Raw genomic sequence first — 72,089 nt, 5'->3', positions numbered from 1 at the left:
GAAATTACTAGAAAAGGAAAACTGGTAATTATGTTACAAAGCCTTGTAATGAAAAATGTTAATTAGGCCTTAGTTTGAATACTTTGTATGTGAAGTGAGAATTGAAAGCTGGAAAATCTGTGGTTGCTAGGGCACTGGTAGGCAGTTGGTTTCTAGATGGCTGATAAGTTTTTCTGGGCGGTTGTGGGGGCATTTAGTTGATGTAGCCTGAAAGTTTTAGGTGGAGTTAGAGGTTATGTGTGTGTGTGTATATATATATATATATCGCATCCAAAATAAAAAATAATATATGTTTGTGTACTGTGTATATTATGTATATAATAATACACATGCATATATATATATATATATATATATATATATATATATATATATATATATATATATATATATATATATATGTGTGTGTGTGTGTGTGTGTGTGTTTTTATATTCATATAATGTATATAAATATACATAATAAACATACACTATACACACATTATATAAACCAAAACTTACTTTGGATGTTAATCACAATGAATCATTTGACAGCAATGATATGTATTTAATACTTATTTATGACAGCAGTATATTGTTAAAATATAAAAAAAGTAAATATCCATCATCAAGAAATTTTCTTATAGTAGTCTATCTATTAATTCGTTATTTAAAACCTAAGAAATTGCTAAGATTACTACATAATTTTGTATTGCACATGGCAGGCGTGTAAAGTATATTTTAATTATTCCCTGCAAGTACTTAAAATGTTTCTACTACAGTATCTTGAAAATTTCAAACGCTGAACTATATTTACTTTCACCCCTTGGCCACAAAAGCACATTTTTGAATATACACTCTTTTGTGATCCGCAGGAGAAAGCAAGTCGTGCCGGTTTAGAGTAACATGAGGGTGAGTAAAATGCTGACCAAGCTGTTATTTTGATGGGAACTATACCTTTAAAACCTGCTATAAACTGTTACTGTAAATATGTCGGTTTCACATCTCAGCTGTATAAAGCGCTACACATGAGTCAGCTGCTTATTTTAGAAAATGAGCAAGCTTTACAACAAGTTGATCTGCTGACTGGCATGAACAGAGCTGGGTAATTCTATGCTGATCTGTTCGATTTAAGCAGCAGTACCTGTCCTAGTTTACCTGGATGTTTAGCTGAATGCGAAGTACCGGTGAACCGGGCCTGGCTTTGGCTGCTGATAGTGCATTCAAGTGCAGTGAGTTCCACTGGTTCTGGAACAAAGGCCGCGTGCTCTAAAAGTGGATCAAAAAGTTGTAGAGTCGACAGAACGGAGGTTTTTGTAAGGCTCTTGCGGTGTGTTTTCGTCTGCTCCTCGGCTGATGATGTCACTGTGTTATCTGTCATCTCTGACTGTCTCTGGGATGAGACGCACACATGATTCACACAGCACCTGTATGAGGAGACAGATTTCTGGGAAATCATACATTCATCTTCACACTCCCACATGTGTGCTATATGCACCTACCTGTGTTTTCACCGCCAGACGTACGTGGGGGTTATATAAACACATTTCTGCTACGTATGGATCCCACTTCAACACAAACAGTGGCGAAGGTCAGATTACAGAGACTTGGTCAAATTATCTTCGTACAACGGCTCCTGAAAGTCATATGTATTAACATCGGCGCTTTAGTTTAATAAGGCGTTTCTCAAACCTAACCTTATTTTTCTTATTTAACAAAATGATTTTCTATAAACTATCATTTTTAGAATATGCGTGTTTCAAAAGTATATCCATATAGTTTTTTTGTGGTAATCAACATCGTGCTACAAATGTTGAGCTTAATTTGTGATCCTGCTGTGTCCAGTACAGACCAAAAAATATACCAACATACACGCACAGGTGTGGTGGCATGTTCAATGAACCAGACACACACACACACTCTGAGACACACTGACAAATCTAGAAAAAGCTTTTTTGTTGACCGCAGTCTGATTTCCTCTGCTCTATTTTCTCTTTTCTTTTCTTTTTTCTCTTTGTGTCTATCTCTTCCTGACACCTGTGTGTAGGTGTGGACCGTGCTGCAGGTGCTCAGTGTGTCTCTCTCTCTCTCTCTCTCTCTTGGCCTTTCTCTATCTCTCTCTCTCTCTCTCTCTCTCACTCTTTCTCAGTCTCTTCCTCCCCCCTCCCTTTATCAGGTTATTTTGGTATGCTGATGATATTCTTTGCATTTATGCACATGTTTCTGTTTGGCTTGTGTGTGCGCCACATCGCTATAAAAATCTGCTTGACTCTGGGTATGTCCCTTTGTGGTTACTGCTGCCTACCGATCTGATAGATTAGTGGCTGATTCTTAAAACTGAAAAAGTATGTTGGAAAAAAGCCTCGCTCATATCTCTATATAAGATAAACTATATGTGGGGCAGTGGTTCAGCCCGTTTTTGAGCTCTTTATGTGGCTGATAGTATACAGACAGGGTCTAAAATAAACTAATTCAAGAGGAAACTGATCATAGAAATTGTACCTTGTTGTGTTTTCTGTTATAAGCTGTGCTGTAATATTATATATTGTGATGCGTTATATATGTTTTCATGATGTTATATGTGATGTTATTTGCCGCTTATTATTGTATTCTGTTTTATGTATTATGCCTGTATGTTATGCCCTTTATTGTTAAATATTGTGACGTTATGTTCAATGTTTTTGTATGTGCCATGTTGTTATATATGTTGTGTTATACTCGGTTCAACGTGATGTGTTATGTTTTGTTGTTCTGTTTGATTTTGTGTTATGTTATATGTGTTGTACTGTATTCTTGTGATATGTTGTGCTATGGATCTTGTTGTAATTTTCAGTTTTATGTTGTTTTATGTTATACTGTCCGCTGTGTTGTGTCATTGTGTTATGTTGGATTACATATTCTGATATGATGTTACTCGTATGTTATGTTGTGTTATGTTTTGTGTATGATGTGTTACGTCGCGTTAATATTAGGCACAAATAATATCCTGAACAAAGCATGACCGATAAATATTTACAGGTCATTGGCAGGTGAGGTTAATTTTGGACCTCGTATACAAAAGATCATCTCCTCTTTCTCTTCTCTGTGTCTGTATTATTTCTCGCTCTATCTCTTTCTGTCTCTGATCATATTGGTGACTTTGTGCAACAGTATGAAGGCAGTGAGTGTGACAGAGCCAAACTGTCCAGGTGCAAGTGTCTGACTCCTCCCTCTCACTTACACACACACTTCGGCACAGGATGAAGACACTCGGCAGTTATTTCTGTGTTTCCTGTCTTGGGTCTCTCTCACACACACAGGTGCAGTGGAGAGTCACTCAGCGAGGAGGCCACCAGCCAGTCACATGCACGTGCGTTGCGACCGGACACGATGACACACTCTGATATTCCCCTCCCACCCCCAGAGTGTGTGCGTGTGTGTGTGTGTGTGTGTGTGTGTGTGTGTGTGTGCGTGAGAGTGAGAGAGATGGGTGGCGCTGCTACCACAGTGACAGAGGTCAAAAATCCCTATAAGGGAAGATGTGTAAAACAGAAGAAAAAATAAAGGCGGAGAAATTGTGAGAGAGGGAGAGACACCGGTGCTCCACACCGCCCACATCTCGCAGATGTGCTGCCGGGAGAACAGTGAAGCTTACTGGGCAGCACAGAGACAGCAGTGTGCCCTCGGTGCACACACACATACGCGCTCTCGCGACCAGGCGTGATTGCTCCATTAGGAGGTTCCTCAGCTGTGACCGTTTCTCACACACTCGCGTACAGCTGCGAACACACAATTATAGCCCACTTTGACCCTCGCGCACAGACGCTCACTCGCTTACGCACAGACGCACCTTTGAGAGTATAGTTCACATCCCCATCAGACCTCTGGGTGTTTTCGAGAAAGGCCACAGGCACGTACAAAGCTTTTTGTAGCTTATTTGGGTCACCATCTGACATCAAACACGCTGTCCACTGCTATCGCCCATCAACTGATGCGTAAACAGGAAAAGGAAATGTGAGAGTGGTAGATATCAGTGTGTTCTTCTGCAAGGTGCTTCACATTGACAAACTTGATCTCATTAAAACATCGACAAACTCTTAAGATTTTAGATAAAACCCAGTTCTGGGCTTTTCAACTGACTTGTTGGAAACAGCAGGCCAAGAACCTCCATCTTCTTCTTTTTTGATTCAGTTGCATTAGCAGATAAAGATAAAGACATAACAGAAATTCTAGCCCTGTAAAAGTAATGCAAATAATAAAATCTTGTATCTTGTCATGGGCAATGTTTTAGCCTATATTTTTTTAGGTATGTTCTAAAGTCCTGTTATATCAGGCAAAAATTGGGAGTAAAAGAGCCTTTGTATATTGTTGTGGACAATTAGGGGCATTAGCCAAAAAGCTTGAGAGCTACTGCCTAAGAGGAAAATTTTATTGCTCAAAATGAAAACGGAAATGATTGTATGTCTATTTAGTGTAGTGTAATATCCTTTGGCATCAACTGCTTCCTCTGTTCTGGTCATTGATTCTTGCACTTATTCAAAGCATCAGATCCTCCCGGAGGAAGTTCATATTAGAAGTTAAATCACTTAAGAATAAACTTTCACTTCAACTATGAAGTGAACTAAGAATATATCACTAAAAATACTAATACTAGTCACTTTCAGAGAGGTTGTTGTAATCTTTTCACGAGTTGCTCTTTTTAGAATTTATGAGTGAGGACTGGAATTCAATTGGCCAAACCTTTCAGGACGTTTTACTGAATAGAAAGAGGAAGCTGATTTAGCAAATAAAGGCCTATAAACCTTTAAACTTTAAGGTTTTGCGCATTTTTAAATTGTATACAGGCAAGTTTGTTTCATCAGATTATTCATGTTTAAACATTACAGTTGTTTTAATTTTAACTCATTTAAAATCTACATTCTTAGATAAAAATAAAAGGCATTCATAATTCAGTTAGAACATAACCCTGAAAGAACTAAAAGGATCTTTAATGAACCCAAAATACCTTTTTACCATTTGACAGTACTGGACATTTGAAATTACTTTTTGAGCTGTTGATCTCTTCAAAATCTCCAGAAGAAATATGTGTTTTGTTTATCACTGAATTTTCTTCTAAGAAGCTAAATTTAAGAGGCAGGAAATTTAAGATATCTCTATTTGCTTTTCCTGATCTCATTGCTACCTAGGAAAAACACTTGCGATAAAAAATAGATCTAACGTGTGATTTGTCTTTCCTGTGGGCGGGGCTTAAAAGAGACTTTCAGGTACATGACTGTAGTGTTGTTGTGCCGGAGCTGAGAAGAAGATTGTTTTTCAGCACATCTCAAACCTGGGCATCCTGTTGTTGTGTGATCCAGCCCAGCAAAAAAGTATCAAGATGTTAATATCAGCACAAAGAAGACACGTTGTTTTTACTGCGGTTTAACAGGGCTCTCACTGCACACAGACTCAGTGCAGCAGGCCGCAGAGTGCAGTATGCAATACTGCGTGGGCGAACATCGCTGTAGCTTTTAACTGCGTGGGACAGACAAATGTGTTTGTCTCTGTACGTGTACATATAAGGTTGTGTGTGTGTGTGTGTGTGTGTGTGTGTGCACGCAAGGACAGGTTGAGGATGGGTGCAGAAAGTGTATTTCTCCAAAACAGCATCTTACTTTGCCCCGCAATGACTCATTTGCTTCTCTTCTGCACCTTGCCACCAGAAACGCACACACACACTTTTCTAATACACTTCTGTTGTTTTACACAAAGCTAATTACTATTACTATTACTCTAACTTATCTCTAAACACTAAGCTTTATCCATGAATCAGTTTTTTTTTTTCAAATGTTTATCCCTAATAGGTTCTGTCATATTTAGTTTAGCACACATTCATGCAAAGTTTTCACATGCTGACTCCTAACCTAGTTCTCACACAAATATATATTTGGCACACCCTTCAGTCATTGGTAACAATTAATTAATTCCGTTAATTAGCTTTTTACATTATAATGAATTAACAATAAAAATTTTTAAAGTACTCATTCAACAGATATTCTGTTGTTCATTTGTAATGCATTAACTAATGTTAATTTAAACTAAATATATGCACTGTATGCACTATAGAATTGCGCTATAAAACCACAAACCGTTACATAAGGGAACAACATTAACATTAAAAAATAAATATTTTAAAGTTTTACCTATTCATTTTGCATGTACTGTAATACTTGATTAGCCACTTATGAACTGGATGAGACCAAACCACACTGCTCTGTAAGAATTTATTTATTACCATAAAATATGTTAAACAGAGTTGCAAGTACAACATCCTTATTAGTCAGAAACCATTATCAAATCAGCTAAAGCATTTAATAAATGAAAACACAAGTTGAGGGAGAATTTTGTGAATGAGGGACCTTCCAGTGTCATCAGAAGCTTTTATCACTGGGAAAACCCAGCCACGACCTTCATCCTTACATTCACGTAGCGGCTTCAGTAACAGAAGGGGTTATCTAAAATTTGAATGAAAGATACTAACAGCCCTGAATCAATTTTTCCTCCGTCTTACTTTGTCTTTCTAGGCTCCCTCCTGTGAAAGCTGTGTTTATTTCTCAAGCAGAGATCTCACTGATGAATGTTACCAACCTGGTTACTTTTACAACGCATTCACCTCTCTGTCTGACTGATAAGACGTAGGGAGGAAAGGTTCATCGGGAGGAAACCGCATTCGACATCTCTCCCATGCAGCTGCTCCCAGACACCCACTCTTCCTGCAGGAGCGCGCGTGTGTGTGCTTATCTACGGAGGGTATGTAAGTCTAAATCAAAAACACTAAATTTTTGAGTCTTGCATGTTTATAAAAGTTTGTCCCTAGACACAAGAAATCAAATTTTCCTTAATCTTTTGGCATAAAAGAGGTCTTCGTACCGTTAAAGCGCTTAACACATCCTCCTCGTTATAAACAAAGCATTTATTTAATCATCTGCGGTGCAAGCTGACATCACCTGGGCACAAACATTTGCGTAAACAACGCAGCCTCCAAGCCAAGACATCGACAAATAATCATCTTATCACCATAATCAAGCTTGACACTTGATTATGCTGAAAGCAAGGGGGTGTTGATACTGTTTCCTATGCAATGACATATATATAATAAACCTTAAAGGAAAAGCCCCTTAAAAACAGGCTTTTTAGACAGAGGGTCAGAATGAATATACTTTTGTTTCCACATTTTTTTATAGCAACATATATACTTACCTAGTATATAAATATACTTTAAGGAACATATTAAAATTATTACAAATCCATGTCATGACCCATTTAAAGCCATTTTCACTCTAAAACAGTTTTCCTGTCTTCAGAATGATTTCTTATAGTATTATAGATGCACTCAGAGGTTTTTTCTCCTTTTAGAATATTAACAAGAAGTGCATCTGCATGAGAGATAAGCACAAACAGTAGCCTTTTTTTTTTATTATTTTACATTGGTTATGTAGGCCCCCATGTTGCAATCACATGATCATTGACTCATTATTTTTTGGGCCTTGCCTGTTACTTACTTTTGTAAACGGAATCATAGCTGTTTTATACAATACAAATGGCACTTTTAATAGAAATGTTTGGGTATACATCCACACCACTAGGTGTCACTATGTATTTATAAAGATATATAAACAGTAAGAATAGCATGCTATTAAAATACATCCTTTTGCACTGAAACACAAAAGTTCTGAGTGCACCTTTAAAAAAAAAACATTATGACATTTTAAAAGCATTGTCATTTTAGAATGTAGAAAAAAGTCAGTCCAGATTATTATGAATGAAGCATCGTAATGCATACATTTGTGATAATCAATCCCCAAAGTAGGGTTAAATCAGAAAAAAATTGTCATTGAAACCACAGTTGTAAATAGCAGTAGCCAGTAGGCCACACGACTCTGCTGTACTGGCTCCGCAGGTCTGCAGGTGCGTGGCGACATAGAGAGGCATACAGATCACAGGCAGAGAATCAAATTTTTTTACCCCTGACCTTGAAAAACATCCGGTGACAAAATACTGGTCTGACATCTTGTGGATGGAAAACTTAGAGGTGAGTGTGTGACCGCACTCAATGTGAGGTTTTGAGAAGGCATCATGCTGTTTACACACACTCACACAGCGTCTCTGTTGTGGTGGGCCGCACTAAAGTTTCCATTCCGATGAAGCATCATTTCCTGGGCAACGACTCTTCCGACCACGTGATCCATTACGTCCGATTGAGTCGATTTTTAGCGCCGTACACCTGTAGCGTTTTCTTGAAACGTCTTGAGGAGATATGATACAAGCACACATCAGCAAAGGTTTTTTGCTTGCCGAACAATTTTGATCATTGAACATTTTCTGCATGGGTTTGTACATGCTTATGTCTGCTTTCTTAACTTCTTCGTGATAACTGAGTATGTATGAGCGCTACAGCGTCAATAGTGTGGTAAGCCACAGACAGAAATAGCTGATGTACTTTTTTTGGTGTACTCTGGCCTGGGTCTCACCTGTGGGAGAGAGAACAGGAGGTGGTGGCGGGGCTTTTAAAGATGAAGAAGGTGATGCTTTATATAAAAAGTACCTTGCACGTCTTAATTATAGGTAACCGAAACTAAAGCCGTAAGAAATATTTCCGTTACTTAAAATAAAATAAGCATTAAAAAGTCGGATGTAACCCGATGTACTAAAAAACCTACAAATAAAAATGAAATTAAATTTTTAACATATAGACAAACAAAAAATAGTTAAAATGACAAATACACGAAAAATAAAACTTTAAATAGAATTCATTTGCAATTAAAATAAACAATTAGCAATGATAATGTAATAATAAAGCTATAAAAATGTATTTAAAATAAAATGTAAAATTAACTTAGAGCTACTAATATTATCTCACTATTAAAATAACACTGTTGCATATATCTCAACATACAAAAAACTCTGTCATATCAATAAATTTTAAAGTAAACTGTCCTATTTTGAAAAATAAATTTCAGAATGGCACAAATAATTACAATAAAAAGGCCAAGTAAAACATTGAACTGAAAGACAATAAATAGTAAAAGAAATAATAAGAAACAGTACTTTCTCGTAAAATATACTCTGAACATTTATTTTGAATTTTTTTTATATTTTTTTCTCAGTACTTAAGCCATATAGTATCTAAGGCTATACTGAGCATGTAGTTACAGGTAAAGCCCATTCATTTGGAACTATGCTAAAAAGACGTTTATTTGTTTTGAAATAATTTTTTTATATTAAACTCTGACGTGCATGAGAGACCCAGGGCAAAACATATGGGAAAGTTCACCTGTTTGATCTCTCAACATCAATTAAAGCATCATATGTAAAGTCACCTTTAAGAAATATTGTTATAAAGTAAAGTTCACTGAACATGAGGGCCACAACCAACACAGATGGTCAGTGGGCGATCAGATCCATCGGTCTACTCCCCCAGTTTTGAAGATTTTATCGCATCTTTACTCCCAATTCGATGTTACATCAGTATCGCTGTGTTCAGGTTGTTCATATCTGTCATCTGGACACTTTCTTCTGAAGGTCTCCAGACACTGATCTCCACGAGGGAACGTGAGCGAGTGCTGCACCCTCTCCTGCTGGCATAGTGGCATCATTCTAAAACTGGTATTAGGCATTTCCTGCTGGGTTCGTTGGCGGATGGAAGTGTGTGAATTTGTGTGTATGTGTGTGTTAGAGTAGATAGCACCTGGCTTGCGCAGCTGTGGGTCTCCTAGTAGGGGGGAGCAGGAGGAGGGGAATGAGGTCCTGCACTGTCACAAACTGTGTGTGTGTGTTGCATCTGCGCATTTCTGTATCAGTTGCCAAGGGTTGAGTTAATCTAAATAAACCTAAAGAATCCAACATGCAAAAATGTTTTTTTACATCCAGGAAACGTCCTTTGTTGCTCTTAACCTTGGTTAAACACAATAAAACAGCAGTTAAGTTAGTTTTCCTGGTTTAGCTGGTTAGCCCCTGCTGGTAGATGCTGTAACTACAGGCTCTGCGACCAAAAAGCATCTTTCTTATGATGGCCATTCACAACTATTCACAGCTGTGTATAAATGTTTCAAATGATGTCAAATATTTCTTAGTATTAGTATTTGGAGGTCTCTTAAAAAGGGATGATTCTCTAAAAAATGGTCTCACCCTGCAGTTGTTCTAAAGAAGTAAGAGTTTCATTCTTCTGTTGGACGCAGAAGATATTTTGAAGAACGTTGGTTGACGGTAGCCATTGATTTCCATTGTACAAAAATACTATGACTACCTTCAGCTATTTGGTTTCCCATCATTCCTACATTCTTTGAAATATGTCCTTTTTTGGCCAAAAGAAGAAAGAAACGTAGCGTAGGCTGTGCGACATTATTGAGATGAATAGGAATTCTAACGGATAGTTTTCTCCAGCTGGTTGGTTGGTTCCTCTTTAGGACTAAAAAAGTCGTTATTTCATCACCAGAGAGTTTGTTGAGCTGTGTGCATCTCTAAGGCATTTCCCAAGCGGGCAAGGTGGGGATTTAAACGGTTTCTGGTTTGTAGATCTCTGTCAGAAGCTATAAACAGCACGAACAGGGAAAGTGATTTGTTGGCTGTTTTAAGTTGAATGTTGGCATGAAGTCACCTGAGAGGTCACATTTGCTCCCTTACTGTATAAGTGCAAAAGCTTTGACTTGAAAACTTCTGTTCAGTGTCCTTGACTTAGAACATCTCCCATTTAGCTTTTTACAATACTCTGATTGCCCTTCATGCTTGTTTTTTCTGCTTTATCTTCAGTGTTATTGTTTATAAGCTGATTTTAATCATAAAATCTTTAAACGTAACACATATGATGCATATTGGAATGCCAGGAATAATGTTCTACTGACATGTTTGTTTATACATCTGCTCGTGTTGATGTGTAATATGTGTGCGTTTGATAGTTTGATCACTGCATGTGTGGGACTGCAGATGAAATCCAGTAGTATCCTGTAGGGGGCACTTTGGATCTTGGAAAAGTCCTTTGGAATGCAGCGGAGAGCAGAGAACATGATTTCCTGCACGGTGCTTGTAAACCAATCAAGATTAAGATATTCTGAAGGATTTGCTGAGTTTATTTAAACTGTTTGTGGAAGGTGAGAACCCAATTTAAGTCATATATCTTGCAAGCGGGCAAGCGGTTAAGCAGGAAAACCCATGTGATTAATTATTTGTCGTAAATAATTTGGCAAACACAGAGATCTGTAAAAAGTTTTCAAGTGTAAGTGACTTTGCAGAGTTATAGCATATCAAATGATGTCAGGATGGTGCTGTCCTGTCGACTCTCTTCTGTACAGTTTAAGTTTCACAGCTTAGAGGAGCAGCTACAAAAATCCATCAGGGGCAGGTCACAGGGCAGGTTAAAGGTGAGAGATTGGGTTTGACCGGTAGGGTAAAGAGGTCACACATACATCACGACTGTTGCCTAGGGATATTCTGAAACCTGTGACGGACCTAGCATGTAAAATGAGCTTACACGAAAACAGAACAAGCAGTTAAAGATTAAGACCGCTGTGTAAACTATGGGGAATCAGCAAAGCATCCAGTCAAGGCACATTTGCATTAGCTTTCACAATGTCTCTAAAGTGGTAAACAGTGATTTAGCAATCAGCTTTTGTTTCACTTTATCACTCTTTGCAATTGTATTCGTCAATTACTGTTTTAATTATTTTGTAAAAAGCATTTTTAATTTATATGCCGGCCATGGCATGACAGCAAATTTCCTTGATTATTATGCTGGAATGAGAGTATAGTGCACAATATAATTTTTGAACGCGGTGCTACTGTAGGGTGAATATACGAGCCATTTTAACAAGACACGTCCTGGCTAGAATTACTATATTGCCTAAAATATTTGGGTTTTGGCTTTGTTTGCTTGCAGATCTCGAGGTACTTTGAATTAAAGCAATACAGAAATCACCCTTATGGTCACCCTGTACTACTACTCTAATTGGATCCAATGATCTATGCTATCTAAGTGCTATCTTCAGACACCGAGATTGTCTAAATGGATTAAAAACGGTAAAACCCAATGTATTAACTGGGGGAGTTAGAGAATGAGCCTATTTCTAAAAAAAGTATAATGTTCTTTTAAACACAGGGTTATTTTGTCATAATAGGAAGTTGCCATACATACAGACTAACATACAAACATGTTAGGCTTTTTAGCTAAACCTAATAATCAATTTTGAGGTCAATAGTTACTGTTCTGATTTTCTTGATGATGTTAGGCTGGTTTTGTTTTATTACCCCAATTGATGACCTATGACCCAAATATAAGATCATGCTGCTAATGCTCTTATTAAGATATTTTAAGAACTTATTATTATTATTAAGAACTTACTATCACGTTTTGAACCCTTTAAGATCAACATAGAAAACTGCTACTGAGAAAAAATTGTGCGTGAAACAGTTGTTCGTTTTAGTGGTCTAAAATATCATGGCAGTGGAGAAAGAACTGCGGGATTATGTGTGAAACGGTCAAGCGTTTTTATTGCTAGGCAGTGACTTTTCTAAGTTACTGAAAATTAGATTTGTGAGCTTTACTCGCTGTCAAGTCTCTTAGTTAGATTTGCCAATTTTGAACAGAAACACTGATTAATTTGTTGTCTAAAAAAAGTAGTGTAGCGTGTCAGACAAACAAGATAAGGTCTCATCTGACCTAACGAATGACCTGATGGGAGGAGAGAGGGAGGGAGAGTTCCCGAACACAAGGACTGTTTAAGATAAATTGACATTTTAAGAGTTCAAACTCTAGCTTATAGTTCAGCGCAGGACAACCCATCTGTCTGACTGATACAAACTTAAAGGCTTTCTACTTTCTGAAACTTTTATTCAATACTTTGAAGACTTCAAGCCAATATTGAGAATTTGTCTTGATCAACTTTATCACTAGTAACAGGTTAAAATTGTTTCTTCAGAGAAAAGGCAATGTAGAAATTGAGATGGGCTGAATTCCACCCTGAGATTTCGGACAGACACAAGTCTGTTTGAGTTCTCATAGCCGGGTCCGGTGTCCCCTCCCACTTCTTCCTTATCAGTAATAAATGCAGAAATCCAACACCTCACAGCTCACCAACTAACGTTTGTGACTTTCGTCCGATCATCCGTGCCCAAGGGCCAATTTCACGGTGGGCGATCACAACGACCAAATGTCTCCAGTCATCCTCAGCTCTCTTTGATGGGGACAGATGAAGTGAGAGATGGAGGAAGGAAGGATTGTGGGATTACGGTGATTGTTGTGGTATTTTGATTGAGAGAAAGTTAGCGTATGAGTGAATCAATGATTTTGGACCTTTTGTTGAGTCTGTGTCGATGTGGCAGGAACAAACTAAATATGTCAAGCACATATGTCAGGGTATCTATCGCTTAAAGCATGTTAACCTCTTGTTTTTACCTCATTTAGCTTGTATAAAAAGCGCTCATGTGATCGTGAATGTTTTGAAGAGCAGAAAAGGGTGACTACAATAAAGACAGCTGAGGGCATGAGACAACCCTATGGCTACAGTCTGTCTGCTGTTACATCTGGATGTCCCATCAGAAACAGAGAGGGGGGAACTTTCGCTCAAGCAAACACTACAAGACTTGTTTTTCTCTCACTCACATATTTTGTGAAGTGCTACAACAAATCCTGTCCATTAACATGAACAAAGATGGGCAGCAGTGGTAGTTTTAGGCCTGGCAGCTCACAAAACACATGAAAAAATACCGTAGCTGTAATTATTTAATGTGTCTTTAATGTGTTAAACACATTAGTGTAATGGCACAGCACTTATTTAGTATGCAAAAGGGACCAGGGTTCAAATCCAGACCTAATATAAAACAAAAATATAACTTGACAGCAAGTGTGTATGGAAAAGGGCAGCCATGTTTATTTATCTGCATTCATTTTGTGTTCCATTAACTCTCAGTTTAAAATGCATACAGTATATAGAGGACGCTTTGGATTTGTTTGATCAAGTTAAGACAGTAAGGAATGAGACAACAGTAAATTAAAATTTAACCAGAATATTTTTGGGGAATGTTGTAGATCTTATTGTGTAGAATTAATGTGTGAATAAGTGAATTATGTGTGAAGTTTATTTTTAAAAAATCATGTTTATTCAAAATGTCATAATCTCCCGGTGAAAATGAGAATGTATGCAGAATGTTATGCAATCATTTAGTGCGCTTTTCATCACACATGTGCAACACACTCAAAATTCAATCAACAACTCATGCATAAAAAACAAATCCACATATTTTTTTTCAATAATCTGTTGAAATCTGTAAAACACTCAGATGTTCATCACAATATGAAAGAATATGTCTTCTGATTTATCCGACTTTAAGCTGATCTGTCAACTGATGGGACCCCTTCAAATGTCTTAAAGTGGCAGTATATATTATATACATTGTTTTTTGTAACAAATATATTTCTAGTTTTAAAATTATAATGTAAATAACTGACAGTCCTGGCTTCATGGCTGACCTATGACTCGACATATGATGCAACTTTCTTCATACGCCATATGAAGTCAGAAGTCAGAAAAGAAACCAGAATTCAGTTAGTTCTAGAACAGAAGTCAGTTAGTTATTAACATTATCATTTTAAAACTAAAAATATTTTTTTACAAAAAACCGATCTGCTTCAGAGGACATGTGATAGCCCCCTAAAGGCCTTTAGGCAAGTTTTACATTGCAGTACCTGCAGACATATATATGATTCACGGAGCTTTAAAATAATGGCCGCTGTCCACCGACAGGCTAAATTAAAAAAATAATAAGACTGTGTTCATCTGAAAAAAAAAAAGTCATATGCACCTTGGGTGGTTTTGGGGTGAGTAAAATATAAGGTCATTTTAATTTTTGGGTGAAATTATTCCTTTAGGTTCACTTAGTATTGATAGAAGGCCTTTAAAAAAAATTAAAAACTAAAACATACTGACAAATATATTTTCATACACTGAATGAGCTGCTTCTGTCTTTACCATCTTTTATATAGTTACATTTTAGAGTATTTTTTCTCATTCTGTTCATCATTAGTTTTGTAGTGTGCACGATCATTTAAAACCTGAAGAAAAATGCACTTAAAAGTCTTTAAAACTCAGCCTAGTGTACTTGCGTGTGTGTAAGTGTGCGTGTGTGGTGTGACTTTTGGGTAATGCAGTTGCCTATATAGCAAAGATGGAAAATCATAGAGATAGACAGATCTTGCAGCTGAGGTTAAAAGAAGTGTGTGAGTGTGTGCAGATGAGTGTGTTATTAATGCCCTGAGTGCTGCAGTGAGAGCAGATACTGGTTAGCTGCTGTGGTTGTGCTCTTGCAGTGGCAGGAAACAACCCAACCTGTGATCTTTGCAGACTCTAATGGAAAATTCACTCAAACAGAAAAAAAAAGTGTGCGCTTGTCTGCATCTGTGACAGAGAGTGAGAACATATGCTGCTGTCACCTAAAAATAAAGGTGTTACTTATTTATTTATTTGATTATAAAGGATGCTAGTTGCTGCCACCCAACCCCCCCAAAAGTATATTTATCTTTTGCTTGTGATGTTTATATCTGCTTTTATGGTTCATAGAACTGCATAGTAATTAAAAGGCAGAAAGACATCATATATTCATGATAATGCATTTACGTAAAATTATGCGTGCACACCTGTTCTGTGTGTTTGTCTTTTGTACTTATCTTTGTCTGATTTAAGTTATAATATTATGTTTTTTGGGCGTTGTCTTGCCAGGGAAGGGCAGAAAAATACGCACGTGTGTGTGTGTGTGTGTGAAGTGTGTCTTTAATATGACATCTCCAACAGCTGTGTATAATCTCCCAACACACTCACACTCTTTTCCCATTCCATCTTCTGCACAATGGAACAAAAGAGCAGGAACTGCCACTCTCTCCCCACCGTCCAATCAAAGCCGTCATTATTTCTCTGCGGAACACTCCCTCAGGAAGTGCCATCTCCAAAACACGCCAGCTGTGCTGCTGTGCTTATTATGGGCCATTATGAGAGACAGAGACACAATAACCCCACAACATACAAAATACCGTATCTGGGCCATTGTGCGTACATGCCGCATTAAGGTCCCCTGCTGTGAGCGAGCGCTGCTCTATGGATCCATCGAGAGCAACGCACCCGACTCTGAGACAACATCTTGCACCGCTCGTGACTTCAGCTCAAATTACGGCACAAAGCCTGGGCCAGGTGACGGATAACATCTTCCAGATGTTAGTTGGATGTCATTTGGAGGTTACGGTAATACAGAAGCTGCAGCGAGGCATAAAAATCACAAATCATATGGTGGCGTTTTATGGGGTGAAAGTGGGTGTCTTATATTTTGTCTTTAACCTTAAACAATTGCTCTTCTACCACCCACCTTCCCAGAGACCACAGCTGAGATTATGGCAACCCTAACATCTATAATGGACATCTCCTGAAGCTGGACAGGTGCTGCTGCAGTCGATGACCATCCTCACACAAGCTGTTGCCAAACATAGAAGATGCCGTACTCATGTGTTGTATTGTGAATAATTATGAGATTCAAATTTTAAAATATATGAATTTACAAAACATATACTATATACATATACTATAGTAAAAGTTTCACAACTCAAAGATCTTATGGCAATGTTTCTACGAACTATGTCGTTTCTAACATGTTTAGCGACACTTTTTTTTTTTCCTATCTAAAATAGATTAACTTGTCACAACAGTTCATAAATGAAATGTGCAGTTAGTAGAGCTAAGCGGTTAATGCTCTATTGTGGTTTATGAGAGCATTTACTTAATGTATTTTCTGCGAACACAAAATAAAGCCTCATTTGCTAAAGCAACACACTTGGCAAACGCTGTGACTATGCACACTTACAACCCGCTTGTTCCTACAAGAGCTCTTTTATCAGGTGAGCTACCAAGCAAATTTACTACATCAAAAAAAAAAGCAAATACAAATGAAGCTGATTATGTGATTCAAATATTAAAATATATGATTTTACAAAACGTATAGTGTAGTGTAGTGATGCCGCCACTCATGATTGGTCACTTGATGGTTTGCTGTCTTGGAACACAAAGAAACACAAACATATCCTTCATAATACGGTTGCTATTTACATCTCATATGGTATGTAAACACGTTTGTTACCAAGGCAACGGCTAACAAGCTGTTATCAGCCAGACAGTTAAAAATGAAACCATACTGGCTGCATGGGCACAAAATACAACAGTTACACAATGAAAATGGTTTGGCTCGAGCGCTGAAAATGTACTCTTCGGCATTAATATGCTTCCAACGTTACGGTTTTCCTTTTTTATGCTGACTAAAATAACTAGTCGTGACCGTAATATAATTCCAAATGCATGGCATTAAACTCAGTGAAAAATAAAATATTTTTAGAGATGTTCTTATTATTATAGGAAGATATGAACTCCCACAGCACACTCGCTTGCAAGTATGACAACCAACTTTGAAGAGATACTTTACCCAAAAATGTCTTAATAACTCATCCTCATGTCATTCCAAAGCCATAGGACCTTTATTCATCTTATGAACACAAATTAAGATGTTTTTGATGCAGAAGGTATATAGACAGCAGAAGACTACACAAAAAAGTGTTTTTATGACACCAGGTTGGCCAAAGTTGTAGAACAGTCAATCAATGTTTGCGGCACCCATAATGAATAAGAATTTCTCTTGTATAGATAGATATACAACTGACTAGTTTTTGTTACAGAGCTTCTCACGTTTTTTCCAAACTAATGGACAGATATTTCAGTCTCACGTTTTATTTTTAAAGTCTGCATAATCACAGCGTTTGCCTACTTATCATCCCTATCTGTCTCTCCATCATTGCTGATGGTCAGACCTTGGTAGACGTCTGAAAGCTGATAATTAACTTAATCCGTTGACACAGGTGAGCATCTTTGTGGTTATTTAACACCCGTTACAAACAACACATACACAGTCCTGCAATTAAACGTGCTTCTTTATCACACAAACCAAATCCACACACCCAAACATATGATCACATTTACACCTTCTCACGTCCCAAAACGCTCATATTCGCCGGCCTAAAACTCAGCGTAAATGATTGTTTATGTTTATTTGAAGTGATTCACACTGAGACATTGCGGGACAGTTTGTTTACTGGAGTCGTTTCTCACTGTGAATCTTATCTTAATTACTCTGTGCTTCTCACTATATGGCCTCTTCGCAAGTCAAAGGTCATCAGCTCTCTATCTTAAGCCCTCCCCCCCAGACAGGGAATGCTAAACTGACGTATAATCTTAGATTTACCACATCCCCCATAATCTCGTTCAGTCACCCTGACATTAGCTAGAACACGACCATATCAAGGCCTGATGACCTCTTAAGCTTTACTGCTGTTTCTGACCTAGCTGCTTCATTGTCTTGCGATTATTAACTAATTAATGCAATGATCTTGAATAATTATATCAATTATATCATCATCTATCGTCTGTTGTTTTATCTAAAGAGTCACACTAAATCAACGGTTTGAAGGTTAAAACTGAGCAGCTTTGTGGATTTGCTGAGAAATAATTTGAGAGGCTCTGTGTACAGAACGAGTATATATTTATTTTAGACATTATTTTACGTGTAGCCTTCTTGCTTTCTGTCTTTTATTTTCTGAAGAGGTTCTACTGATTTGTTTTTTTTTTTTAAATATACTATCTTCTTGCACATTCATTTAGTGTAGTATATTTGATGTACACTACTGTTTAAAGGTTTGGGGATATTAAGAAAGAAAGAATATATTTTATTCAACAATAACATTAAATTGACCTGAAGCAAAAGTGAGACATTTCAGTCACAAAAAAATGTCTATTTCAATGAAATTTTTACATGAATTAACAAATCCATACAAAATGTATCAAAATTTTAGGCACAACAGCTGTTTAAAACATCAACAATAAGAACTGTTTTTTGAGCACCAACTCAAACATAGTTCTAAAGGATCATGTGACATAAATTAATTTATAAAGTATAGTCCAATAGAAATAGATTTTGAATTATAATATCATTTCCCAATGTTACTACTTACTGAATTCTTTCATAATTACTTTCACAATTAATTTCATATTACTGAATTCTTTCAAAAATAATCATTTCATGATGATGAGTTTTTCTTTTACATTTTTTTTTTGTACTTCTTCCTGTAAATGCTAACTCATCTTTTTCACGAAGCCCCCTAGCAATGGTCTTGGCTTTCTTATAGACCGTGATGTAAAGTCACATAGGAACCTAAAGTGTGCTGTCGTGTCTGTTTGAATCAGAGACGATGCGTGTGTAGTGGGACAGCAAGCAAATGGTGACATCTCAGAAGATAAGAGGTTAGTTATGTCTGATTAGTTGGCTGTCTATCCACGTTGGTCTTGAAATCAGGTCAGTTATTGTGTGAGTGTGTGTATGAAGCATCTTGAGGAAAGAGAGGAAGAGGCAGTGACCTGGATAGGAACAGCAAAAGGAGGGAGACCATGTGTCAAGAAATCAGCTGTTTGTTTCTCAATGGCTCTTTCACATCGTCTGTTCATGGAAAGATCTCAAATGAACATGCGAACGTGTAGATGTACGTGTGCATGCGTATACTTTGAAATCGAAAAACCAAAGAACTCTCAGTGATGTCAAAGCATCCTTGACCCAGAAAGAAATGTGTGCACACTGGCTCTAATTTACATGCAGACACTCAGTAAAACTGTCTGTGAGGACAAGAGGGCTTTTGGCCTGGGTTTATCTCCCTGAGCTCTGTCTCGCTGTCTCTTACAATGTTTTGCCCTCTTTTATCCTTCTTTCATCCCTTCTCTTTTTCCCTTGTTCCTGTCATCTAAATCCAACTCCTGTCTCAGTCTGTTTTTATAGTCGGTGCATATGCTGTATGATACTCATGCGTTTGACCCCAGGATAAATGCCTACTGTGTAGCCCTACTTAACCTTGGATCAATGCAACCAATGCAAACATAACCAGTTATGTAATTTAAGCACAAACCTCTGGCAGTACATTTATGGCTCCATGATGTTTTTCTGTTTCTCTTTCAGAGATCTCTTTCAGAATATTAGTTGCAAGCCGATCTGGTCTCGCTGCCCTGCAAGGCATATTAAAGATACTATTAAAAGATGTTTTTTTTTTTTTTTTTTTTTATCCTTTTACTACAACTAAATTACACATTGAAGGCCCACTATATTTCAATAACAATAGTGTTTTATTTTATTAATAATATGTGACCCTGGACCACAAAACCGGTCATAAATCAATAGCACACAATACATACTTTCATGCCAAAAATATGCCATTAGGATATTAAGAAAAGATCATGTTCAGTGAAGATGTTTGTAAATTACAACATTTTTACTAGTAATATGCATTGCTAAGAACTTTAGGGCACATTTTTCTCAATATTTATTTATTTTTTTGTAGTTCTATTTTTACATTTTGTTCATTCATTTATTTATTTTGCCCCATCAGATTACCAAATAGTTGTACATCTTGGCCAAATATTGTCCTAAAATCTAAAAACTGACTGTTATGACTGGTTTTGTGGTCAAAGGTTTCATATTCGTAAACCTTTTTGACCATTGCTTTTATTTTATTTTTTATAATGTCATACAAAATCTGTTCATTATCAATTAGTTGTATCGCTCCTCTTGCCGTTTCAAACACTACCTATCGCTATCTCTCACTCAAAAGTCGCCACTCCTTTCTCCGTGGAGAATATTCTCGCGGTTTTCTCGGCGATCCCTCATTGCTATTGGACAAATAGAGAGGCTTTGTCGACGAAGAGGGAAAAAACGCCTTGAAAGATTTTCTTTGGGAGTGATGAGGGCGGGAGGGGGTGGAGGGCCGTGCTAATTATGCACGGCGATTGTTGATGGCTTGATTGTGTGCGTCCAGCTGCACAGAGGCGCGGGGGCGAGCCGAGGGCGGGGACGCGGAGCAGGGCAGACTCGCTGACGCCAGTCGCCACATTCTCCCATGCGCTGAAAAACAGGCTCGATTGTGCCGGACCTGGTCCACAGACACCGCAGTCACCCTGAAAATACGCCTCACGTGTCCCCTGTGTTGAATTCATCAGTACCAGCACTTAAAAGAGGTATAGTTTTCAAATTGTAATTAAACGTCACATCAGGTCAGTTCACGAGGTAGCCTATGTGGCGTGTCACGTGATTAGGGAATAATAAGGACATATTCATCCTAGCTTAATATGCTTTATTGGCATGACATAACTGCATATTTGCATTGCCAACAACATTGCAAAATGCGTAAATTGAAGTAAAATAAGACATGCAGATGGAGTAAACCGTTAATATGAACAAATAAAAATGAAACAAAAATAAACGAATAAATCAGCGTCATGCTCCTAATCATGCAAATCGTCCATGAAACAAAATGGTTGATTTGCATGATTAGGAGCGATTTTTTTAAAATCAGCATTTTAGATTAAAAATGTAATTATATAGCCTAATGAGTAATGAAAACAATTTCAAAAGAAGCAGGAAGTTGGTATGGAACAGGGTATGTCATTGAAGTAGAGATGTAAATGACTAAAGTGACTTGATTTTAACGAATTGTACATTTGTTAGTTATAAGCCAAATTGCACTGAAAGGGACACGTAGGCCTACTCTATGCAGTAGCCGTCCTTCATATTGGGCAATGACATACTGTACTTATTATCGCTCTGGTATAACAAAGGCCTAATGTTTGAGACAAAACAGTGTCTTCTCCCAAGCAAACATTTAGGGAGTTGCTTGGTATCAGCAGAGATGATGAAACATTTCCATGGATCTGTTTTAAATTTCTTTTCTTTTTTTGGTCATCCGTGTTTTGCTCTCACACCCACATCATCTTTTTTGAAATATTTTTATTGCTATTTTTGAAACTATCTGGATACCTGCAGAGGCCTTCTTCCCATGCTGTTGGTCTTGGCAAGAAAGGAAAGGGCTGAATTTCTTGCAGACGTGCAGCAAGGTGAGCATCAACTATAAGGGCAGTTTCTGTGCACCCTAAGTAATCGGCACGGCCTGCAAAAAAAGTGCATTCATCCGGTCGCATGCACTTCAAATAAAAGGCGTGAACAGGCCAGTCTTTAAAACTTCTGATGGTTAGGCGCCATGTTTAATTTCTAACAAATGTAACGATGCCGTGAGAAACAGAATGCCAGTCAAACCATGCTGTTATATTATTCCTACCTTGTTACGCTACGACCTATCGAACCGACCGGACCTCACCTCGCCTCTATCTCACAGCCCCTTTTTTTTATTCACAACAAATTAAATATTGTGTCTTCTTTGACTAAAGTGTACTCAATTTAACACCGGTTTGAACACGACAAAATATAGACTAGCCTGCCATTCAAGCAAAACAGGAATGTGTTTTATTTGAGACCTATTATGCTACTGCAGTCTGAGAAAACAGAGCTGCTTTTGTATTAGTTTAACTAATCTAGCCAAACTGAAGAGCTTTACACACGGAAAAACTCTTCACTGAATGTAAGCCCAGGTGTGCTCAAATAAATTGTGCGGGCAAGTCTACATGTCTTGGGCGCGAGGTTGGGCGGGTTCTCGGAGCTTGATTGAGAGCTGCACCGACCAATCAGGGCGGCTTCACGGCCGAGACTAGTCTTTTGCAGATGGGGTGCGCGCCGGAGCGCGTGAATGGATGACGTCGGGAGCCCGGCGCCAGGCTGTCTGGGACTCGCGCGTTAGATCAACACAGCTGGAGCGGGACAGGACACACAGCTGGCCCGCCAGCGCATTCCTTCACAAAAACAGCACTGTGAGAAAAGAGGGGACACATCTTGATGTAAACTAAAAATGCGCTGGGTTAAAACTGGAAAGAGAGTCAGGCTGTAGTTTGATTGTAACTTGCGAAGAAAAAAAAAAGAGTCATGGGAGACAGCTATAGTTACGATCTATTTATAGATAACGAGTAACACTTTTAGAATGCAAGAAAACCGCGCGCGGTGGTTTGCTCAGAGGTTCCTGAGTTGGTTATTAATATTTCTATGATCGTGAGAATATTAGGAGATGTTTTATTGAAATGAATCTATATTTATCCGTCTTGGCATGAGAATCGAGAGGGGTATCAAAGTTTCAAGCTTGATTCATTACTTGGGGGAAAAAAAAGTACGTTGAACTCGTCGCTCACGTGCATGCAAGTTACTTGGGCACTTTTTACATTTTAGGGTTTTCATTTTAACTAGCAATTAAGTATAACAGCCTATTTGCATTTGAGCGGGCTGCTTAAATGTGTTCTGCATAGATATTTAATCTCAAGTAGCCTAGGCTATGTGTCTCTCCTAAAGGAATTAATTCCCGACGCCAGTGTGTCTGCAGGTCACGGGAGGAGCAGATTTATGGAATTCATCCATATCACGTCTTAGCGGAGATAGAATAATTATAAGCGGATGATAGCATTTTCCTCCCGCTTATTCCTCAACAAATGTTACACATCGAGAGCGTGCACTTTTGAAAAGATAAGGTCAGCGCAGCCTAAATCACAAGTTCAGGGTGTTCATTCAAATTTAATTCTAAAATAATTGCGAATGACTAAGATTGCATAGCCTGCAAAGTCTCCAAAGGATCGTTATAGCCTATACATGAATTAAAAAAAATACATATTGTTAATAATAATAATACTAATAGGGGGAAAACACGGGTGAACTTTAAGCAAACTTTATATTTAATCTACTGCACAAGCTGGCCCAGCTCCGTTTAGGTTCACTGACCCCAAATCTTCACTCAGATCCACCACAGAAAATATATATATATATATCTCTCTCCTTCTCTGGTACTCTGACAGCTCTTCCTCATTCCACTATTCTGTCTGACTGGCGTCTCAACGCTCCCAATCGCTAGTTACCTATTTGCATAGGGCGGGGCATGTGCCCTAACGAGCCTCTCACTATTGGCCCAGCAGCACATGAGGGTTTGTTTATTTTTGGAGAGGGCGGGGCCACGCGAAGCGGCGCTTGAAAAGCGGTCGCCGCCTGCTCGCGCTTCCATCGTTCAATGAGCGCGAGACGCGGAGAGAGCGAATCGTTGGATACCTGTCAAGCTGGAGAGCTAGTCGGTCTCACTTCCCAGACTCCTCCAGACACCTCTGCAGTCGGATTCTACCAGCAAGCCCGACGTCCGATCCAGAATGAAGGCGATCAGTCCCGTTCGCTCCGTCAGAAGCTGCTATGAAGCCGTGTGCTGCATCTCGGAGCAGAGTCTCGCTATCAGCCGCTGCAAGAGTCCCATCGAGGAGCTGTCCGACATGAATGACTGTTACTCCAAACTCAAGGAGCTGGTGCCCAGCATCCCTCAGAACAAGTCCGTGAGCCAAGTGGAGATTCTTCAGCATGTAATAGATTACATCTTCGATTTACAGATCGCGCTGGAAAACGAGACGGACACACAAAACACGCCTGACATGTTCATGTCAATGAAGGTGAGCGTGACGTTATGTATTGCCCCTTAAATTACTGTTACTGTTAATCGTGTAGAAATCAGTGGAAGAAATTCAAACTGTGCGTGTATTTTCCTCCTGTAGAACTCAGAGATGAGCCGCAATTTCTCCAAAGAGGATGAAGCTATGTGCCATTAGGACAGAGCAACGACAACGTTCAATGGTACGTTACTGTTTATTTCTGCTTTAATCGCATCTTGTTAGGCATTAATCTACACTCCTTTATTATCCATGGAAAATAAAAGTTATTCGGCCCTCATAGGATCACCAAAAAACGCTCCTCTAATAAAGAACCATTCCTGATCTGAAGAACCCTAAATGAAACTTCAAGAACAATCAAGGCTATATGATGCTTTTAAACATGTTCTTTGTTTCATTAGGTTCTTCAGACCAGCGTATTGGTTTTAAGTTTTTTTTTTTTTTTTTTTTTTTTAACGAAGCAAGAATAAAATGTTCTTTGTGGAACCTTAAAAACATATCCTACGTGATATTAAGCTGGGAATGTTTTAAATGGAATCTTTATATTAAAGAGCAAGTATAGCACAAGATTATTCATCATGCATGGGTTAAATCTCATGTTTTTGGTAAATGCCATACAGGACAAGATTACGTATTAAAGTCTGCCCGGTGTCCTAATTTTTTGGTCATCGTGCCAATCAGCAAACAAGCTTGGATTCCCCTATCAGCTCTAGCAAATGAAAGTTTTCCATTTGGCGCCAGACTGTCTGCCGTCCGCCTGAATCCACAGTGTGTGCGCGTGTGTGAGTAAGTGTGTGTGTGTGCTCTAAGTTAACTTTTCTCCCTCTCATCTATGCTGCAGGTGCGGGATAGAAACTTTTCTCCTCCACTTATGGAAGAAAAGAGAGTGAAGGGGTGAGCCGGGTGAAGGAGTGAGGCTCTATTCAGAGTGTGGGAAAGCAATCTGCACCCCTCTCGAGCTGTCTATTCTTTGGTCACTGGACACTTGAACAAACCAAAGCCGAGGATTTTTTAAGATCACAAAAAGAAAAGCCCTCCGATTTTTTTTTTCTTTTTAATCATTCCTGTTTTTTTTTTTTTTTGTGGCAACAATCAAGCATTGTATATTTTGTACTGGCTACATTCCTGACTATTTGGACTAACTAATATCTCTTCACACACCCTTCCTTCCCAGCCATTCTTGAAGATCCCCCCCTTTTTTTTTTTTTTTTTGAAAACATTTCCACATTTCAGCATGGCTGCAGTTTGGTCTCAGTGAGCTTCTCGAACACTGGGATGATGTACATATTGTGCTTGAGGGGTGTTTTTGTGTTTTAGGGTGGGAAGGGCCTTGGGCAGTGGGAATACAGACGTGGATTAGAATTTGAACTCTATAATATAGAGTGGATTGTATATGTTTGTGGGGATTGTCTATTTCTACAGACTGTCAGATCAACGAGTTTCATAAACTCCTTTAAGAGTTTTTGTTGTTGTTGTTTTTGTTTGTTTGTTTTGCTTTGTACTTACTCTTTTTACACAAGAAAATAAATCATACATGAAAGTGAGAAATATGTGGCTCAGTATCATTTCTTGAAGAACTCAACGCAGCCTTTTTACCACCTTTAAATCATAAAATGTGTCTTATGGATGTATACTGAAAAAATTATGTGCTTTTTGTTTAGAAAATAAGGAAAAAAAGGGATTCCTTTCACTTCTCATCTCACTCTATAGTTGTTTATATGATTCAAATATTATTGATATGAAACATCATTCCCAGCACAGTCACTTTAAAGACAATCCAAAAAAAAATCCAAAGAAAAGCTGTTTATAAAAGGCTATGTGTAGTAAAAACTGGTTAAAAAAGTAAAAGTACAATGCATCTGACGAAAATCTTTCCAGAAAGAGTCATCTTGGACTTTTTTAGCATATGATCAGTTACAAGCCTACACAACAATGTCTAAGTGTGAGTCACTTTATTTAAATAGCACATCTGTCCTCTTGAGTGTCTGTAGTCTCAAACAAAAAAGACCTTTGCCCACAGAACTAGTTTACTGCAAAAGTGGCCTGTGGTCAAACTTTGATAAACACTAGCATTCATCTCATCTGGACTCTAAAAGAGGGATTATGGTCTTAAGAGGCAGACCGTCTCCACACTTTAAGGTTTGAGATTGGTTGTTGAGTAATGTGAAGAGTCCCGAAGGACGCCTTCAAATATAATAGGTGATATAGCGACACCCAGTGTTCAAAGTAATAATCACATACACGTTTGCGTCTAAACCGCTGGCAATGCACTGGCGCCATCTTGTGGCTTGTTTGTGTAAATGTACGACGTCGTACTGTAATTAGCTGACAAGCTACACTTCATATGTACATATGTTTTCGAATGTTTCTATGGATAGCTTTATTTTTTTTAGGTACAGACACATAGGTAACCATTAATAAGCAGTTTGCTGAACACACGTTGACCTTATGTGAGAACATGCCCTAGTCACAGAGGACGCCACAGTATTTGGGTTAGACTGCATTATTAAATATAAATCGCATCTTAATTACAATTTTACACAAATCTATATGTTTTAACTAGCTATTTGAAAACAAAATATGCATTCTTCCTTTATGAGAACTACTTAGCTATATCATTTTTTTGCATCAAAATATTCAGCGGCGTTTTCATTTATTACTCCTTTTAGTAAAAGGATCTCAAATAAATGGATAAACGAGACATTTCAAAGTTAACCTTTGCTTACTGTATTTTGGAAATGCAGTATTCTCTCATTCAGTTTTTACTTTGTATAAGCAGTGAACTCTGACGATTTTTACTTTTTGTTTATCCTGATGTTCTTCACAATTGACGAATGCTTGGCTTTTATCAGGCATTAGACTAGACATTCCGTGCATATTTATGTATTTCCAGAAGAGGGCAGAAAAGAGCACATAAACCCAGTCTTGTGGAAATGCATCCGTGTCATGGGTTTAATGCAAACAATCTACTCAGAAAGAGCTCACATTGTAGACTTACTTTGTGGTTTGTTCGTCTGAAACATTAGTGTCACTAATGTCTAACCTTAGTACCTAACAAATTAAATTGTTACTTTAAGAATATGTGCTGGTTTTTCTGCCATTTTAACAAAATTTGCCCTTTGGAACTGAATTTTGAGGTGCCCTATTCACTCTTTTTCTTTTACATCATAAAATACAGCATGTCATTTGTCAAATAATTCAAATGAATGAATGAACTGAAATAAATGTTGTTTAAACAATACTGTTACCTATCAAATCAATTACAAATGTAGCAATAAATAAAGATGTCATACTATTATAAACATTCTGCCTTTGTACAAACTGACAAAAAAAGCACATTATAGACTTATCTTAGTTTGTTCTTCACTTTGTTTCCTGCCGTGTGGTGGCTTTTAATGTATTCCATGCTTTCTGAAACGCTTTTTCATTAAAAGCACGCATCTGACAATTGCAGTGTTTGCAGAGGTACTAAACCCATAGCTAGATCTATCATACATCAAAAGTAATTCACTAAAAAGGCATGCTCTGCCTCCATATTTTGAGTATGTGGTGCATATTTCCCCCAAGCTCTAACTAATTTTTAACAACTGCATCTCTAGAGCCCATTTGTGGGCGACTGAATAATTATAATGAATTTTCTATGTGATAAGATGCTTCTGCTCAACAGTTATATCCACGAGATCAAAAAAAATCACAGTTTTGTTTTTTTTTTCCAACTCATATTGTTTGAATTCTGTTCAAATGCACCACTGCTACAGTTTATTTGTAAGTGTGCCTCTACTAAACACTGTAAAGCCACCATTGGGCAAGTGGTTGGGTGGGAGAGTCTTAACAATCATCTGAAGCATGGTGGGGGTTCGCTCTTTGTGCCAGATGATAAGATCCTTTCAAGTGTAAAGGTTCTTTTCTGTGGGGTTGTTTGGGGTTTTTAAAGCTCTTGTTTTCTCCATAAGTCTGTTTTTACAGAGTCAGGCAACGCCAGAGTCAACTATTTTTCCATTTTGCTGTTGAAAAACATTGACATTTAAGATTACTCTATTAATCTGCAAACTATGGAAACACAATACGCATGTTGTAAAGTCCTCTTTGTACTTCGTGGTGTATTTTATTTGTGTAAATGCTTTGATGGTTGTTTTATATGATATGAGTTCACTTATGTGAAAAAACGTCGGTTTTATGTACATTTTGAAATCTATTTCTGTGAAATACATCTATATGCTAAATCTACATCTGACCGGGACACGTTTCATAACGCTGTTGTTGTAAGGTCTGAAGAATATCCCCCTTGTTCACAATGGGCATTAAAAGACGCTGTGTCTTTAAGAAGAAGAACGCTGCGCACCAACTGTTACGTGTAAATATATTCAGAATCTGAACTAGCTCGGCGCGCCGGCAGCCAATCACGAAGCGTTTCTAACCGCGGGAGATCCAAATTTCGCGGGACGTAATTTGGCGCTAAAATAGCACTCCTCTGTTGAACTGATGTCAAAGCAAAGCTACTCGGCCGGAGAGGAATTACAGACACACAGGAACGTTTCTCACAGTCGCCGGCTCTACGCAAGAATTACAAGAGAAACATTTCCAAGCTTTGTTTACATTTGAAAGGTATATTTATGAAACCTAATATTTGTGGTACATTTATTACATTTAATTTATTTGCATTATATTGAGACGCAATAGTCTCTCTCGTGCCACTAACGTTACAACAAAGGACCCTAGTAGAGAGTTTTGTGGATTTCGTATTTTTGTAGTTTTCACGCATAATTGATCTACAACGATATTTATTATACTCAGTGCATATTACGTATATCGTTTGCAGTCTTTTAAGATTACATATATTCGTCTTTGACTGTTGATTCGTTCGTCTGTAAATTACAGACGCCGTTTGCGTATTAAAATAGTTTCTTTTGCGTCACTTTCGCGGGTTTTCCTGCATTTCTTGCGCAAAATGATGCGGATACCCAGAGGGATTTCTCCAGCTTCTGGAAGAGGCGCAGTGTCTGGACTCTCGTGCCCACAGAAGAAAATGTTCTCCGCAGTGAGGACGGATTTTTTCAACACGGGACTCTCAAGCCCACCGATGAATTCGGTACCGGCTGGATACTTCACTCAGATCGGGAACACAACAGCTGCGGAGCAGAGACCCAACTGTTTGTACGCGACCCCCCACGGGCCGGAGCCTAAGCCGGTGCGGACCTCTTCCGGGCGGCTGCCGGTAAGCCTCTTTCCGTCTACCGACTCCACGCCATGCATGCGCGTGCTAGTCATTTCACGTCCTAGTACAATGAGACATTTATGATAACGCTGCTACGGACACATTGTAGAATGCAGCTTTAAACGGCTTCACGTTTATGGCTTTGAAGCAGGGGGTATCTGTGCCATCTCTGATGTCCTGAAAATCTGTCAGGTTCTCATGAATGAATAAAACAGGCCGGTAATTGGAGAGCGTGACCACAACGCTGCATGTATATTTTAGTCATGACATTAGGACAGACAGGACCTTTAGGTAGAAGAGTGTGGCAAGCCGCTTGTTTCTTAACAAGTCATCCTTCTGGGCTCAATCATTGAACGTTCAAAATAATGCTCGCTGTTTCAGTAATGTCAAGGACTTAGACCATGTCCAGGGTGGTGCCATTTGATTTTGAAATGGAATGAAAAGGAGTCTATAAGTGATAGAATTACAGTGTGTTTAACGGTGTATGCTTTTGTGTAACAAAATGACACTTGTTCTGATAAAAAAAAATAAAAAAATAATAATCTATCCGCAGCAAACTTCAGATAACTCCAATAAACGGTTTTAAAGTTGTGTTTTGCTATTGTGTAGACTGTAAGTCTAACACAGCCTCATTCTGGAAATATGGTAAATTGATCGTGGTGTCTCTCCTGAGGTCTATGCCATGGCTAATGTTAACAAATCGCTATGTTTTTGGCCATTTACTTGTGGAATGTGGTTCAAACTGGAGAACTGGAGTGGATGCTGGTAACTAGCAACAAAATATGTACTTATACCTTATTAATAGTAAATCTGAATACCGGTTTGTTACTAGTGGAAACCTTGACTTTATATGGAAAAAGGGCTTGCAGAAGACTACTGGGATAAGTATCTAACGAATAGTTACTAGTGAAATGGGGAAAAAATGACGTTTGCTATTGCATTGCTTACTAATTGATGAAAAATAATGAGTTCTACCTGGTTAATTTTGAATGTTGAAATGGCTTGCCATAATAGTTATTTCAGGGGGGAGGTGGTTGAAGCTGATAGATGGGGGAAGGGTGCTTTACAGCTTCTGAACCGGACATTATATTATACGGGTCGGGCCTAATAGTAAAGTGGGGGATGGATCTTCAAAGGTAAATTCATCAGAATACAGAACCTTTTTATATTTAGAAATCTGTAAAACACGCTATCAATGACTGATTTGCCTCCCTTAAAGCTGCGTGATTAAACGGCCCAGGATCATTAGACTGATCCGCAAACTGGTTATTCCTGTATTTGTATGTTTAAACTTCTGGATTCTACAGCTTTTAGTTTATGTAGCTACATTTGTAATTATCACTCCCATTTTTTTCCCCTGTGCCGTTGTACACCTGTCTCACCGTTCGTCCTTGTACAAGCTCAACCTGTTGAAGAGGTCAGAAGGTCAGGATAAGTATATGCTCCAGGATCTGCCCGTCGAACTTCTCCGCGTGGTGCTCGCTGCCTCCAGCTGATAAGGAATGATCACAGACTTATGCTGCAGAATATGGGACAGGGCTGATAACAGACTGGGCGTCTGCGTGGGGGTTTGATGCACATGCCTCCAGCTCTACCATAGATTACAGCAAAGGCCTGTCTCAGAATGCTTTTCTGGGTTTGATGCATCAATCGATCAAAATGTTTAACAGATCAGATAAGGCCTTGTTATATTGCTTTTCTCTATTGATCATGACATTTGTTCTGTAGCATTAATGTTTAAAAAAAAAACTTATTTTTATATTTTTTGGAAACAAAAAGTGTCTAGTGAAGCTTCACATGGCATCGTGAACAACTTCCAGTTTCCCTTGTTCAGTTTTTCACACCAGTTGTGCTAGTCATATCTCCTTCTGTGAAAAGTTTCACTCTTGTTCTGTCTCTTTTTCAGTTTGACATTAATGGCACACCTAAAGTTCGCGTTTTACTTTGCAGACCTTTGAACCATTACTCCTAAAAACGTAACTTGTGAATTACATTTAATTCTGCAGAAACCAGTAATTTGTGTTTCTTCGAGTCAATATGATATAATTTACTTACTTTTCCTGTCCAAATGTACATTTCTGTTCTCAAAGTGCATGTTATTAATCAAATAGGTTTATCTTCATAATCATTAATGCAAATGACTTTTTTATCCTCCTTATTTTTCTATACAGAAGTAGAAAAGTTTACATGTGAAGCACTTGTTTTTCATTGGTCACTATACATGAGGGGGAAGAAAAGTATAAAATGCAGTAAATGGTGAATTTGTGTGGTTAGAATGATAAAATAACAAATATTAGAGTCAAGTAGCATCTTTTTGTACAGCTGAAATGCCTGGAAGCTGCTGACACTGGATGCCTTGCACATTCAAGTTAAAAATGGCTGCACCTGCTCTAATGTTCAAAATAACATGGATACAGTTTTTCCAGTTGAATATCCAACCTGAACGTGTTAGTACATTGAATTCCAAATAACAAGCCTTTAGCTAATAATAATAATATTACTGTGGTTAGTAACTTTCTCCTCACTGACTAGTCAAATGATTTCAGTTAATGTTTTCCGATTGTGATGAATCATTTGCAGAAAGAACACCGACCTTTTGATTTGTAGCTTCAAAAGTAAAGACTGACAGTTGAGGCTCTTTAATTCAGCTTAAGCTTTCCCAGATCATATTTTCTTATCCTAGCTTTGGTTAATATGTTATCAATTCCACTTCTGTTTATCCGAATGCATTAGCAGAAAAATAGTTGCAGACTACATGCAGTAGTATTTGATGTCAGCCCTGTCATTGGTGATCTCCAATGAAGAAAAATAAACACTAGAGGGCTGAAAAGGTCACGCACATCACTAGGTCTCACTAGATTTACTGTGGCTCACTACAAGAGATCAAATGGAGTGAGCCGTAGTATAATAATATGGCTCGCGTGCCTGAGATCAAATGATCAGTCACTGGTCTGTGATCACTGTCTTGTAGAAAACACATGATTTGGCTTTGTTCCTAGAGAGACTGGTGAGGCAGTCCCTTCCCCCCCATCCCAGAGTCCCTTAGGTCATTTTACCTCATTTCATTTTCTTAATTTACCTTTTTTCCCCCTGTGGGGCCACCAGCAGCCAGGTGTTGCGTCAACAAGGTGGGTGATGGGCCTCAAACTGTTTAACTCCGAGAGCTCTGCATGGACCCGTCTGGCCAAGTTTTGCATTTCAAAGTATCGTCCCCTCACACCCTTTTCATGCGGACTTCCCCCATTCTCCTTCACCTGATGCTGCTTTTCATTTTGACACCTCGGAATATCACTGACACAGAATGGCCTTTCTCACTCTTACACGCTGCGAGTAGGATGTATGTGTTCTTCTCATTTGGGAGTGGCGCAGTTTGCAGGTCATTCACTCACGTGTGTCTGTAGGCGTACAGAAACCTGCTCTTTCCAGGCAGATCGTGATTGTTAAACACCTCGGATGATTATTACGTGGAAAGTTACACAATAACATGTATTAAGACCCCCGTTCCACACCTCCAACCAGTGGAAAAACTCACAGTTAGGCCATTTATTGCAGGAGAAAACGGGGGAGGTGTGACTTCATGTGCAATACGCTTCAAAGAATGAGCCTTTAAATGTCTTAACAATAAAGGTAGTGTATATTGGAAATGCTGAACTAGAAATTTGTCATCTGATTAATTTAGTCATCATGTTAAATACAAATACAAGACTTTTATTGTGCACACTGTATGAAAACCAACGAATTAAATAATTTCTGTGTTTTCAGAAGTTGACTTTCTGTGTGAAGACCCAACAATGTACTTTTCTCAAAGCCTTATTTTCATTTGCACCAAATTACACTGCCGTACAAATGTTAGAAAGGTAGGGGTGTAAGGGTACACGTAATAATAGAAAATGTTCAGTACGAGTCTTTCACTTCAGTGAAGTGTGTATTTTTAATATTAAAAAACAATTATTTTCTATTAGAATGTTTGACAAATTACTGCTTTTTGGTGAGCGTAAAAGACGTAAAAAAATGTACGCAGCATAAATACGCTGTCTACGAATAAACAAAATAGGGGTTTTATGATGAAACATCCTCTTAGAAGTTATTGGAAGTTATCAGGTGTTGTGTAACTCTTGTTGAAATGACTATTAGTGAAATGTTGCCTGCTGTGAGCATTGTGCCATAGCAGTGTTAAGTATTTCATAGTGTTTCATCATGATCTCTAAAGTTACTTGATACTAGACTTTTGAGTCTCTTTGTATTCTTGAGCGAGAAGGAAAAAGGTGCATATGTTAAATGTCTTTTGTGGTTACTTAAATCCTATTTCGTTAGTCATAAGTGGGGCATAAGTCTGACAGCAAAAGCTGATATGAAGAACCAGTGACTAATGTTTAGATTTTGTAATGTAACTAAAACCTAAGCATTATAAATTTTGCCATCGTAATAAAGTTATGTATCTTAACCTGTTGCACAGATCTCCCATGATGTGTACACACATTACTGCATGCTGTTACAATTTTAATTTATTTAATCTTGTCAAACATTTGACCTTATTTCATGCATTTGGCATTTTTATCCAAACTAATGTTACCTGCTCATAAAAGGTAAAGGAATATGTGATATTTAAATTCTATATACAAACAATGTGTACACATACATACTATTTGCCTAAACGTGGGTGTTTTTGTTCATTTGTACAGCCACAGCTGTGTGTGATGCTAGCTTACTCGGTGGATTTGCATGTTTTTAGGAAACTCCTGGTCCTGGAGCGGCTCCACCAGTTTCTGATGTAAATATGTTAATTAGCAAACAGCTATAGATATTAGTAGTTAAAGTTTGGATTTCAGTAGGTGAAGCTGCTCCCAGATCAGTGCCTTAGAAGTGAATGATTCAGCTTCCACGCCGTATACTCTGAACCAGCATTTCTCAGTTCTCATTTCCCACTGACACAGGAAATGGGCAGAACCAACCACAAACTATTACAGACATGAGATGCTGCTGTTCAGAGAAACAGAACCACATGAATGCCCCCTTCTCACTCTCAGGTGGGCGTGTGTTCATCTTGAGCTGATCTGCTGTGCTAAAGCATGGTAACATCTGACTCTAACGCAGATTTGATAACAATTCAAAGAAGGAACCCACAGGCCTCTGCTTTAAACATCTATTGATGGATCCAAAATGACTCCTAGTTGAAACTTTGCAGTGGTGGGCCCCGAATGTTTTTCTGTGATGGGTAGATATGGGAAATATACAGTTCACACAAATTATGTAAACAAGAACTTTTTTGGATGCAATTAATCATTTGACAGCACTAGAATCTAATAAACTTTCTTGCAAACACAGAAAAATTCATGTTATTTACAATTTGTTTAAAAAGCAGAATTAAATGGTCATTGCTACGTTCTGTAAATGTTACCCTTTTTTTCTTAATTTTCTGGCAGGCAGTGTGTTTGGTCCTTTAATAAAGGTCTTTGTACAAAATAATTCAAATGGGTAAAGGGGAAGGCAAGGTGAAAAGTCAATTGAAAAGGTGGAAAAAAGAACGGATGGCAAAACTGAAAAAACAAAAAGATTATGCTCTTCTCCCCCAACCACCTGCTCAGTCGCTCCAGATGTCAGTGACAGGTGTAGATGTCGTTCAGGTCAGGACAATGCAGTCATTTTTGCAAACTCTTGTGCACACACACACACAAGATAAGCGAACACATGCTCTGTGTCTGTTACAGAAGTGTCCTGTCTTGAGTTAACCGCACTCCTGAATGCCACTGGAAATCAATGTGTGGGTGCAGATTTCTGTGTCAGTTGGCTTTTTAAACCAGTTTTTTTTTGTGTGTGTCGCCAGGTTATTGAAACCAGCCCATCTGCCTGGTGTGGAATTCTAAAGATTTCAGAAATGTGTAAACGTTCAGCTCATGCCCTCCTTAAGGGTTTTATTTGATAAAAGGGCTTGAATTTAAGAGAGATAGTCATGCCAAGTTCAAGGATACTTTAAACCATAGCACTAACCAGAATACTATTACATCAGCTTCTCAGTTATTGTGTTTCAGTGTTTTGTTAGGCTTCTTTTGAATGGGATTCGAGAACCATTTTGTGGCGATTTTAACAATAATAAATGGGCAGTGCTAAATATATATTTATATATTGTCCAATATGCTTTGTGACCTGATCAGTGTAAAATCGAATGTGTCCTGAGGTATTCAAGACTGTCTGTGAATTAAATTTTCCTCCTCCAATCAGTTAGGTTGTTTAAAACCTCACACCTATCTTACAATTGGCTAATATTAGTAGCTGTTGAGGTGACCCTCTCAAAGAAGGACCGAGACTGATTTAAAGTGGCAGTGTATGCGGTCACTTGAGGAAAGAGCAGTAATTGTTCTTGAACAATGGAGTTAAGAATACACTTTGACTCAAGTGTGTCTCACTGTCTGAGCTTTCAAACACGCTCTTTCCTATCTGAGCAAATCTGAAAAATCATGCAACATTTATAGAAACAAGACACAATGTTAAATCGGGGCTATATAAATAGTCCCAACAGTTTACCGGCAATTGAAGGATAACATTATAATAAATACATAATTAACACTCTCTTGTTGTCTTTCTGTCCCAGGCCAAAAGAAGATTAGATCTAGAAGAGCCAATTTATCTCCCAGAATTCCGTACGCCAAAAGGGAAAGGAAACTCTGCATGTGCAAGGGCACCAAGCCCCAAAAGTGAGTCCAACAGACTAATAATCTGTAACAAATGTCAACATGATCACCGTTACAGAAAAGTGGACCTTTTGTTTGTTGTTTCCATATGTGGAGTCAGAGGTGGAAGTTCATGCCTGTTTTAGGGTATCTCATAATTGTTTAAAAGCAAACACACCTGTTCAAGCCTCTCTCCTGCAGCTGGTATCAGTCAAACTCTTATTAAAAGAATGCCTCTTTTGTGTCTCTTTCTTTCTTTCTGTCTCTCTGAAGCTCCCAAGTCTCCAGGGGAGCGCACCCGTTACGACACTTCCCTTGGCCTGCTGACTAAGAAATTTGTGGGCTTGCTGAGTGAATCAGCTGACGGGGTTCTGGATCTGAACTGGGCCACAGAAGTCCTTGAGGTTCAGAAGAGACGAATATACGACATCACAAATGTTTTAGAGGGTGTCCAGCTCATCCGCAAGAAATCCAAAAACAACATCCAGTGGCTGTGAGTGTGTGTTAGACTGGATATTCTGTAAACCGAAGTGCTAAATGCTCAATTTCGAGTCTACTCTGAAACGCGTGACCTGAAGATGCTGTTGTAGTTTATTGTAAATTCTCTGCTGTTTGTGACCCTGGACCACAAAAATGTAGATTAATATAGCTTTATTTAACAGCTTTTATTTTTAATAGCTGAATAAATAAGCTTTCTGTTGATATGGTTTGTCAGGATAGGACAGAATTTGGCCAAGATAAAGATACAAAATCTAAATTTGATAACTAATGAGAAAATCTTTTTTTTTTTTAAGTTTCTTGAAGTTCTTAGCAATGTATTTTTTATTTTATTTTATTATTTTTTTTTGGAGAGAGAAATTGCAGGCTATATTTGTCATTTTTAATTTCATCAGCAATAGTACATAAAATTTAACTAAATTATGCAATTGAACCAAACTTGTCAAAGTGCACAGGATTTATAAAAGATTTCTATTTCACATTAATCGCATACTTTTGAACTCCTGCATCCTAGAGGGAAAACTTATCACTGTTTCTGCAAAAACATTAAAATATCACAATTGATATATTAGAATATTAGCATGTTAGAATAAATTCTGCAGGAATGTATGATGCAGTATTGATGTTTGCACATACTTGCTATATGTAATGAATTATGATGGGTTCGTGGTAGGGTCAACGGTGTGTTTGAGGGCTCATCCTGCAATTCAGAGAAGACCAGCGCTCTCAAGAAAGAGCTTTCTGAGCTGGACAGGCAGGAGAAAGCTCTGGACGACCTCATTCAGTCTAGCTCAACGCGGCTGCGCGAACTGACAGAGCACAAGGACAACCAAAGATATCCTTTTATTGTGTGAATGTTTGTTCTCTGAAGAGCTGAGGAGTGGTTTGTCTCCTGCGCTTTTGTGAGCTTGCTTGGACATGCAGTTTTAAAACACTCACATGGCATACAGATCCATTTTGCAATTATCTTAAATCATGTTTCATTTTAAATACTAATAAAGTTGCCATGAATGTGAACTGTAAGTAATTTTAACTTAACAGTTTTATTCTAGCTTCATGCTATCTTTTTGTTTTGTTGAATTGTATCAACACTTGAAACTGGAAACATGGAGAAAGAAAAAGTAAAAAAAAAAAAAACTTTTAACAAAAAGCTGAGTAAATAGTTTTCTGGATCAGAAAATTTCCATCGATGTCGAAACAAGAATTAAATGCTGTATTAGATGCCAGAGGTGTTTGTCCTTAATTGAAGCTCACATTAGGTTATGTGACCTATCAGGACATTCGTACCATAAGCAGCTTGAAAGATCAGACTGTGATTGCTGTGAAAGCACCATCTGAAACCAAACTGGAAGTTCCAGAAGCGTCTGAGGTCAGTATTTGTCTAAGTCCAAACCTAACATGGCTGAAAAGATCTGCATGAATTGTGATGCTGCTCATAGATAAACTATGCTTGTGGACCATGCTAATCCAAGCTGAATGACCACCGTTGCTTTTCTAGTAGATCTAGTTGACCAAGGAAATCTTGCTGGCCAAGCTAAGAAATCCTGGTGGGACACAAACAAGCAACACAACACATGCTGTTCTTTTCAGCTTACATCTATCTGTAATATTAATTCTAACTCAAACATGGTATTTTGTTCAATGAAATCTTGTAAATCTTACATTACTAAATTTTGAGCTCTCTGGTACAATGTGTAATATTTTTCATAATAAAGTATGCAAAAACTACTTGCACGGTGTAATATTTCATTCAGTTGGGTATTTATCCCATAAATTCCCAAACATTTGTAAACCCAGCTTTAAATAACTTGCCCCTGGTCGTTGTCGCCAAGTAATGATGGAATATCCACAATATTTTACGCTTGTGGAAAAACTGAAAAAAAAAAAAAAAAACCTTTTATGACTGTCACAATGTAAAATGCAATGAAAAGTGCTGACCGCAATATTACATTTAGATCTGCTCAAATTATAATAAGTCATACTGTATACAGTATGAGCTTATGCATGACATCGCCAGTTTTCGGTGCATGTAATTTAAAAAATTTTAATTAAATTTCCTCATCCAAGAACATCCTATTTAATAGTCATCAAGCTTTACCCCTTTTTTTTTTTTTTTTTTTTTTTGATTTGCTTTTAAAGCCACTTTGGAATGTTGTCTTTCATATTAGTCATGTAAAATATTCATTTATGAATAAATTTATATTTGACAATTTATGGTTACTACTGTCCACAGGTAGATTTCACCTGTTTTCTTTTCATTAGGGCTCACTGCAGATTTACTTGAAAAGCAAGAATGGCCCAATTGAGGTGTACTTGTGTCCTGAAGAATGTTTGGAGGATGCTAGTCCCGTCAAGAATGTCACACCCAGAAAAGATTACCCACAAACCCCCAGCTCCACCACGCCCTCTGTCTTCCCACCTGCTAAACCCCAGCCAGTCGAAGGTGAGAGAATTGTCACAAGCTTGCTACTACTAACCACTTTCAAAGAAAGCTGTTTTTTTGTTGTTGTGTTTTTTTTTGCTGACAAAAGCTCACATTTTGCTTCAGTAATTTCTCGTGTTAACACTATGTACAAGAGTATAGAAAGCTGTGTCTAAGCAATTATTCTACAAAACTCTTTTTCTTAGTTGTGATCATTTATTATCCAGTGACAGACTAACATCATCTGTTTCTTTGTACAGGATTGCCTTCAAAGCCCCAGCCATCAATGACTGGCACCAGCGGCGGCTCCCTGCTTGATGTGGAGGGGATCCTGGATCTTCCTCCCAGCCTTCTCCAGATCACAGAAGATCAGCTGCCCGGGATGGTATTCGCATCCGATGCTTCTGGACCCTTTGTTAACTTTTCTCCTCAGCTCAGCCACGACGACTACCTCTGGGGTCTGGAGGATGGAGAGGGCGTATCTGACTTCTTCGACACATACGATCTGGGAGACCTGCTTAAAACATGAAGCATTCAGTATGACTGGAGCGCGTTTAATGGCGTGAGATGTGAATTGTCATTAGTTCGATTCAGACTTAGATGCTTTGAATTTTTAAAACACTGCTTCACGTAATGACAGATTGAAGTTTAAAATGCACTACTAAATTGGCTTAATCGGTTCTGTTCCTGATAAAGGTAGTAAATTTGGGATGGGACCATGTCTTAATGTTTTTACTACTAGCGATTAGAATCTGGCAATATTTTGTCAACAAGCGCCCTCTAGAGGAGATCCATGTGTTAGGTTTAGTACACTATGAAGCCATACTTTTTATTTCTGTCAGCCATATTACCAAAATTAAGGTATTTTTGCTTAGTTTAGACATTGACACAAGTGAATTTTCATGCAAATAATTATTTCATTAAGTTATGTTTTGCCTATTGGCAATGTGTTTGGTCATTATTACTTGAATGTAGGTGATCAAATCAGGCTTATGTGTTTGCCTTGTCTAGATGTAAGGTAGAAACTACTGTTAGTAAATCTTCAATGAGATATGTGGAACTCAGGTCATTTTAAAGCTTTTCTAGAGCTTTAATTATTGTAGTACTGCCAAACATTGCCAGTAGAGGGCCGTGTGACCATTTTTTTTGTTTTCAGCAAACAAAGGTGCTTTTAAAGATATGTAGAAAAGTGAATTGTTATTAAGTCAAGTTTTGAGAGTGTGTATGGGAGGCATCTTCATAACCAGCCTCTGCTGATCCAGAGATTTGAAAAGGGTCTTTTAGTCTAGATGAAGAAATGGGTGCCTATCTGTTCATTCTACCTCCATCCTTTTAGTTTTAGACCCCGTGAGGTCATACCTTGATCTAGTAAAAGTGGCCTTTCCCATGGCACTGAGTAATGATCGTGTAGTACTACATGACTCAAGAAACAAGATTTTACAACTGACGTGTCTGCATGTTTTATGAAAAAACCTCAGGGAATGTCCAGATTTGGCAGCTGATATATTTTTATTTTTACATTTCCAAATGATTAGTTCAAAGTGAGGGCTTTTAGTCTGTTAAATAAATTATTCCTGAAATTACAGTAATTCTCAGGGTTCGCTACTCCGCTCAGAGACTTTTAATGGCATCTGGCAGAAACCTTTGATACTGTTTAAATACACTGAACTGCTGGCAATACAAAGTGATCTTTGTTCCCCCCTTCCCCATCCCACCCCATTCGGAGTTGGGATTCCTGCCCCACCTGAATGGTAGGTTTATAGCTGCAGAGGAAAGCAGAATTTAACTGTTTTGATCTGGTGTGTGCAGAAATACTCTCACCGAAAACACCCGTCTTAAATGCAGAGCACACATGGGTTGGGATTCAGGATGGAAAAGCTTAATTTTTACAGCCAGTATCCCACACCCAGTTCTGCAGTGAAAATAATCATTTTGAAGCGAGCATTTCTCAGTTGGACTGAACAAAGACTTGTATTTAGCAGCATTCTGAAAACCTGATAAGGTTGATTCCGCATTTATGGGGTTTAAGAGCAGTTGTTAATCAGATTGATCAACTTGAACTTGCCTTTTGAAATATGTACAAATGTTTTACTTGGGGTTTGCTTCATGCAACTGTCCCACATGCGGACAATGTCCTGTCCTAACAAACTTGAAAATTGTGCATCTGTATATGCATGAGTGTGCTGAAGTGTGTACTAAATTTGTGCAGTTGATTGTAGTTTAAAGTGTTTTGTTTTGTTTGTTTGTTTTTTTTCTTGTTTGGGATATTTTTAAATAAGCATTATGTTTTGTTTTTTAATGTACAGAATAATAATTTTGTATTTATAGGTTTTGTATTTGAAGGATATTGGTAATTGTCTCAGGATGTAATTTTTATAGACCGTCTGTTTAACAGGCAGCACTTAATATTTGATATTGTGGTGTTCAAATGAATAAAGCCCTGGTAATGCTCAAAGTCGTATTTTTGTGCACAAAGCATTTTTAAGTTACAGTTTGTAATAGTTTTGTGTAAACGGAGTCCCACATGGACGTATGCAGGTGCAGTAACAATATGTTTGTTTAACTGTGTTTTCATTTTTGGAGTGAGTTGCAGGGTTTACCTGTGCGATAAAGAAATAACATAAAGATGAGTCAGTGAAAACGGTGAGACTTGCACAGAACAGACGGGTAAATCTGATAAACTGTTGCTGTCATTCTTCATTCCAAGTTGTCTGAAAATGTTGCCTAAATAGTTGCTGTCAACCAGTGTGGCCAAGAATCACATTTATTTTTAAAATCCTTGGTTTGGATAGCGAATTAAAAATATGTAGACGAACACTACTGTTAGAGTTTCGATGCAGTAAATGAAATTCATCAAGCAACCATAAAACGCACTTAAAGATTTCTATTTAAAAAAAATGCTGGTCTTTTTATTGTTACTTTGTTCAAAGAATCCTGAAAAAATGCATCAGTTTTTACGAAAATATACAGCGTAACGATTTTAAACGAGTCATATTAGAATGGTTTATGAAGCATATTAGTATGGTTTATGAAGGATTATGTGACAGTAAAGACTGGAGTGATGGCTGCTGTAAATTCAGTTCTTTAAAATTATAACATTTCAAAATATTTTTTTATCAAATATATGCTGCCTTGGTGAGCGCAAGACATTCACATTACACACATTATTGCATTATATTACGTCACATTTTTAAGGTGTTTTTGTGTGTGTGTGTGTGTGTGTATGTACATCATTTTCTGTCGCACAGTTAATCGGATGTGTGTTGTGAAGCACTGACAGTAAGGTCTCCACAGTTTCGTTCAGACAAGTTCCGACCTGCTCTCTGCTTTTCTAATTCACTTTAGATGCATCATGGGAGACCACACAAAGATTTTGATTTGAGATCGTATGAACACAACTGATTTCTGTGCTTAAATTTTGACCCATTTTTGTGAGACTTGTCTAAAACGGGTGACAAGGTAGCCCCTCAAGAATAGCGCTGACATGACAATATTTAATCTCTTAAATCATTTACAGTAAAAACATGTCTAATCTCAGATTTAGCTCCACTTCTCATCAGTGGTTCAAGATATCAGGAAAGATATTTTCCCATAAATATTTAGAGCACAGCTTTTTAAAACGATTTTATTTACGATTTGGTTTATATGGAAGATCTGAGTATACTTTTAATGAAACTGAAGTAAAATAGCTTGCACACAAGCATCACACAGATGAGTTTCCAGCGGAGGATTTTAAATTTCCCCAGACAGACTGTCACACCCTCACAGAAAACACATTTAATCATGAAGTAACAGTAACCGTTTATCCCAGTCTGTCATTAAAAACAAGAATTGCTCCTAAACTGGTTTATAAACACTTTGATGACTTAAAGGGAGGACCTATGTCTTATTTTATGACTAGGTTGGGTGGTAATTCTTCATAGGGAGTGTTATAGTTGTTTTGCTGCACTGTTTAGTCCAATTCTAGTTATGTATAGAATCCTTCAGTCTTCCCTGTGAGATATATTTGCTTGTATATTTGTCTTCTCTCTTTTGCAGTGTTTTACAGTGCTAGTGGCTTCCCTGGGCTGACAAAACAGGATAAATGATCATTCTCCCGTTCTAGAGTCAACAGATCTTGGCAGTGTGAATGGGAGGGGTTGTCTGCTGGGAATCCTTCTGGTCTGAGCTGTAACCTTTCCTGGAACACGCCTCATTTTTTGTTCAGCAGCCACAGACTCCGTCCCCTTCCAAACCCAGCCCCCAAATGCCTACGATTGGCTGAATGTTGAAGAAACATAACAATAGAGGAAGGACAAAAGCCAGTATGTAGAAACATGCAGCACGCTGTGGCCACAGCAATCTTAAAGTCTGGTACTGAGGTGGAGAAGATGAAAATGAAAGGGCAATTCAAAGGCAGAGTAGACCTCGCCTGAAAACAAAAACTTGCTGTTAAAGTTTTCACAAATGGCTTTTTTTTCACCCTCTCTTTTTCACCCACTTTCCTTTTTCTCTTCCTTCAGAGTGACGTCCAACCATTTTCAACATTTCTGCTCAGACCCTTTTAACAAAGCTGCCACACAAAGAGGGGCCACAGCCAGGGGGAGAAAGAGAGTATTGTTTGGCCACAAAACCACCATTACATCAACAATAACTCACGAAGCCAATACAGAATATGAAGAGAATACTGTGTGTGAGGGAATGCATTGTGTTGGGGGATGGGGTGTGCTTTGGAGAAATTAAGGTCACCAAACCAAGTTAACTTCAATTTTTTGGGGTTGTTTTATTTTGGATGTCATGTTTAGTTTCTTGCATGTTCGGCCCCTAGGTCATTTTACAGTATAAATCCTAATCCATCATATACATTTACATAAGGAGGCACAGATGCATGCATTTAACTCATCTAATGATGGAAAAATAAAATAGAATGCAGAAAGCAAAAGTGCAGAAATGCTGTTTTCATACACACCCAGTCTGGCGTAACAAGCCTTATGACTCTTTAAACAGTATGAAGGGTCTTTTCATTCTCTTGTTTCCAATTGTGAGGAACAATTTGCTGTCCAAAATATTTTTTTTATTGAAGCTAATCAAATTATACACCATGTGCATACTTGTGCATACCTAGAGGGATAAAGTTGGATCTAATACCTGTCCAGCACATTGCATCAATGTAACATTATACTGTATTGTTAAAGGATAAGGTAAGGTGTGCAGCTTTTGAAAGGACGCTGGAGGGACCCGCATACCTCTATTATATCTGCAGGGGAGGTGGATGAGACAATTCGCTATATTTGTCTTATATAAATTCTGTTATTCAGAACATTGTGGAATATAAGCACAAAGCACTATGCGTTTCCGATGCTCTGAAGCAACAAAGCAGCAGTTTTCAATCAGCCTTTTCTAATATAAAGGGTGCACATGAAAAGGCACCAGTTGTGTTAGTGAAGCAAACGTCTTTTTCTTTATATCAGGGGTGGGTTTCATTTAAACTTTGGAGTGATAAGCATGTTCATTCATGCACATGTAGTGCATTTAAAGAAATGGATTTTCTGCATTCACTCTTGAATTAAGAGGCAAAGTGCATGCAAAACCTCTTTACTTGGCACCATGCTCCAATGTGAAATTGAAGACCCGCGTATGTGCACAATGCACTGTTTTTTCATCCGTTTGTACAGCCAAATTACAAAAAGACAAAAAATCTTAAACAGAAATCACAGTCACGTTTCTTTATATTTGTTTTCATTTACCTGTTGCTTTGGATTAAAACATTTAAAGGTTGCACCCTTTGAACTTGATTGATTATTTTTAAATGGACATTTTATTTCTAAACCAGTTTCATTTATGTTAAATATTAGAAATATTGTAAGTCGCGCTGACGTTTTAAAAAAAAAAAACTGTACTGTCTTCAAACCGGCCTTCCATACGAAAAAGAAAGACAATACCGGCCTGTTCAAATAGCCTCTTCAATAGCAGTGTTAAAATTAAAAAAGGAATAATATTTCACAAACAAATGGAATTATGTTTCATTTTAAAAGCCAAACAAGGAATCTGAAGACTTCTATTCTTTCCGCGCGCTCTATTCATTTCGTCAGTGAATACAAACATTCCCACGTGATGATGGAATGACTCCCTCCCCTCTCGCCCAATCTGGACGCGGCACGCGCTATTGAACACGCGCGCGGCACGGAGAAAGTAGACCAGGGGCGCAGAGCAACTTTGCCGACTCTCTCGCAAGGCGGAACACGGAGAGGACAGACACCTTTTTTTTCGCCTTTTTCGCAGATATGAAACAACTTTTAATTCCCCTGCTTTAGCAATCGCGCTCGCTTGTGGATGTAGGGGGCTTTATGGAGACGCACTTTGCTTGATCTCGAGGTGCTTGCTGTAACTACGCTTCCTGGGATTTTAAGTTCCTCGGTTTGTACATCTGGAAACATGCCGGAGAAAATAAGTATTTCGGATTTCGTTTCTTTGGCGAAAGAGGACCTATCGTCCCCGGGAAGCTCTGGATTCCAGTCTAAAATGAGTGACTGTCGCAACACAGTGGCCGCTCTCGAAGAGGTAAGGGCGAGAGCAAGCGCGTTGTTTACCTGGGCGCAGGTGGACAACACCTGAGTCAATCTCTGTCATTCAGCTCCGTGAAAGCACAAAAAACCCTTTCCTTTGCCCTCATGTCAAGTTTTTTTTAATATGAGAAAAACTATTATTTTCAATTCAGCCTAACTTAATGAAGATTTGGTGGAAGAGGTTATATTAATCTGTTTAACTTGTGCACTTCGTAAGGTAATAAAATGGGATATCCTTTTACTTTTTAAATTGTTATCAGTCAGGTTGAGATTTTGAATATAATTCATATAAAATAAAGTTGCCAAGGTTAGTTGAGCATGTCCATAGGCAATGTAAACTATGCCTGTTGGTTACTCGAGGAGAACAACAGAACTGACTTTTTGCCATTTAGTAAACTTGCCAATTGAATCTTTTTATAAGCAATAGTGGTTTTAATTGTCCTTTGTACACTTTATGGGCTCATGTTATGGTTTAGAGTTAGAGGATGGCACAGGAATCGCAATAAGGAAGAGACAGAATGTTTTCAAGTAAACTTGCTCAGGGCACTTGTATGTCAAGTAATTGTTGTCTTCAGTATTGAACAGCAAGACTAGAATGACAGAAAATCTTTTCACAGCTGTATCGTTTAATTGAAGAATAGCGTTAATATAGTCAACTTGAAGGCATGACTGTGAAAAGACTGAACACTTGTTATAAGTTGTTAATGTGGGTCATTAGCTGCCAGTTCATCGATAGGCATTTGCGTGGAAGTTAATGGAGAATAGAGAAACTCTGCCAGCAAATGATAATGCCGGGCATGTTAGGACAGTGGAAGCCTTTCATTTGTTTCCTCCTTTTCATGGGAAGTAGTTTATGGATTTTTCAGGAATTTCAATGTTCTGAATCTTGTCTGACTTTATTGCATGCAACACAACAACAGATATTTAGCAGCATGTCCAAGCTGCTTTATCCAAAAAGTGAACATAGATGGGGAACAGCTAGGGACAGTCATTTAATTCTACCCCAACTTAAAGTAACATTCAAGCCAATCTTTTATTTCTTGCAAGCAAAATGCCACTCTTAGTATAAAAACAGGAAAATTGCAGTGCCATAAAACGCTTAAATGACATTACATTACCTCATCTTTTGCAGTCAAAACTGACTGCATTGACACAAACAGTGTGCGTATGATAGGATACCAGTATATATACTGGTTTAGCAAATTGCACTGCTGTTCATTCGTATCTTTAAAGTAGATTTGTATCACTTAATAGCATAAAAAGCATTGAGATCGATTTCAGAAACCTTTGTTGATGCAGAAACATGCCCCGTGTGCGATTTTATTGTTTTGTTCAAAATGCAAGCAAGAATGCAATTTTCCCTGAATATCCAAACGATTGTAAATGTGACATTGATATTAAATAACTATAAAAAATGTGACTGGGGTACTCTGAAGAATGTTAAATGCCCTAGGGCGTACACCACTGTAAAAAGCTTGAGAACCACTGCTGTAGATGACTGCCATTGTGTTTTACACAATAAAGGAAGTCAAACATGTTTACAATGACATGAGGATGAGTAAACTGTTAATTGGGATGCAAATTTAAACGTTTAAAAAAAGCCTCCCAGCATTATTTGAGCAACACAAGGAGTTACGGGAATTAATAATGTGGAAATATTCTTTAGAATTAACACAGAATGAGGAGATGGAAGTAACTTAAATGAGTCAGAGATGATTGTGTGATAGTATTTTTTTTTTTCAGGATCATAAACTTGCTGCTTATTTCCTGATGTTCCAGGTACGCAGTATGTGCCCAGATTACTTGTGTAAATATATCAATTTGTGAGTGTGTTACAGTCTTTCAGAGCTTCAAAGTGGAAGGTTAAGTGTGCTTGATGCCCAGGGGCAGCGTGTGTGTATAACTCGGTGTGTTTTCATCAAGGTTAGTGTTTGAAGACTTGTTTAGGTTTGGGAGGCAAAGCTTGTTTTGTTTCCATTAGCTGATACTCTGGCTGATAGCTGGCAGCTTGATTAATGTTCTGCAGGAGGAGGTCACAGAAATACAGATGAGTTTGCAATGTAAACTTTTGATGATTATTGAATTAAAAAAAAATGATGCTTTGTATGTTATGTTTGTATTTGTGTGTGTTTGTGTACATGATACCTCACTTCACATCTGATGTAAGCGCATACCCACCGCAGTCAAACCTCAAGTCAGCAGATTTGATGTGACTAATGCATTTATTTCTGGCTGTCCTCACTCCCTTTGAACACTGTATAGATGACTCCCCCAGCCGCTAACAAGATCGCATATCCTAGTGCCGTCAGTTCACTGAAGCTTTAGTGACCAGGCTTTGAGAGGTCAGGGGGCTGTGAAGTTTACTTGAAAAATTAACTTTTTAATTTGGTACTAAGGATTATGTATTTACGGTTCCACTGATGCAGACAGAATATTTGTACTGACATTTGTAATTATGTACAAATCATTAAAGATCATGATTAGAATTACAGATTTTAACTTGAACACACATTTACACTAAATAAATAATTTAAAATAGTGTTTCACAGGGCCCTAAAGTTATCAATGGCCCATCAGACAGTAAGCCTGCATCAAATTATTATACTTTTGTCTGTTGAAACATAACATGAAAACTCTACTTTAACCATTATTTTGAAATGTTTGATATAATGGCGATTAACCTTTTTAAGAGAACTTCTATCCTGAGACAATCATAAACACACTCAGTAGGGCACTTAAAGTGTATTTATTATGTACATTAAATCCATACTTTCTTTTTTACTGGCATTTGGTGTTTGTACGTGGGAAGTGGCCTTTGATTAAGTGGTTTGTCCTTCATCTGTTTCAACTTTGTTGAAAGAACACTTGATAAGAGATTTGGCAAAAAACTCGAAGGTCGAAGCACTGCTCAGTTTTTTCCTCATATCAGGAAAAGCTGGAAAATTAAACTAAATTTAACTGGTTAAATAACACAAGGAATAATATGCATATAGTAGGACACACGTTTCTTTGGAAGAAACCGCAAGCCCAGAATATTTTTTTTTTTATATTTACGTTGAGGAAATATTCTGATATCGGCATAAGCAACAGGTCATGTGTGTGTGGTCTGTCTGTCTGTGCATAAAAAAAATATAAACCTGCCTTGTGTTCAGTACATCAAATTCTGAGTTAAACATCACTAGATCCCATAAGTCCATGTGTCTGGGATGTTGCCCAAAAAGCTACAGACAGAAACAAAACAGAACCAAAAAAGTTAGTCTTGACACTGAATTATTAACATTGATCAGACTAAACAATCTCAGGCAGACAGCAGCAGGCGTACATCAGTGTGTTGTAAGGTCGCACACTCAAGATGGTTTAAATTTCTTTATTGTCATATTCACATTCAGGTTTCATGCTTACATTCTTAATCAGTCACCTTTATGTAACAAGGAAGTGCCTCAATAAGATTAAAATCTATTTTCCATGGATGTCCTGGTCAAGATAGGCAGCCTAGTTTGCATATACAATTGCATATACAACAAACAACGTAATTACAATATACATTACAAGACCAACATATAGCCAGTTAAAAACTGTTTATAGACACTTTCTGACGAAGGAGTTAAACAAACTGATGTGATTCAGTTCTTAAAAACCAAAACATTATTTGAACTCAGGTTAGATTCCCAGGGAGGTGTGTCTCTTTCTGTCTAGTGCACTAATTTCTGTAAATAGTGTCTGTTCTGAGTCACTAAGAGTTGTCTTTGTCTTTCATGAGGCTATATTCACCTGTGCTTCCCAGCTTACCTGTTCTGACATCATCGTGGCGGCCTGACGTGATAAAAAGACTACTTGAGCAATTGTTCTGATGTTTGTTCGGTAAAAACGAACAAGTGTTGCCTCGCAACCAGTTAAACACGTTTGTTTTCAATGATTACATGAGGTTTAAGAGCGCTGTTGATGCTGAAGCTTGTAATGAATTTCTATTCTAATGTTTTTCCTTATTTCTCTGCTGTTTTTCACCAGTCTCTAGAGCAGGACCAGATGTCTCTACAGAGGATGAAGAAAATTGTAAAAGCCATCCACAACTCTGGACTCAGTGAGTGAAGTTTTTAATTTTGTGGAACTTTGTGTTTCTCTTGTTTGGTGAATAGTTTTAGCTAGTACAGTGTTTCTCAACCTTTTTAGCTCCAAGGCGAAGACCTCTCCTAGTTTCTAAAAATTGAATTGCAGGATTCCAGACCTTTTAAAAATTGTATGTTCATCAGGGTTTCCAACTGCTTTTAAGCAAAGATAAGGTGTAAAATTCGATTAATTTACCTGACTTTTTTACCTCACTTCAAAAATAAGCTCCTGTGGGATTTTTCTGGTTCTTTAAAAACCAGTAAAACAAAATGATTTGTTTTTTTGGTTTTTTTCACTTGGCTAATTTTAATGCTCATATTAAAACATGGTCCCCTTGGAACTTTGCTGATGTCTCTTGGTGGACCCTTTCCCCGGTAAAAACCACTGATCTAGTACATAAGCAAAAATTTGTTTTCTGGGCATCAAAGTAAATATTAGGTTTGTTTTAAAGACCTTCAAGAAGTTTGGCTCACTGTCACTTCAAAACTGAGAATCGGAGTAAAAATCAGAGTCAGCTTGTGATGGCACAAATATGCTTACTGAAAATGTTAATTGTAAAAGTAAAAGGGAAAAATATGTGAAAAGTAGTCTTTCAAAAACACATTTCCTAAAAAGAACTGCATTGAGGTCATTTATTCTTTCGCTGTCTCAACTCTCCGTCACACAAATGAAAGATGACAGAAATTGGGGCCCAGAACTGCACTGACATGACAACCACTAATCTCTCAAATACAGAGCAGATTGTGTGTTTTCCTGTTTTTGACAGAGTCAGAGTGTAGAAAATAAGTCACTAAAACTTGCTTCACTGATTTATTGAACCTCCTAATGACCTTACGATGTGTGAGACATACAGTTTCTTATGAACAACCCTGCTCGACGCACATGGTTGCCCTTCTGTAAGCAGTTTGGCTGCATGTACGCTAAACTTTATCATATGATTAAATTTGTGCTTTTTGTTCATTTATTTTTTTACCATCAGCTTTTACCACACTGAAATGTCAGGGAGATATGTGTTTACATCTGATCCTCCTCTCTGAAATGAGAAATTGCCCCCATTGACCTGGCCAGTACACTATTTATAATGTTATGTTGTGCTTACAAAAGTCTTGACTGGAATGATCAGGGTTTCTGGGAAGCGTGTCTCAGATCTGCCTGCTTCCCATTTCTGAGGGCGCATGCCCCATTTCTCAATTCTGTGAGTCACAGTTCAGTTAAGCGCAAAGGAGACCCTGCGTTTTATCATCTCCCCCCTCGTCGTCACTCGCTCTCTTTCTTTCTCTTTCTTTTAACTGAAATCAGATGTCTCATTCCGGTAACACTACTATTGAGGGGCCTCAATTTCCTGCCCCTGTGTGTTTGTGGTGGAGCTAAACTTGGTTTAGGAGTGAGACCAAACCTGAACCTGATAAAATCACCACTTTTTGTGATTCACCCCATGCCTCTCACTGTGACGGGATATAGTTGTTTGTGTGTGAGAAGTTGTGAATGCTGTTTTGTAGCTCACATTAATGATTCCGAGCTGGTGCAGGTATCAGTTCTGTGCAGTGTCTAGCAGCTTTATTAGTCTTTAGAGCTTTTGCTCTTTTTCTGTTTAATCATTCTGGTTAGAAAGCATTGTTTAAGTCCAAAGTGCATGATGATTTTTGGGTCAATATACGTAGATAGAATTTTTTTTTGTTGTTGTTTTGTTAGTACTAGTAGTATTTTTCATTCCTTTTCTTACAGATGTGAACAAATCTATGATTCACTTTAGAGTAATTTATCAAATCCATGCTGTGTATAATATTTTTCAGTTTAGTAGTTTGTGTGTGTGTGTGTGTGTGTGTGTTTGTGTATTTATTTTCATTTTATTTTTAGTATTTTAAACCTGCCAAAGTTAATGAGATTTAAAAATTGTCTAGTCTAGTGTTATTGCGATCAAGTAGCATTTTCACTTTATTCAGGTGTGTTGTTAATATGCCATATCGTGAAAGCTAAAATTTATTTTTGGCCTTTATTTACTTGTGGATTTTATTTATTTTTAATTAATGTTTGAGTCATGAAAAGGAATGTTAGATTTAGTTAAATATGTTTTTTCATCTGTTGATTAATAAAAACTCATCTTCAATGAGGGTTAAAAGATTTTTATGAATGAGTTCGCTTTATTAAGATAGCTGTATACTTAATAGCTTGTCTGTCTGTAATCTAATAGTGTCACAGTTCAAAACAGAGCTGTTGAACGTGGACTAAATGTTGCTGAAGACATGCAAACACAAACACAGATGTGGCAGATGCTTTAAAGTCTCAATATAGGGGTCAGCTTTTTAAAAACCCAGGAACTGGACCTGCTTCAAAGGTTCATTTGAGTTTGGAACAGATCTGGAACAGATCTGGGTCTCAAACATGTCAAGAAATGAATTAACAATACAAATTAAAATTGTGTCTGAAAGTGCTCACAGATGCCTGTTGAGGAAATAAAACTCTTTCCAGATCAGGGAAGGTAGGTCTTCAGAGTGCTAGGCTCCGGCGAGTGAAATGCAGTATTGTTTGAGCTGGACTGACTCACTGGAAAAACACTGTTGATTGAAGTCCACAGAAGAGGAAGTGTCCGCTAGACTTTTGATTAACTAACTGCAGAAACCCCCCCCCAGAACTCAACTCAAAAGCAGATAATGCAAGTTTATTTATTAAGGAAGTGATCTTACATTTCCAGGATCCAGAGTCTAGACCAATATCCTATCAGATATTAATATTCTGAATGAGGATTTCTTCTGTCTATTTTAAATGTCCTTTTGACACTACAGTAATTTATTCAGGGGAAATGCACCCAAATAAGATGTGTTCCTTGATCAATGCTCTTTGTTTTTCCTGGAACGTGTTCCTGATCAACCAATCAAAGCCTTAACCCAACCCCTAGAACGAGAGGGTAATGATCACTTGATAAGAATGATGTTTGTGCAAAGACAGATAATTTCAATCCAGGAAAATGTGTACATCACGTGTAGCTATAACACTATATGCTAATTCCAGGGACGCTCCCTTGAAAAGTCCAGCATGTGCTCCCACAAATACTTGTGATCATCATAAGTGAGGAAGGTTTGGCTTTGCTTTGGCTCTTATCTATGTGTACCTGTTTATTTTATAGCTGTGGAGCTGAGAGCTCTTTGATCTGTAGTGCAGTCTGAGCCTGTGGTGATTTTAGTGTTCTTGCCAGGAGCTCACTGTGCTTCAGCTGGTATAATTTTCACTGTATCTCAAAATCCTGTTTTCCTCTATTCATTTAATCATGTGGTGAGGTTTGCAAGGTCACATGGTTTCAAAATATGTATAAAGGTTGTCATGTTCAGAAATTACAGCTGTACAAAACAGATAGTGTTCTAAATAAATCTAAATCTATACATTTTCTTAATACTAGAGTTGTAATATATCAAGCAGCATTCACAAAGGATTCATTAAATTGCTAAAATAATTTAATAATGTTTCCAAAAAAATTAACCAGCACTGTTTTCAACACTGATAACAAGAAATGTTCCTGGAGCATTAGAATAATTTCTGTAGGATCCTGTGACACTAATCTCTAATGCATATGCAGCTTTTCAATTACTGGAATAAGCTACATCAAAATATATTAAAACCCCAAACAGTTATTTTTAATGCTAGTAAAACACAGTTTTGCATTGATTTCTGGTTTCTCCAGTTTTCTGCAGAAAGATCACAGGGTTGTTTTGTTTTTGATTGTGTGACATTGTGTTTCCAGATCATGTGGAGAGCAAGGAGCAGTACACAGAGGTTCTAGAGAATCTGGGGAACAGTCACCTGACACAGGATAATAACGAGATCTCCACAGGCTTCCTGAACCTGGCTGTATTCACTCGAGAGATCACTGCACTCTTCAAAAACCTGGTGAGCAGGACACCATTCTGCAACCACAAACTATAAATACTGAATGCAATAAAAGGGACATAAAGCTAAATTAAAAGGTTGTCACTAATCACTTACCCGTGTCGTTGCAAACGCGTAAAAGATTACTTCCTCTTCGAAACACAATTTTCGATATTTTGAATGAAAAGCTAGAGGCTTGTGACTGTGCCATTGACTGCCAAGTAAATTTCACAGTCGAGAAAAGTTTGTTTTCTTCCCAAGCAAAAAGTACAGTTGAACCACTGATGACAGATGGCCTATTCTGATAATGTCTTTTATACTTTTCTGAACTTTGACCGTGTTCATTACTTAGCAGTCAATGGGACGATTACAAACCTCCTGGTTTTCATCCTAATATCTCCAAAGACATACAAAACTTTTAGGGGTTTTAAATGACATGGGGTAAGTGATTAATGACAACAATGTAATTTTTTGGTGAAGTAAGTCTGTTTTCAGACTTCACATTTGCTATCATTAAATTACATATTAACATAACATCTTATATATCAACATTGGCCATTAAAAAGCACATAACGGTTTTCCCCAAATTTAGCTTCCAGGTGCAGCATAAAGTTCAGTGAAGCGTAAATGTTAATTACCTGTAGAATTCAAGGCCAACATGAATATTTTTCCACCTTTGAGAGGAAACTTTTCAAGCACTGTCAAAAAGCACCTTCATGCTTTATGGATATATTTCTGAATAAGAAAAAGCAGACTTCCAGCTGTACAAAGTACACAGGGGACTGGGAGAGGTAGTTTTGTGTGTGTGTGTGTGTGTGTGTGTGTGTGTGTGTGTGTGTGTGTGTGTGTGTGTGTGTCAGCAGGGGTTCAACAGCTGCAGGCGAGGGCCCCTCAAACCACAGCACCCAGAACCCTCCCACTGATAGTTTCTATAGTGATGGTAATTTATACCAGACCTGGGAGCATGAGTGGATAGCGTCTGACCACTGACCTGTCAATCAAACGATCACCAGGGACAGGAACCTCAGCTTAAAAAATACAACAGAAACTCTGCTAAGAAAATAAACTCCATTTAGATTTAGCGTCCTTGTGTGGGGGGCTAAACTTTCCCTCAGAGCCAAGCCCATTTTTCATATTCATGGTTCATATTGCAGGGTTATAAATCCATATTTAGCACCATTGTGAGGTGAATCCCATGATTACTTTTAATTTACGCTCTTGTGTAGCACAATATGTATTTAATGTTTTGTGTGAAAGGTGGGTTTGAGTAACTTTTTTTTATTTTTTATGGTCAAATCTTTTTTTTAATCATCATTCATTACCAATGCCAGTCTCAACACAGCACAGTGGATATATAATACGTAATAATATATACTTTATTAAACTAATGAAGGGTAAATAGGTCTGAAAATCTGCCCTTTCTTTAAAATGATTGGTCTGATTCTGCTTTCGTCCTGCAGTGGGTTTTTCTTCGTACATTCTTTCCTAAGGAAGATTTATACTTGCTCAGCACTTTTATGCACTTGGCCAAGGAGAAATCCCAAACAGAGTTTTACCTTTTGTAGTTTTATAATGCAGATTTATGGTTTGCAAGCATTTACGCATCCAGACTAGGCTTTATAGGCAAGGTTATGCATTGCAGGGTAAAAATATGAGCACTCACTTTGAAATGTGATTTAGAGTTTACATTAACATTTGCACTATTTTCTGGCTGATTTTCAGATGCTTCTTTCTGTGGTCTCTGTTACATTATTTCTACATACCTGTGTATACTCAATTGTGTCTGCATAAATATATGTGTTCTTTCTGATGGTTCTTTAGGTGCAAAACCTGAACAACATCATTTCTTTCCCTCTGGAGAACGTGTTAAAGACTGAGCTGAGAGACAGCAGGCTGGTGAGTGAGACACCTGTGTCACACTGTGTTATCAGACTAGACTAAATAATCATCTTAAACCCCAACTGAATTGATTCTTGAACTCAATTAAAGAGATGATAAAGCTAAGGAAGTAAAATTCTACCCTTGGAAGAATCAAAAGTGCGTCATGTGGTTTTGTAGCTTGTTAGGAGTTATTGTGTTTTCGTATGTCAGAAGCACAACTGTACCACGCCTTTCTTTGTGAGATAAACCGGTATGATGAGTGGAGACGAGTGGAGATGAGTGCAGGGCTTTGAGATCAAGTTTTGATACACACCCTGATATTATTACTTGCACAATATTAATTGTCCACAATGAGGTGGCCTTTTTATTGCATCACGCTCTGAAGGCAACATGGTGTAAACTTTATTATGCATGTGTGCTCGTGTATATATGTACAAAATTCTTTATTCTTATATTGTATTTTTCTCTCAGGAGCTGAAAAAACAGATGGAGAAAAGCTGGAAGGATTACGATGCTAAAATGTGAGTTTCAGAGTCAAATAGCTCTCCTGGTACACTGCATTCAATACAAGACCACCACATGGCTTGTCTAAAAGTCAAGTCCACTAGCTAATTTAGTCTCATTATGTTTTTTTCTCTTTTTTTTTATTCGCTTTGACTTCGGCTTTTCAGAGGCAAGCTGGAGAAAGAAAGGAGAGAGAAACAAAAACAGCATGGGATGATCCGGTTGGAATCAACAGACACAGCAGAGGACATGGAAAGAGAAAGAAGGAACTTCCAGCTGCAGATGTGTGAGGTATAAGAGGCCGTACTAGGGCGGCCGATTAACAGACTTATGAAACGTGTGCAAAAAGAATCTGACCAAGACCACATTGTGTGAGTGTCTCAATGAGAATAAGTGCGGTCAGTGTAGCTATATGTGTGTCTTAGCAAGTCATTCCTGGGTTACCTCAGATTGTTAACCTCTCTGCGGTGTTAAACGTGTTCTTTGTAAATTCAGAAAGTGTGTGAAGTCACTTAAACCAAAAAGCTTTGGGGTGTTTTTGAGAGAGGCACTTTTGTTTGAGGCCACATTGTGTTCAAGTGTGGTTATTGATGACCTCACTCCACATGTCTGTGGCGATATGTCCAAGTTTCTTATACTGTGTGCGTGGCAGTTAGCGGGACTGGGGAAATGTGCGCTACGCTGTTTGAACCCAGCTGTGGTAATAGAAATAAGAAGGAAAGAAGGAGTGAAGTGGAGGAATAATGAAAGAGAGGGGGATTTTCAGTGTCCTACAGTGCTCCCTTTCGCAGCCGCAGAGCTCCAGATGTCTCCACTTTGTTCTCTTTTTATAGTGGAGACGTGCCTTACTTCTTCCAAACCTTACCGACCATGTGACCATTGTTAACTTTGGAAAGTTCATGTATCCATATGCGCACAGAGAAATGTTCAGAAGCTTAAGCAGCATTTGATCGCCTGTGGCTGCTTTTTTTTATATACCATAGAGTAATTTACTCTTGCCAACTTTTAGAAGTATTTATTTATGCAAATAATTTAGTCTTTTTTTCCTGTTCATAAAGCAGGAATACACTGGGACAAAAGCTAAATAATCAGAGTCTGTTTGAATGATACAAAACATGATTATCTGTGAAATCTGACAGCCCAAAGTCTGCAGACTGGTTTTGGCAACTAACACCATCTCCTCCAGAATGTCAGAATGCACGTCAATGCAAAAATGTTGTGTAGTGCATTTTACTCTTTATTTCATGTTTGTGCTGCGTTCATCTGGTTTAGCGTTGTGCTGAGTCACAAAGTTAGGATTGACCTTTAACTGTTGAAGAATGACCAACTTTTCTCTCTCCCTCTCTCTCTCTGTTTTGACAGTATTTACTGAAGATTCAGGAGCTGAAAGTTCGTCAAGGTCCAGATCTACTGCAGAGCCTGATCAAGTACTTTCAAGCCCAACTTAAGTACGTCTACACCAAATTATGTTCCTCTAGAAGCACCAGCTTCTATTTCAGTTGCAGACTTAACCTTAACACAACAAAACTATGTTTTCACGTTACACTTAAATCTGGGTTAAGGCACGTTATAAGACTGGATTCAGCATATGAATCTCAAAGAAATCTGAATACCTGAACAGTGGTTATTTAATCCTGCTAATCATCAATAACTGTGTCTGTATTAACTGAATCTCTGTGGCTCTATGGGTGTGTGTATTTATGTCACTGACATTTAGGATGGCTAAACACTGGCATTGTGTGCTCTCAGTTTTTTCCAGGATGGACTGAAGGCCGCAGAACATCTGGGTCCATTTGTGGAGAAGTTAGCAGCCTCTGTACATACGGTAACAGACTTGTCAGCCCCAGTATCTCTGTTGACAGAATAACATGCATTTATTTATGTAACACACACACTAGTTTCCCAAGTGCGGAAACTAGAATATATATTTTAGTATATTTATTTCTTACTTTCTTTTGCTGTGGATTGTAAAGGGCAGCTCTGCCTGTATGGTTTGTTTTCTTAGATTTATTAGGGAGATAAGCAGACATAATGACTTATCTTGTGTTTTTCATTTGTTGTGTCTTCATAATGCAGAAAGTCAGACCATGTGCGCAGACACACACGCCTTCAGTGTTTTGAAATGCTTCTCATGTTAGTCACTAACTGGCGTAGTGTTAACTTGATAAAATAAGACTCTTCAAATTCCATTCGAGAAAGATTTATAAATTTTTTTTCCATGTCCAGTCTGTTACATACCATACATTTTTTTTCTACTGAATATCATGTAAATCCTTTTTTTCCACACATTAGCTTTGTTAAAAAATCTAGTCAGCGAAATGCATTTCAACAAGATTAACAAAGGAATAAAATGCTCACAATGAAGGATAAGTACTGAAAAATATGAATAAAACAGTTTGTTACATGTGTGCTAGGTAGCTAATTAAAGTATACATTATCATGGATACCATGGATTTTCACTGGTATCCGTATCAAATACAAAAAGTTGCTTGTATTACTTTTTTGCACTGACTGTATGACACACAGAGTTGCAAAACTCAGTCACTTTTGTGGTTTCATGACAGTTAGGATACTCTCTAGAAACCCCCTTCCTATGTAAGCAGATGGCAAAATGGTCTAGAGTGAAAAAATTAAATAGTTCACTCAAAAAGTTAAATTACCCCATATTTTGACTTTCTTCTTTTAGACGAACACAGTTTTTTTTTTTTTTTTATACTGGCTCTTCCGAGCTTCGAAATGCAGGTGGACAGTAGCATTTTTTTTTTTGAAGCTCTGTAAATCGCATATATCCAGGACTACTGCAACGTGAAATAACCTATATGCCTTCAGGGGGTTATTACATGTTCTCTGAAGCAGATCGATGGGTTTTGTGTAACCAAAAATATTTCTGGTTTTAAATTATCACATAAATAACTGACTCATTTTATTTTCCGTGAGAACTCTGAGTTCCGGCTTCATGGCTAACCTATGACTTGACATATGATGCATTTTATATCATACGTCAAGTCAAATAGCAGCCAAGAAGCCAGAACTCTGCGCTTAGTCAGTTAAAACGAAATGTATTTTTGTTACAAAAACTCATCAATCTTCTTCAGAGGACATGGGATAACCCCCCCAAAAGAGTATAAGTTGGTTTTATGTCGCAGTACTTGTAGATATGTCCGATTTACAGAGCTTTAAAATAATGGCCGCTATCCACCTGCATTACCAAGTTTGGAAGAGGCAGGATACATTTTTTTTTTTAAACTCTTGCTCTTTGTCTGAAAGAAAAAAGTCATATACACCTAGGATGGCTAAAATATGGGGTAATTTTCATTTTTTGGGGGAACTATCCCTTTAAATGATCTTTCTTTTATTAAAGTTTGTCATTTAGTTGATACTATGAGGAAAAAGGCAGGATAGGGCATGTGGAACTGGTGTTGAGATGACTGTTTTATAACAGAACTGGTTCGGGTAATGTTTCTAAAGAGACATTTCTCCTGTTTCAGCTTGCTCTTTTTAGATCACAAAGCATCAGCATTTGGCACATAAATGGAAAAGAAAGTCAAAAATGAAACGGCCACAATCCAGCTTTCCAAAAGGAATAATTCCCTTTTAAAAATACTATGGAAACTGGTTGAGGAAATTGCTGAAATTTTGTACTGGGGGCCAAAGCCATAATTTAAACAGGCTTTGAGTAATGCAGGATTTCTGGCTATGTTGGTTTGGTCCTGGGGTTGATTACAAAATGCGGCTTGATGTGTTTTAGTTTAAGGCTGTAAACTTCTCATTTATCAAATGTATTTTTTTATGTGTTTAACTTATGTTATAACTAATCACGAGACCAGTCAGATTGTGTTGCACAAACAAAAGCCCCACATCACTTTACTGTGATTGTTCACAGGTACGTCATGAGCAGGATGAAGAAGTAAAGCAGCTCTCTCAGTTGCGTGACTCACTCAGAACACAGCTACAGGTTGATGGCAAAGAGGTAAAATATCCAAAATATAAACAAGAACGCACAACTTCTAGCTCAAAGTAAAACATTTTCTTCTCAAGATGGACTAAAGTTCAGAGATGATGATGATGGCAGTTATAATAATAAATGCTGGTCCGTGTCTTCACAGGATTTTCTGAATAGGAAGAACTCTGGTCATGGATATAGCATCCACCAACCGCAAGGCAATAAGAAATATGGCACAGAGAAATCTGGATTCCTTCTTAAGAAGAGCGATGGGTGAGTTAAACATTACTGTCTTCTTTCCCAAGTTGAGAAGGTCACAAATCCCCCAAAAACAACAACAGACCAACTGTTTATTTTTATTACCTGGGCTTATTCAAGGTTTTTCCAGTATTCAGCTCATGTTTGCTTTTAGTCACATGGGGTCAGTGTGTGTGTTTCTCAGGAAACACTCTCCACACTGCTCTCAGTGTATGTAATGATATATATGCCTCTCTTCTTGAACTGGAAGCAGAATAAATGAAGGAGTGAGTTATAATATCCCGAGAGTCGTGCAGCACAGATAGTTAGCAGCATGAAGCATCAGTCTGAGCTTTGTGACTTCAGGCTAACAGCTGAGAGTGTGTGTATGTGTGTCTGTCACAGTGTTTCTTTGACACAGATGGTTCATATTAAATGTGGTTTATTCTCTTGTTGCCCTAGAGTCTTACTTACACTCTTTTAAAACCTCTAAGGCCAACCTACATCTCACAAAACAAACACATGCCCACATAGACTACTTGGGTTTTGATCAGTGCATGAGAATAAACATGTGTTAGTGCCATTTTTGTTGTCTCTAAAATACTGATTGCAACTTCAGTAGAGAGCTACTGAATCAATACAGTTAACATTTGGCTAGTTATTTTTGTTTAACAAAGCAACCATAACCATTTTGATGCATTTTATCTCTGTCAAAACGCAATAGAAGATTTATTTTTCTTTGCATTAACCCTATACTATGGAGCTGAATGTGGATTGTAAGGATTTGTTCATGTTGTTTGTGTTTTAGGATCAGAAAGGTTTGGCAGAAGAGGAAGTGTGGCGTAAAATATGGCTGTCTTACCATTTCACACAGCACGGTGAGATTTGAGAGAGACAAACTTCTTTCAGTAACATACTTTTTTTTATATTACAGTGCTTGAGTCTTTTTTGCTGAAAAGAATTTAGATGCTTAATATTACCTTTTTTTTTTATAAACCTTCTTTGTAACATCATCTTATATAATATCACTATGCTGTAATCAGTATTCTTGCTTTTGTGATTATTGTTTAATTAGCACAAATCGTGAACTGACATTGATAATGACACACACAAGCTGTTTTCTGTTATTTAGTCTCTAGAGTGATTACTAGAGCTTCAGAGGCCTGCAATCAAATTTTCCCATGCTGTATGAGAAAAGATTTCCTTTCAGAACCACAAACTACAGGCCAAAACACATAAAAGTGTTTCATCTGGAATCATCCACATTGTCAAAAACCAAAACTTTCGCTGGTTTAGCTTACATTTCTGCGTGCTTCCAGCTTCAGTGTTTTAGCAACCATTAACTTTATGTAAGATTTACGCAATTGAGATTTGTTTGCATTTAATTTAGTGAGTGACCACATATGTGATGAGAATGCACTTTAGGCATGTTATGACTCTTCTCTAACAATCAGATCAACAGACCACCCGCAAAGCTCAACCTTCTGACGTGTCAGGTGCGGCCCAACTCTGAGGAAAAGAGGACGTTTGATTTAGTTACACGTACGTTGACGTCTGACCTTTTGACCTTTTTTTATCTCTGCTGTGGTATGAAGAAAAGGGCTATGTTTGGAATGGAAGACTGGCATGCTTATGATTGAATAGTGTGCGGTACATGCTGTATACTGCCTACTAATCTTTAAAAATAAGTAAAACTGAAGGCAATGTATGTTATAAGCAGTAGTATGCTACACTGCTGTCACACAGTTTTATATTTAGACTTTATAATTCAGTGCTGCTGGTGTAATTGAATGGGAAGTGATATATTCAGGGAAGTCTGACATGAAATGAAACCAAGTAAAGTGTTTTATGCATGTAGGTGTTCAGAAGTATGTAAATACAGTTTGGAGGAATGAGTATGTAGGTGTATGTGGATCACGAAATGCAGATAAGCTGAGTGGCTAGTTCTGACCTGTTTTTTTCTGTTGATTTCCTGTATGTTTTTTTTCGGGTTTCCTTTACATAGAGGCCCAAAAACCAAAGTTATCTCTAACTTTCTCTCTCTTTGTCCTCGCAGACAATCGCACATACCATTTCCAGGCTGAGGATGAGCAAGAATGCATGATGTAAGTGCAGAAATTTGTACCCTCACATACACACATGTTCACAGCAATCTTTATCATATACTGCAGGGCGGCATGTACAGACATGCAGGAGAGATCAGGTTCAAAACCTGCTTCTCAAGAGGAGAGAGAATAAAAAGGAAGGAGCAAGATAAAGAAAGACAGTGAAATGTGAAAAGTCACTTATTTCTTTTTGTAATCCCTTCATTTGTCTTCTTGCAGATGGGTGTCCGTACTGCAGAACAGTAAGGAGGAGGCCTTGAACACGGCTCTTGGAGGAGATCAGCTCCAGTTTCAGGACAGTGGTCTGCAGGAGCTTGTCCGAGCTGTGATCTCAGGCCTGAGAAACCTGCCAGGCAATGAGGCCTGCTGTGACTGCGGAGCACCAGGTCTCTAAAAGAGGATTCTAATGCATTCAAATACTGTTAGAGGTCATTCACACAGAATGCATTTTTGCATTCCATGCATTTCCGGTTTGAACACTGTTTTTTTTTTTTTTTTTTTTTTTACAAAAATACTGTGTGAATTGCCTCAAATGTGCTATGTTATTCTAAATGAAACCAAAATGATTAGAAAGAGACATTGAATGTAAGCCTAAAATATTTTTGAATGTGTATTTCTTACCCAAATCAATGAAATATTTAAAGGCATAGTTCACCCAAAAATGAAAATTTGATGTTTATCTGCTTACCAACGGGGCATCCAAAATGTAGGTGACTTAGTTTGTAGGTGACAAAAAGATTTTTAAGTCATATAATGGCAGCTAGTTGGCACCAAATGTTCTGTAGAAACAAAATCATCTACATCTTGGATGCCCTGGGGGTATGCATAACATTTTTGTTCCCAAAAAATTACTGTGTCTGTATCTTTATGAATTGCTTCTAAAAAATATTTTATTTGTCTGTGAAAAGTGGAAAAAGTTTGGCACAAAATGTTTGAATGATGTGTGTTGTGCTCTTTAGATCCCACCTGGCTCTCCACTAACCTGGGCATTCTCACCTGTATCGAGTGCTCAGGAATCCATCGTGAGCTTGGAGTACATCACTCACGAATTCAGTCTCTCACTCTGGATGTACTGAGCACATCTGAGCTCCTGGTAAACCCCTCAACACACATCAGATTAAGCTTGAACTTTTTACCCATAATCCACTGGGACTTAGTCAGCATTACTCAAATGTGACTCGCTCACATCTGTACATGTTTATATGAACTTTTTTACCTTTTTAAAGCATTGTACGTTCTTCTGCACACAGTTAGTTAGTTACTTGTTGTGAGTTAGATTACAGTTGTGTTTTGGTTCACAGTTGGCAGTGAGCATTGGAAATTCAAAGTTTAATGACATCATGGAAATTAACCTGCCCAACGATGCAGTCAAGCCCCTTCCAAAAAGTGACATGTGAGTCCTTATGTGCAGTCTTTTTTTGTTTTTGTTTTTTTAGCTAAGAAATTTTTTTTTTACTTAATTTTGGATTTTATTTTACACATCTCAGGACAGCAAGGAAGGAGTACATCGTAGCAAAGTATGCAGAGCGTCGCTATGTTCTCCCAAAAGAGCACTCTGAAGCATATCACGTGTATGACACCGTAAGGAGCAAAGATCTCACCTCACTGCTACAGCTCTATGCAGAGGGAGAGGACTTGTCTAAACCAGTGGCCACACCTGAAGGACAGGTGAGATCCTCAATCCAGCCAAATACACAAACACCACAATGACAACAGACACATCAAGGCGTATTAACGTGCTGTCACTCATGCTCTAGACATTTCTTAAGATGTTTACAGCTTTCAAAGGTATCCATCCATCATGTGAGATTTCCTGTGGTTTAGTCAAATAGATGTTTAATTTTTCTTGATCATTTTAACTGTGTAAGCAGAAATGAGACATCTGTGTGGTTGTGCGTGTAATCACACATCATTCACACTATCTCTGTAATTCTGTATTTCCTCTCTTTTTCTCCATCTCTAATCAGATTTCCCTCTCATCAGCCCACTCAGGAAGTCAACACAAGCTGTGTAATGACTGCCTTACTTGTGTTTGAGTTTGTTTTGTGTATGTGTGTGTTATTTGGCCATAGTCTCTTTTCTAAGACAGAATTTGACTTGAGTGATTCAGTGACTGAATCACCAACTTTGTTTTTTATTTTAGCACAAACACACACACACATACTTACAAATAGGGCATTGTATTACGCCAACTTGCAGGCTAATTAATTAATCTTCTCCATCACTCTTAATCCAGTCTGCTGTGATTTATTAGACTGGTGAATAGCAGCACGTTTATTTCTCCCAGACAGTGACTGGTTGGCAAAAGCCAGTAGCTTTAACTTGTTCTCTTCTATGTCAAACAGGAGCTAAAAGAGACCGGCCTTCACTTAGCTGTGCGCATGTCTGAGAAGACTTCTCTGGCTCTGGTTGATTTTCTAGCTCAGAACTGGTGAGAGAAATCTGCTGTTGTCACGGATCTGTCAGTACATAGTAGGATGTCTATCAGCTGACCGCGTTGTGCATTTGTGTGTTTCTCAGTGGCTGCTTGGAAAAGAAAACAGCAGAGGGAAACACAGCGCTTCATTACTGTGCATTATACAACAAACCAGAGTGCTTGAAACTTCTGCTCAAAGCAAAGGCTGTTTTACACACAGGTATACAGTAATCACATGCATGCAAATTCAACAGTAAACGTGACAGATAGTTATATGAATACATGGATGTATAAACAGACTACGATAATGACTGAGTTCAACACAGAGAGAGGGATGGATGAATCTATCCTTATTTTGACCCTTTCATTGTTTGTCCTGATTTGTCCTGTAGTAAACTCAGCTGGTGAGACGGCGCTAGACATTGCCAAGAGACTGCAGCACATGCAGTGTGTCGAACTGGTGAGTATCATATAATGCACAAAGCTTTTATTGACTCTGTGTGTGTATGTGAGCACATGTTTGCAGAGATATTATTCCTAGGTTGAACTTTATCCTGTTTAATATCCTGAAGTCTCATATGACAGTGTTTTCACAAGGAACTTCCTTTTGTCTTTCCCTTGCATATAATAATATCATATGAAGCAAACCCAGTAGCTGTTAAAATACGAGTATCTCCAAATAAATAATGGGGTATCGTCAAACCGGTGACTCTTTACAGTATGAAGACAACAAACAAAACTAGAGCTAGATTTGAATCTCTGTCTAATCGTGTGATATGTCAGTCTGGTTAAAAGTGAGTTAGTGAATTGGCTGTGGAATTCTTCTATTTTCTTTGTGTGCATGTTTAGCTGGAATTGGCCCACAGTGGAAAATTCAACTCTCAGATCCATGTTGAATACACATGGGAGATGCCACAGGACATGTACGACAGTGAAGATGATTTGGACGAAAGGGTCTGTAACAAGATTAACTATTTCTTACTATATGCATTTTCAACACATGTAAAGTGGTATTTTAGTCTGTGACCACTGGTGACACACACACACACACACACACACACACATATATATATATATATAAGATGTATAGATTCTCATAAATAATACTGTCTCTGTTTTGACTTAAAATGTAAAATGTAGTATTCATTATCATTTTATTTAGGTAAGTGCACATCCTAAGGGCTCACGGTCTCCGCTGCCCCCTTCTGGCAGCAATGGACACTGCTCGGCTACATGGAATTTAAATAAAGCCAGTCCGGCCAGGACATATGAGAACGTTGACTTCCTATATCGAAACCCACCCAACAACAGCGCCCCCACTAATGGCTCCATGCCTCCTCCCCTGCCAGCTAAAGCAATACAACGTGGTAAGATATTGTTTGTTAGCTTTTAATTGACTTTTTAAGTCTATAATTTTGTATAGCCCAAAAAAGTTTAATGCGGGTTTGACCTGATAAACAAAAGCTAAGGAATGAAGTGACATTTAGATGTTCTGTAAGTAGCAGAATTGGGTTCATTTGCAAATGTGAATGTTTGGAGGTTTATTTCAGACAAACCACAGCAAGGTCAAAGATAATTTGTGTCCTTGCAGGCCGTTCAGATCCTCAGATCTCAGGTTCCGTTCCAGAGACTCACGCACCCTACCGACAGAGTTCCCACCCCACTGGCTGCTTTCAGAGAATCAGCACTTCGTCCCCTGGACCAACACCTTCACGCACTCATAGCGCTGGAGGGTCAAAGGCACATAGACAAACGGTGTCCTGGGAGGGCCAACCGTTCTCAGGAGTCGAGGGCAAAAATCACTCCACCTCACCACAGAGTCAGAGAGGGCCTGTCAGGTTAGTCACTGTGGTCCTATGCTGCGTTTATCTTCCAAGGCCAGAGGTTTAATTATTAGGTCCTAATTATTTTACTCAACGATTGGTATTGTAATTTTTTTGTGTGCTGTTATTTTTAGAAAACACCAACCACTAGTTATGAGTTGCTGGACAAATATATAATTTCACAAGACATTTTTATTGTTTTTGAGCTATTAGGTTCAGTATTGTTAACAATAGTAATAGTAGCATTCATTAAAATCTGAATTTTTGAGTATGTGTGTAGCTTTGCGAGTTATCGTCCTAAAAAAATTACATGTGCTTGCAGTTCAGAGAAGACGACCTCATATCGCCGCACAAGCAGCGGCAGTCAAGGAAAGAGTTCGGCCCCATCTCCAGGGTGTGCGGGCAGTCAGGAGGAACTCTACTGCAGTCCAGTGAGCGGGGCTCCCAGTCCTGCACCTCCGCCAGCAAATGCTAACAACAGTGCCACAGTGCCAATCATACTGCCGCCACCTCGCTCACGCAAGAATGCCATGGTAACATGCAATACTATCATATTTTATTTTGAAATATGTTTTTCAAATGTCTTCCTGGTGATTACATAGTATGCTTATTTATATTTTTGCAGTTTGTTGTACCTTTATTTGTGAACATGAAATGAATGGCTGAAATACACTTCTCCACTTTAGAATTTTCTCCAATTTCCAATCTGGAGAAGTTGACATGGTTGTCAAAATCATAGCCAGCCTGCAGATTTTGGACTGTCTGATTTGATTAATGTCACAGGAGATATATGCATATTGTGTTAATTTTACCTTGTTATAAATTTCCACGAGTCCGTTGTATTTAGAACCACTTAAAATTAACCACTTATTATGATGCCCAATTTTTTCATCTATGCTAGTAATCTAATATATAATGATATATAATTTGGTTTTAGCTGCTGATGCAAAAATGTTAGGAACCCTATGCATCAGGATACAGATGTGATTAAATACCTTTTATGCAGTGGGAACGTTAACTTTTATTTATAGCATATAAATTCTTTATGGTAAATCTGTAAAGAATTTATTTCTTTGAAATCATGCTCGCAGTGTGAATTCAGCCTTATGAGAGACATTCTATTTTTTCACAAATTATTAGCATGTACTAGTAATCAGATCTAAATATATAATTTGGTTTTTGCTGATGCAAAAATGTTAGGAAGGATGCATCAGGATACAGATGTCTTACCTTTTATGCAATAACGTTTATAACTTGACTGCAGAAATCAGAAATCATGCAGTGTGCCAATCAGCTGGCTTTCTTTAAGAATGACCCAAAAAGTCCGAGTCATGATTGTGCGGTTGGTGCCAATCAGCTGGCTTTCTTTAAGAATGACGTCATCATTGTGACAGCAACTGATGACCCACACTGGAGGGTAAGTATACAAACTTTCTCACACTGACACACACATCCTGTGTTTATTAAGCATGCTTTTATCAAGCTGTGGAGTGTCTGTGAATACATTTCCTGTAAACAGCTCAAACTGAAGACTTAAACATCTTGCACTCTTTCCCTCCCAGGTGGGCCATATAGAAGGAGAACCGTCTAGAAGTGGCTCTTTTCCAGTTAACTACGTACATAAATTAGGAGAATGAGATGAACCTCCATGAACACTTACATTACACCACATGGAACTACTCTAGACTGTTGCTTTTATCTTCAGAGCCACGGGACCTAGAAGCTGTGGAGGCCTGAAATGCACTTAGAAGATGAAAGACTGGAGACCAGACTCTTCAACAGCATTAGTGTGAATGCTGTAAGATGATCCACCGATCCATTTCAGTGCTGCTTGTAGCTGTTTAGCTGAACTGAAGGTTTGGCAGGTACATCATAAATGACTGCATTTGGAACAGGCAGAAAAGATGAAAGCTGATCAGCTTTTGAAATTTCCTGGCTTCGTTGTTTAAACAAACAACATTACTTGTTCTTATTGATGTTGGCGGTGAGGCATTTGGACAAACGCTTGGAGTTTGAAGAGATTGTCGCCCAGACTTTGAGGCACTGGGCTCATTTACTGAACTCATCCTGTGGTGGGTTCAGTTTCTCAATGCTCTCTGGATTATTTTAATGACATGCCATTAGTTCTGGCCAGACACCAGGTCCTCCAGACAGAGAGTTAAAGGATTATGTATTTGGTTTCATCTGTCTCCTGTGCAGCGGCGTCTCCTATTGCTGCTGATTCCCGGATATCCAGTCCTGCACTGGGAGATAAAGCAACTTGCAACATTCAGAATGAATCCTCAGATGAGACACCAGGATGTTATGTGAATGTTCGAAAAGTTCTGATTGCAGAATTTCACAGAAAGTTTACAATCCAGTATTTCAAACCATAGGAAAAAATCTACTTTCCCACAGTACAGATACAAGTAGGCCTTACAGAACACAATAAATGCTAAACCACTGCCACATAGACAGTTATTTTCACAGTTTCAGTAGGCTACTTGTTTTTTGGTAGCCTAATATTCCATGTCTAAATTCAAAATTCCTGTATTAAAACATCTCTTTTCAATTGTCTATAATGTTTAAAAATGGTAGCATTGTCTATGAAAAAGTTCTTTCTGCACTTGCCACCATTACTAAGTGTCTTTTCTGTGTCTGTATTGTTATCAGTCAGCATCAAGTTTTTATATTAATGGGTTCTTCCTCCGAACTGAGGTGGTTTATGGTGCATTTGGGACGTGTCTTGAACCAGCAGACTGTATAAATGTTTGATAAACTGAAAGCACACAACAGATGTTTTCCTTTCTGCCATTTCATTGACTTCTGTGAAGAATATTCAGGCAGAGATGATAGCAGTATGCATGTTGGCAGCGGAGGTCCAAAACAGTTCAGCTGACTTTGTGTTTTAGGAAAGCAAATGTTAACACTGCTTGTAAATTATGCTTGTGACAATTAACTGTTTTGTATTACTATAACTTCTTATATTATTGAGAAATGTTGCGTCTAGTTTAAGAACATGATTTTTTTTTCTATAACATTATTAAGCATCTATTTCTAAGAATGAAAATTGACAATTAAACATCTGCAAACTATAATCATGTTTTCTCTGGGATAAACACAGATTGCAAAAACCTTTTTTTGACAGGTATTCTAGATATTCAAGTGCATTAGGATTATGGAACATCATTTCTTTTAATTCTTTTTTTTTGGAAATTACATGAGTATTTTTTTTCTAGAAAATATAAACCCTCTGCAATCGTCAAACACGCAACATTTTCCCCCCACAAATCCTGGATTAAAAATGGATCTTTGTGCAAAAGGATTATGCACACATATGATACATGTTTGTGTAAATCCATATTAGGACTTTTTGCTTTTTGACAGTCAGCCGTCCATCCAGGATGAGCCTAATGGTTGGTAGCCAGCACTCAACTTCTTTACAGATTGAAAATCGTTATAGCTCTTAGCCTCTGACTGAGCTGTTGCATAATTGACAGGTGTTACGTCACTGCTGAGGCAGAAAGTTTCAGGTCAGTCTGTAGCAGATGTTCTCTGTGATAGCCCGAAAACCACTGGATTGCAACAGGATACAAAAGATCTCCTTTCTTGGTTGAATGCCATGTGTAAGCTATTATCTATTTCGTTGTACTGCCAGTTACAGTTACATTGTGCTCTATAATTAGACATTTATCTGCTCCTCTGAAATAAAGTCAAGTTTAAATTACATTATGGGAATATCACCCTAATCGAACGGCACAATGAAAAAAAAAAGATTATATTTCTAATGTGCAGCAAAAGATAACAGCTTCACGGCTTTGTAAAGTGGCTTTAAGAAAAGGGCTAAAGCAGTGAAAATGAAAACCGTTTCCATCATCAGGGCAATAATTAAGAAAATATGTCACTGAGCACAAAACCAAGCTTCTGCTGGTCATTCCAGTTCTCTGACCTGAACCCTCTAGAAAATTATTGGTAATTGAGGTGAATTAAGGAGAAGCACCACCAATATGCAGCTGGTAATCTAAAGGGTCTATGTATATATATATAACTGCGCAATGTATATTTAAGAAAAATATTTATTTCATAATATTTTGTTCGTACTGATCAGTTTCATTGACTAGTGATCCTATTTAATATGGATATAAGTATACCGAAACAAGAAGCAGATGTGTGATACATTCATTCTTTTGAAATATAACACACGTTAAAGGAAATGCGGTGAAAAAAAATAACAGCCATGTCCAACTTTTCCTGAACGCGGAAATCTCGCCCAAATGGAAGAATGCTTTACATTTCAGGTCTCTTGTGTTTTTTAGTCACATTAATGTATTTTTCGAGCTGATAATATAACGTCAGAGCTATGAAAATATATATTTTTAAAAACTGCATCGGGCCATAGTTTCATCACTTTACAGTGTCACGACGCGAGGACCATCTTGTCAATGAGTTATAGATGACCTAGTGGCCCAGGGTAAGTTACAAATCGGGGCGAAGTTAGAAGGATTATGCCCACAAATTGATAAGACTACACATTAACACAATTTCAGTTTGTCATCTTTTGAATCATGGATTTCTATGGAGACAGGAACATGACCACCCTAATCCTAACCCTAACCTAACCTAACCCTAACCTAACCCCTAACCCTAACCCTAACCCTAACCTAACCTAACCTAACCTAACCTAACCCCTAACCCTAACCTAACCTAACCTAACCTAACCTAACCCTAACCCTAACCCCTAACCTAACCTAACCTAACCTAACCTAACCTAACCTAACCTAACCTAACCTAACCCTAACCTAACCTAACCCTAACTCTAACCCTAACTTAACCTAACCTAACCTAACCCCTAACCTAACCTAACCTAACCTAACCTAACCTAACCTAACCTAACCTAACCTAACCTAACCTAACCTAACCTAACCTAACCTAACCCTAACCTCTAACTTAACTAACTTACCCCTAACCCTAACTAACCTAACCTAACCTAACCTAACCTAACCTAACCTAACCTAACCTAACCTAACCTAACCTAACCTAACCTAACCTAACCTAACCTAACCTAACCTAACCTAACCTAACCTAACCTAACCTAACCTAACCTAACTAACCCTAACCTAACCTAACCTAACCTAACCTAACCTAACCTAACCTAACCTAACCTACCCAACCTTAACCTAACCTAACCTAACCCTAACCTAACCTAACCTAACCTAACCTAACCCTAACTAACCTAACCTAACCTAACCCCTAACCTAACCTAACCCTAACCTAACCCTTAACCTAACCCTTAACCTAACCTAACCTCTAACCTAACTAACCCTTAACCCTAACCTAACCTAACCCTAACCTAACCTAACCTAACCTAACCTAACCTAACCTAACCTAACCTAACCTAACCTAACCTAACCTAACCTAACCTACCCTAACCTAATGTAACCCTAACCCTATCTTAACCCTAACTCTAACCTAACCTAA

The 72,089-nt window shown here is 38.0% G+C and overlaps 3 protein-coding genes and 1 long non-coding RNA gene across 5 annotated transcripts; all 4 read left to right on the top strand.

The window, feature by feature from the left end:
• Positions 1 to 23,969: 23,969 nt before the first annotated feature.
• Positions 23,970 to 25,499, top strand: id3 (inhibitor of DNA binding 3). Its single transcript, XM_043263281.1, has 3 exons — positions 23,970 to 24,410; positions 24,513 to 24,591; positions 25,249 to 25,499. Exons 1-2 carry the CDS (start codon positions 24,120 to 24,122, stop codon positions 24,564 to 24,566), a joined length of 345 nt encoding a protein of 114 aa, XP_043119216.1. The 5' UTR covers positions 23,970 to 24,119; the 3' UTR covers positions 24,567 to 24,591; positions 25,249 to 25,499.
• Positions 25,500 to 28,877: 3,378 nt separating this feature from the next.
• On the top strand, positions 28,878 to 41,665 carry e2f2 (E2F transcription factor 2). 2 transcript variants are annotated; one of them, XM_043263279.1, is made up of 8 exons: positions 28,878 to 29,012; positions 29,373 to 29,622; positions 36,212 to 36,314; positions 36,564 to 36,783; positions 37,462 to 37,623; positions 38,043 to 38,157; positions 39,051 to 39,231; positions 39,471 to 41,665. In XM_043263279.1, the coding sequence occupies exons 2-8, from the start codon at positions 29,434 to 29,436 to the stop codon at positions 39,737 to 39,739; spliced, it is 1,239 nt and encodes a 412-aa protein (XP_043119214.1). In that variant the 5' UTR covers positions 28,878 to 29,012; positions 29,373 to 29,433; the 3' UTR covers positions 39,740 to 41,665. The 2 variants fall into 2 exon arrangements, with proteins under 2 accessions (XP_043119214.1, XP_043119213.1); XM_043263278.1 differs by having other exon boundaries at positions 28,889 to 29,622.
• LOC122362035 lies at positions 29,647 to 31,634 on the top strand. The gene is made up of 2 exons (XR_006253057.1): positions 29,647 to 30,758; positions 31,023 to 31,634. It is a non-coding gene; the product is annotated as an uncharacterized LOC122362035 (long non-coding RNA).
• Positions 41,666 to 45,360: 3,695 nt separating the features above from the next.
• asap3 (ArfGAP with SH3 domain, ankyrin repeat and PH domain 3) lies at positions 45,361 to 71,272 on the top strand. The gene is made up of 26 exons (XM_043263277.1): positions 45,361 to 45,750; positions 49,764 to 49,836; positions 53,599 to 53,744; positions 55,545 to 55,619; positions 56,076 to 56,125; positions 56,276 to 56,399; positions 57,471 to 57,556; positions 57,858 to 57,933; positions 59,992 to 60,078; positions 60,215 to 60,324; positions 61,097 to 61,166; positions 61,743 to 61,830; positions 62,345 to 62,393; positions 62,613 to 62,779; positions 63,353 to 63,486; positions 63,695 to 63,786; positions 63,881 to 64,061; positions 64,739 to 64,824; positions 64,914 to 65,029; positions 65,202 to 65,269; positions 65,659 to 65,763; positions 65,972 to 66,176; positions 66,401 to 66,647; positions 66,955 to 67,165; positions 67,927 to 68,049; positions 68,195 to 71,272. Exons 1-26 carry the CDS (start codon positions 45,625 to 45,627, stop codon positions 68,267 to 68,269), a joined length of 2,970 nt encoding a protein of 989 aa, XP_043119212.1. The 5' UTR covers positions 45,361 to 45,624; the 3' UTR covers positions 68,270 to 71,272.
• Positions 71,273 to 72,089: the final 817 nt, after the last annotated feature.

The sequence above is a fragment of the Puntigrus tetrazona genome, chromosome 17, assembly GCF_018831695.1.
Source record: "Puntigrus tetrazona isolate hp1 chromosome 17, ASM1883169v1, whole genome shotgun sequence".
Taxonomy (NCBI): domain Eukaryota; kingdom Metazoa; phylum Chordata; class Actinopteri; order Cypriniformes; family Cyprinidae; genus Puntigrus; species Puntigrus tetrazona.
This window is presented reverse-complemented; position numbering and strand designations above follow the sequence as displayed.

What these genes read in the sequence shown, in the direction of transcription:
- id3 (XM_043263281.1), top strand. Translation starts at nt 24,120, where the DNA reads ATGAAGGCGATCAGTCCCGTTCGCTCCGTCAGAAGCTGCTATGAAGCC. An exon ending in ACATGTTCATGTCAATGAAG is followed by an intron (nt 24,411 to 24,512) that starts GTGAGCGTGACG and finishes TTCCTCCTGTAG; the next exon opens with AACTCAGAGATGAGCCGCAA.
- asap3 (XM_043263277.1), top strand. Translation starts at nt 45,625, where the DNA reads ATGCCGGAGAAAATAAGTATTTCGGATTTCGTTTCTTTGGCGAAAGAG. An exon ending in CTGTGACTGCGGAGCACCAG is followed by an intron (nt 62,780 to 63,352) that starts GTCTCTAAAAGA and finishes TGTGCTCTTTAG; the next exon opens with ATCCCACCTGGCTCTCCACT. An exon ending in TGGCCACACCTGAAGGACAG is followed by an intron (nt 64,062 to 64,738) that starts GTGAGATCCTCA and finishes TATGTCAAACAG; the next exon opens with GAGCTAAAAGAGACCGGCCT.
- e2f2 (XM_043263278.1), top strand. Translation starts at nt 29,356, where the DNA reads ATGATGCGGATACCCAGAGGGATTTCTCCAGCTTCTGGAAGAGGCGCA. An exon ending in CCTCTTCCGGGCGGCTGCCG is followed by an intron (nt 29,623 to 36,211) that starts GTAAGCCTCTTT and finishes TTTCTGTCCCAG; the next exon opens with GCCAAAAGAAGATTAGATCT. An exon ending in GAGCACAAGGACAACCAAAG is followed by an intron (nt 37,624 to 38,042) that starts ATATCCTTTTAT and finishes ATTGAAGCTCAC; the next exon opens with ATTAGGTTATGTGACCTATC.